This window comes from Zingiber officinale, chromosome 9A (genome assembly GCF_018446385.1).
Source record: "Zingiber officinale cultivar Zhangliang chromosome 9A, Zo_v1.1, whole genome shotgun sequence".
NCBI classification, from domain to species: Eukaryota; Viridiplantae; Streptophyta; class Magnoliopsida; order Zingiberales; family Zingiberaceae; genus Zingiber; species Zingiber officinale.
The window spans coordinates 38708992-38781080 of NC_056002.1; the positions used below are offsets into that span (position 1 = coordinate 38708992).

Consider the following 72089-nt stretch of genomic DNA (forward strand, 5'->3'; position numbering starts at 1 on the left):
TCAATACTAGAATTTGAATATAAATGATATAAAATTTATATCTTATCAAAAATCAATATAACAAAATTTTAATAAATATTTGATAGATAAAGAAGTTTTTTAAAAATAAAATTAATGAAATTTTATATGAGTTCGACAATGTCTCAAAAAATATTAAATAATTAATTTTATCAATTAAAAAAAATTATTATCAGAATTTGAATATAAAATTTTAATTAATAATTTTATATCTAAGACCTAAAAAAATAAATTTTATATAAAATTATACTTTTAAATTAATATTTTATTAAAAAAATAAATCTATCATTATCAGCCGTCAATCCCACGTCCAAATGACAAAAATGTGGAATTTGTTTTAAAAAAAAAATTATTAAAGACGTACATTGAAAACTTGAGATGCCCTCGGAGAAGAAGTTAAAAATAAAATAAAATGACTGAATCACAGATGAAATGGTAAAATATCTATATCATACAGAAATGTATCGAGTTATATTAAAAATCTAATATATTAAAAATTTTAATATAATATTATACCATATTAAATAATTTAAATAATTTGATATTCGATATATCGTATCAATATTAGAATTTTAATATAAACGGTATAAAATTTATATCTTATCGAAAATCAATATAACAAAATTTTAATAAATATTTTATAGATAAAGAAGTTTTTGAAAAATAAAATTAATGAAATTTTATATGCGTTTGACAATGTCTCAAAAAATATTAAATAATTAATTTTATCAATTAAAAAAAATTATTATCAGAATTTGAATATAAAATTTTAATTAATAATTTTATATCTGAAGACCTAAAAAAATAAATTTTATATAAAATTATACTTTTAAATTAATATTTTATTAAAAAAATAAATCTATCATTATCCGCCGTCAGTCCCACATCCAAATGATAAAAGATTAGGAATTTGTTTTAAAAAAAAAAAAATATTAAAGACCTACCATTGAAAACTTGAGATGCCCGGAGAAGAAGTTAAAAATAAAATAACTGAATCAAATGGTAAACGTGGGAAAATATTACATTTTTTAATATATCTCAAGTATATCATACAAAAATGTATCGAGTTATATTAAAAATCTAATATATTAAAAATTTTAATATAATATTATACCATATTTAAATAATTTAATAATTTGATATTCGGTATATCGTATCAATACTAGAATTTGAATATAAACGGTATAAAATTTATATCTTATCAAAAATCAATATAACAAAATTTTAATAAATATTTGATTTAACTATTTTATTATTTTAGTTGTCTCTCAAAAGTTCTGTTTTTTTACTATCAATAGACAAGATTAACAATAAAAGAAAGTTAAAATGGAAAAAAAAATCTTAAATAAAAGAAAAGAAAAAAAAATCACTAGAAAAAAAAGAGAAACATAAAAAACTAAAAGAGAAAATATACTATACGACTCCACACGAGTTAATGATATAATATCCCCACTGGGTCAATCGTGAAATACCATTGCATAGGCCACTGATATATTATTTTATAATAAATAAAAAATAAAAAAATATTGAAAAACTTACCATATGAAATCTTTTCCTCAATTATTAAATTCATTTCTAAAATAAAGGACGCATATTATCACACAAAATGTATGACTAGACCTGAAAAAATTCTTATAATATATTTAAAAGTGAAGGAAAAAAATATTAAAATTTTTGATATATAGGATATTGAAATATATTAATTTATTTTTAAAATTTAATATATTAAAAATTTTAGTAAGTTATTAATATATAATTTAATAGTTTAATATTCAATATATTATATCAATATCAAAATTTAAATGTAATCGATATAGAATTTACACCATATCAAAACTTGATTTACCGAATTTTTGATACATAAAATTTCAATTGATATTTGATTTATCTATTTTATCATTTTCGGTTGTCTCACATAAGTCCTTTGTTTTTTTTACTACAAATATACAAGATTATCAACTTGATTTAACATTAACATGAGGTGTTTTTTAACTTCGAGGTGAAAAAAAATTATAAATTCTTAAAAGAATAAAAAGCATCACTAAGAAAACACAAAAGTGAAAAAAAAAAATTAAACTTCAATATATCAGTGACATAATATGAGAGCTCTGGACCGTACTTTACAATTGAATAAATCACTATACTGATTGATTAATTTATATGTATCATATCTGTTAAATAAATATGATCCATTTAAATTATATAATATGACACTAAATATCTATTATTTTATAATAAATAAATAATCAAAAAAGGAAAAATAAATATTGAAAAACTTACCATATGAAAATGTTTACTTAATTCTTAAATCCATCTTCTCAAATAAAGGAGGCATAAGAGAAACACTCAAGTAGTTCTAGAACTCAAGTAGTTCTAGTACCATCCTAAATCAAGCCTGTATGACTAGATTCGACAAAGGTCTTGCAACAAATTTAAAAGAGAAATTAATAGGCATGCGTTGGTCTCAAGAGTAACAAAATGTGAAAATGTAGAAAAATTGTCAGACAAATTGAAAAACGAGCCAACAAAAAAAAACACAAAAAGTTCCTGAACCTTCTGATGAAATGACACTAACGTTGAAAAAACTATTAAAAATTTCTGTATATCGAATATCTCGTAATAAAATATATTAAATTATATAAAAATCTGATATTTCGATGGATATGGATATGTAATTTAATAGTTGGATATTCAATATATCATACCGATCGATACTGATATTTGAATACAAATAATATGAAATTAAAAAAAATAAGTATACCAATTAAGCTCCTGAAGGTTTACATTAGCAGCAAGGAAATAATTTTCTAGTTTATATCTAAAATTTGGAAATGATGATTCTCATCCTATGAGAAAGAGTGCATATCAGGAACCCTTCACAGATATGAAAGGTTATCCTTGACACATATGAAAGGTTATCATCTGATCAAACTATAATTATGTGATATATTCTTTTGAACCCTTGGAACAAGTAATCAGGTTAAGCCTATTGGAGAAAAGAGAAGTAGAGAGAACCAAAACTTATTTTATTAGACTGACTATAACAAGACAGAGACAAATATTATGATGTATGACCAAGAGGACTCAATCTTTCGGTAGGCATAATTTTGGATTTGGAATTTGCAATCAGGCTTTGTTAATGTTCACTCATGTAGAATTAAAAAATTTACATTTATTATGAAAAATCTATAACCGTCAAGTTTCAGACCCAAAATCAAGCGTTTATGCACTTTTTGAGGATTCAAACTTCTTTTTTATTATTTTTAGTAATTTTTATTTTATGTTAATTAAGGTATTTTTGTATATATGGTATTTATGCGTTATGAGTTGTATATGTAAGTATCATGTTTTGATAATTTTCTTCTGTTATGAGTTTTTTGTTTTTTGTATAAAATTTTTTTCCTCGCTTTACAAGATAAAAATCGAGATATGTATATTAAGAATTCTTTTCGTGTATATAAACACCTATTTAGATGTTTGAGAAATTATCCTTTATTATTAACAAAGTTTTTCTTTGTTTTTTTTTGCAAACGATGGACGGAGTTTATGGTACCAAGAAAGGGGTGGCTTGCCCACTTTTGACAGCTTGACTTGATCTAAAATTATAATCGAAGTAGGAAGATGAATCTAAAGGAGATTATAATTAATTTTGATTGGATTTTAATCACGATCTAATATACAAATTATGAAAGGAACTAGAGATATGAACCAGAAAATATGACCTCTTTTCGTGAGGCGTGGGTTGAAAAACAGAAAGGACTTTAGACGGGAAAAAATCCCTAGAAAAGGAAAAATTGGGAGAAGAATAAAAAAGAAATAGCAATGAAAAAAAAAACTATTGGCGGCAATGATAATGCATCACTACTATTAGTCATGCGAGTAAAAGTTCATAAAAACTCTTGCAAGGAGCTAGTCCAAGCAAGGGCTTAAGCTTAAGAAAATGTAACCGTGTCCATTTTTAAATGAAGATTCTTCAACACTTCAAATATCATCGAGCTTTTGTCAATCATTCCAAATTTAGCAACTACATAGAGGATCCCATTATGTTTTTAACAATGTTTTTAACAATGGTGTAACGATAAAGATATCTAAGTTGTCATTAGGTATGTTAACTAGGTTTATCACTATTATATTTTTAATGGCACAATCTATGCCACTTGTTAGGTTCGACCATAAATCTTTGATGAAGTTGAGTACCACATCTGAATTAGACACCTTAGCCTTTACGATTTTATTATAAGGAAAAAATGATAAACTCAATTAGTCTCATTGACTAATCTTGGATGACCAATCCAGCTCTACGAAATTTTTTCACTGGTCATCAGAATAAATCGGAAAGTGAGCGTGACGGGGAGCCTAGAAGCGTAGTATCCATTGATTACACATCCCATTTGAAGAAAACATTTCTACAAATATGTTATAGCTGGGAATCGAAACATGAATATCTGAATGATAATCTAGATATTCTATCATAATACTATAGCCCTAAGACCTCTACAACTTTGTCATACGATATAATATGAGAAAGTAATTTAGATATCAGTCAGGATACTCTTGAACAGCTCAGGGAAAAGAGTGAAATTATCCATTTCAACGACACTTGTCAGAAGAAGGTTATAGGTATAACAGGGGCGTAGCTATATAAGGTTCAGGAGGTGCGGTCGCACCCCTTGGAATTCAAGGAAAACATTAATACGGTGGGGAAAAAATAACAAAAAAAAATGTATAATCATAAATTTTAAAACTTTCTCGTCTTTTTAGCAAAAAATTCCAATTAACACCCTTTCAACCTAACTCATTTCCCTCTTTTTCCAAGTCAATTTTTTTCTTTATCCGTTTTTCTTCTTCTTTCTCTAATCCCGAACTTTTATTTTCCTCTCTAATTTTACCCACAAAATCTTTTGCGACATGTCGCTACCGTAATAGCCCAAGTCACTATCGTCGGACACCGATTGCTACCATTGTCTCTGTCATTTGTTGTATGGTCATTGTCTTCATTTGGCTAACGTCGTCGTTTCGCCAATGCTCCATAAAAAATCACCTTTTAATTAAGGTGAAATTTACTTAATTGATTTCTTTCGCTTAGCCGACACCGTTGTTTGCTGCCAGCATCACCGTCATCGTTCATCGACTCCGTCGCTTTGCCCCTCCTGAGTGAAAATCCTAGCTACGCCACTAGGTATTCAGACCCAGCTTGATGTCTCCATTATGCAGATGTCTTAATAGATGAGCAGCAGTTGGAAGATGGTGGCGTGATCTACTGAAATTCTCGATATACTCTATGTAAATAAATTTTCTTCACTGAAATTATCTCATCCTTCTTCCTCTTCAGAAAGGACTCTATCATGATAGAATGTGCTCAAGTCCTTAATTATATTATAGGAAAACATTTATACCAATGAGTCGAGCCGAGCCTAATTTTGTGATGTTTAAACTTATTTGATAAAATAATTGAGCCAAGTTAAGTTGAATCTAAAAATAATCTAAAATAAATTAAGCTGTTGAAATGATTATTCAAACTTGAATGCTTGACTTGGTTTCTTTTTAATGAGCTTGAGTTTGACTTAAACTTAATTCGTTTAGATTCTATCGAGTTCTTAATTCAAGTTTGTGTGAACTTTTACATTCTAAATTTATTTGATTGGTTATTGAACTCAATAATTCAAACTTGTTTGCTCATTTTGAAAGTTTCTTTAATTATTTAGCATATTAATAAGAGTTTTATTGATAAATATGAACATTAATAAATTAAACACGTATATAAATATGAACATTCATAAACATTGTTCACAAATATTATTCATGAACATTAATAAATTAAACACGTATATATTCAAGCATATTCATTTAATTTAATAGTGTTGGGATTTAATCAAAGTCTCATATTGGAAAGATTTTAAAAAAAAATCATGGGTTTAAAAGGATATATGATATCTCCATTGACATGAGGTCTTTTGAGTAGAACCTAAGAGCAAAGCCATGAGGGCAGACCCGACCCCGGGCCGGGTCTGGCCTGGACCCGACCCAGGCCCGTAATCGGGTCAACAGGTCAGTTGCTCATTGACCCAATTCATCGGGTCGAACCGGAACCAGCCCTACAAGTTGTCGAGCCGGTTCTGGTTCCTTTGGTGAAAACCCGGTGGACCGTCGGTTAATCGCCGGTTCAACCAATTTTTTTTTTATGATTTGAACCGTCGGTTCCTAGCCGTTGGGGAGGGTGGGGAGGGGGGGGGGGATTTGGGTATTTTTCTCAACGATTAGGATCATTTGATCATTTTTTTATCAATGACTATGATTTAGCATCCGTTACTATCCAAACTCTATAAATAGAGAGCTCATTTCATCATTTTCATATACATCTTCTCTACTCTTAATCTCAATTTCGTATTCTCTATACGCTTTCGTTTCCAAGTTTCAATTACAATGGAAGAAGGCCGTGGAGGTGCATCATCTCGAGCTCCGAAGGAAAAGGAAATAATAAATTTGCGGGAGGATGACCCCAACATTTAATCCATTGATGATGAGATCAAGTACATTCCAAATCCGACACCCGAAACACATGAAAGTACCGATGCAATTACCTTTAGGGTGCGTTTGGTTCAAGTCATCATGTATAACCTTGGTTGTGTGATTACCAGGTAATCACATAACCAAGGTTATAGAGAATAAAACATAACCAAATGTTGTTTGGTTCAACTTAGGTAATGCAACAAAAACTTGTTTGTTTGAAGGTTTTAATGAATACCCTAGTTTAATATTTTACCGTATTACCCTCAGTTACAAAACCAACTATACATAATATTATTATTATTATTATTTATTATTATTATTATTATTACTTATTTATTTTTAATGTTTTTTTACTTTTCTTTTTCCTCTATATTTTTTTACGTTTTTTATGTGTTTTTTTTATTTTTTAATGTTTTTATATTTTTATATTATTTATATTTATATTTTTTTATTTTTTTACATTTTTTAACTTTTAATTTTTATTTATTTATTTATTTTATTTTTATTTTTATTTTTATTTTTATAATTTTTTTAAATTTTTTAAAATTTTTAAAAATTTTTAATTTTTTATAAATTTTTTAAACATTTTTAAAATTTTATTTTTTTTAAATTTTTTATTTTTTTATTTTTTAAAATTATTTATTTTAAAAAAATTAAAATTTTAAATTTTTTAAAACATTTTTTTATTTTTTTTACATTTTTTAATATTTTTTTACATTTTTTTTTCTTTTTTTCATGTTTTTTCTTATTGAAGGATATTTTTGGTAAAAAAAAATCGTTAACCCCGGAATCAACAAAAACCTTAGTTTTCTGAGGTTTTCCGATTCCGGGCTGCATGACCCTTTTGCTGACATGTCGGGCATGGAACATTACTTGGAAATCATCGAATACCTAAACCAAACAAGGTTTTTGTTAATAACCTTGGATGGATAATCAAGGTTATCAAGAATAACCCCGAACCAAACACACCCTTAAGGTTCAGGAACTTCCTCCTCTAAAGTCTTCTATTTTTACTAAACATTTTGAGAATGTCACTCTTCCGTCGGGAGAAATGCGTGCAACATGTAAGCATTGCAATGCTTCCTACAAATTTCAAGTCGGCGGCGGCTATGGGTCGTTGAAACAACATGTAGAAATGAAACACTTGACAGAATATGGACTTCACCGTTCTCAAACACAATTATCAAGATTTTCTTCAACTAACGGTAGTACTGATTTCGATTTATTTTTATATTCGGATAATAAATTAAGAAAATCATTAGCTAAATTTGTTTCCGCAAAACATCTTTCTTTTAGTTTTGGATCTAAATGCACATTTGAAAATTTTTGTATAAAATCTCTTAATCCATATGTTAAACGTGTTCCTAGGACTACACTTACTTGTACAATTAAAAAATTAGTAAAACAAGGAAAAAAGAATTTAATTGATGAATTTAGTAAATTAGATAATAAAATTTCTTTATGTTCCGATATTTGGAGTGATCATTGGCAAACACATTCGTATATGAGTGTGACTTGCCATTGGATCGATAACTCTTGGAACCTACAAAAAAGATTATTAGTTTATAGAGTTTTTGATAAATCAAATAATGCTCATAACATCGCACAATTATTATTTTTTACTTTTAGAAGAATATGACTTAACTCATACAATATTTTTAATATCATTATAGAATGCTAGTTCCAATACTTGTTTGTCAACCTATTATTGGCGGTTTATTTTTTCATATTCATTGTGTATGTCAGTTTTAAATTTATGTGTTCAAGATAGATTAATAATTTTAGAAAGTTATATTAAACCAATTAGAATTGTAAATTCTTATTTATGGTCTCATCCATCTATAATGAAAAAATAGGGTAGGTTTTGTAAAACTAATGGAATGAGACCTAAAAATTTTCCACGTGGTGTACTAACACATTGGAATTTAACATACCAATTATTACAAGATTAATTTCAATATAAAGAATTATTATGTTATTTTTTGCACAAAATACTAATACTAATATATGTTGGATCGAAAGCGCTAGAGGAGGGGGGGGGGTGAATAGCGCTTGTGGCTTTCACTCGTTTCGGATTCGTAAAACTCGAGAAATGACGCAGCGGAAATAAAATAATCACACAGAAAGACACAATGAGTTACTTGGTTTGGAGCCTGTGGCGACTCCTACTCCAAGGCCCGCGATCGTTGATCACTTTCGGTGGGCAACAACTATAATATCGTAAATTAGTACAACTTTGAAGTACACTATTAAAACTGGAATACAAATTATACCGACTAAGAAAATCACTATCTTGAAGCTTCGAGTCGTCGGGGTCTTGCCGTGGCTCAGCCAGATCGTCTTGTTAGCAGCACACAGGAGAAGGAGCTCTAGAGAATTGATTGTTGAAGTGCTGCCTCGACAACCCCTTTTATATACTGCTGAGGGCGCCTCCAAGCATGTACGAGGTGCCTCTAGGCTGCCCGAGTCGCACGTGTGGATCAGCACAGAACTGGTCGCACTTATCTGCTTTAAGGCGCCTCCAAGCCTCTTCAAGGCGCCTTCAAGCCTTGGTCCAAGGCGCCTCCAGCACTGCTTCGCAGCCAGCTCCCGCTTTGCACCTGAGGCGCCTCCAAGCTCTATGGAGGTGCCTCGGACACTGTTCATCGGAGGCTTAAGGTTGGTTTTTTGTTCCTGCAAGATGCGTTAGTCCCAAAACAACAGCATACCATGCAAGACAATGTTAGCACACATAAAATATAGTAGAAACAGTAATTGACAGTCTCCGAACTGTCCGGGTCTGACTTCAGATTTCCGACCGGAAACCCTAGGTCGACCCGACGCTTACTGTTCCTTCTGCGGGGAACGCGTCCTCACTTACTCCACTCAGGAGAGTTACCTGATGTCAGTCCGGTTCTCCAGACCGACTGGACTTTCTGTCTAGGGTTACCACCCCCTAGGACCTAGGGTTACCACCCCCTAAGGTTTTTCTCCACCTAGGGTTACCACCCCCTAGGACCTAAGGTTACCCCCCTTAGGATTTTCACCACATAGGGTTACCACCCCTTATGGTTTTCAACCACCTATGGTTACCACCTCCTAGGACCTACGGTTACCACCCCTTAGGGTTTTTCACCTGTCTAACCGCAGTTAGGACTTTCCTGCAATCTCATTTAAGCACATTAGATAACAAGGAACCTTAACTTTGAATCCCTTTGTCATTATCAAAACTTAGGTTCGATCGTCGGATGCTTCTCTCACTAACAATCTCCCTCTTTTTGATTATGACAACAAAGATTCAAAGTTAAGTAAAACAAGATGCACAATATCAAGATAAGCAACCTATAACCAATGCACGCATGATTTAAGCTAAAAACATCGTGTATAAGACCCCCCCCCCCCTTAATGAGAGTTCTGTTTTTCTTATCAGTTAATTCAAATTAGTATACTTAATTTGAATTTGTCCTACACTTAATTTGAATTTGTCCTACTCTCTCCCTTTGCCATATATCAAAAAAACTTTTGTAGAAAGAAGGGGACAAGTTGAAAGGTCTAAGTTCTTAAAACCAATAAATTATGTTTTCAACCAAGCAATATTTCTAGTAGGTTTTACTTTAAAATTACCTTAGTTTTGAAGAACTTAGCCAAAATATGGGCAAAGGTAGGTTAAATTTTAAAACGATTTTCAAAAGGAAAGTTTCGAAAATAGTAGGCTAAGTTTGCAAAAGAGAAATTTTTGAAAGGCTTTGTTGAAGAAATATTTCGTTAAAATTTTTTAAAGCCTTTAAAACCATTAATTTTGAATAGCCTTTATTAATTAGTTTAAAAGCTCTTTAAAAAATTGGGTTAATTGGAGACCTTAATTTTTGAAATACAGTTCAAAGAGTGTTTTGATATGATTTAGTTATTTTTGATCAAGCTAATAGAAGTCAGAAAAGAAAATTTTTAAGAGGTTTGAAAATCCTTAAAGGCAAGGGAGGAGCAGTAAGGTTAAAACCCTAATGTCCAAGCATGAGTTTGAAAATTAATCAATTACCTTTAGCAGGGTATCAGAGCCTTAAAGTGCAAGCTGAGTTAATTTGAAATTTTAATATCCTTAACCAACTGTCTAATCTTTAGCTACTAGCTGAATACCTAGAGAGCACCAGTTTTCACTTGGTTAGTCAAGTTAAGTTAGAAATCCAGTTAGATTTGACTAGGGCTGGATCATTTAACTTGATTAATATAGAGTTAGTTTTTAACGCCCAGACTCACTATAATGCACAGATATAAGCATTCTGGAGTTCAGGCTGTACCCTATGCATCTCACGCCGTTCTAAGTTTCTTTCAAACACAAACAAGTTTTGCCTAGTGTGTTTGTGAGATGTTCTGGCTAAAGCTAGGGGAGCATGATATCTAAGGGGAAGATTCTAGGCTAAGTCCAAATTTTGAAGGACTAATAAGATTGGGATTTTGAAAACATTATTTTTCCTAGAATTTTAAAAGATAATTTTAAGATTAGGCAATTTTTGAAAAAAAATTTTAAAGTTAGATGTAGGAAAGTTGTTTGAAAATCAATATCTAGTCTACCACACATATCAAGCAAAATAGAAGACCATAAATGACTGGTATACAGAAATAAGCAGAGTAACTGACTTCTTCTAAGCATAAGTACAACTAGACGAGGAAATAAAAGTGTCTGTGTCCAACATCCAAGATACAATGCATGATATGAGAGCGTCAAAGAGTAGGGTCATCAGTTGGAGGGTCGTAAGCTGGAGGTGGCGCAAGGGGCTGCTCGGGTGCAGGCTATCCCTGGCGACGTATCTCACTCCGGAGAGAAGCGAATCCGGTAGCTATCTCGGATCGTAGGGATCAGAGGAAGCGATGGCTATCTAGAACAGCCTATCGCGTCTAAATAGACTGAACCTCGAGACGAGCGAGTCTGTCCTCGACGGAAAGTGGTGCCGAAGTCAAAGGTCCGGCTGAAGTGGAAGGTCCGGCGGAGGTGGAAGGTAATGGATCTCCGAAAAACTCCTCGGCTAAGAAGTTGGGCCACTCTTCTCCCTCGCCCGGGACAATGTCGGGCGGTGCATCCTCGGCCTCTGGATCAATCGGAGTAGCGGCTGGCTGTGGTCGGCCCTTTCAGGCTAGAATCCCCTCAGCGGTGACCTCTATACTGGCTAACCGAAGACTACGCTGCCCTAACTCGTCGTAAGATGTAAGCGGGATAAGTGTCCCTATGACTGTGTCTATCCTAAAGGTCGAACAGATCTGCGTCAAGATATGACAGTAGGGCATGTGGACTACTCCAGATGTGACTATACTAGATGCATGTATAATGTTCTGGAACATATGTAGTGCAATATCTATATCTAAACGCTGACTCAAGGCGTACAGAAAGAATGAGTGAGAGGATCGCATCTTCGGGACGTCCTGAGATGTGATCGGCAAAATGCATGCTGTCAGGACTCTGTATATAACGTAGTCCTGAACCCTAAGAATAGTGGACCTGAACTCAGTCAGGCCGAATGGTCTCTCCTCCTCGAAAAAATACATATAGATGGTGTCTAATGTGATATGCGAATAGGGATCACCAAATGGTAGATCTCTACTCGGGTAGCATAGGAATGCACATGTAGACTCCCTAAGCTCTAAACTAGTGCGAATCAGGGAGGGAGTAAACTGGAAGTCTGTTCCACCAACTCTGGTGGAATACGTACTATTATAAACCTTCTCGAGGTTGTGATAGAACTGTGCACACAAATCCTGGTTTACTGTATTGTTGCAGTAAACTAGTTTCCCTAACTGATAGTGTTCTATCATCTGGATTGCGGGGTGACAGAACTGGCAAAAATGACCTACCTACGTACCTAGGTTTAATAGATTCAAATATAAATCTAGCAAAGTCTACCCTATGCCGCTCTGAGGGGAATCTAGGATCTGTAGATGGGGTCCTAGCCGGTGTAGGATCAGCATGTCGGCGTTTTCTGATTTATGCAACATATAACTAGAAAAAATGCAGAACAATAACATATAAGGACAATAGGATGGTTTAAGGTGTACCTAGGAGGCATTGGAGGATGATTGAAGGAGTTTGGACAAGTTGAAGGCACTTTAGAGGGGAGAAATCGCCGGATTTGGAGAGAAAATCGCATGGAAAAACTTGAGTCGTGAACGAACAGAAAGTGTTCTATTCGTTTATGAAATTAGGGATTTAAGGCGCCTTAGACGATGCTTAAGGTGCCTTAAGTAGACTGTTGGAGGCGCCTCGGAGATCATCCGAGGCGCCTTTAGTTGAGGCGGCGAGAGATTTCCCGCCGTGATTGAGGGTGCCTCCCTCGTGTGGGAGGCGCCTCCGACTCGCGCCTATGTGTCTAACAGATATTTTTTAATTAAATTTTAAAAAATATTAAGTTAATTTAATTTTGAAAAAGATATTAAGTTAATTAAATTTTAAAAAAATATTAAGTTAATTAAATTTGAGAAATATTTAAGGTAATTGAATTTGAAGAATATTTAAGTTAATTGATTAAAGTTAATTGAATTTTGAAAAATGTTTACGTTAATTGAATTTGAAAAATATTTAAGTTAATTAAATTTGAAAAATATTTAAGTTTAATTGAATTTGAAAAATATTTAAGTTAATTAATTAAAGTTAATTGAATTTTAAAAAATATTTACGTTAATTGAATTTGAAAATATTTAAATTAATTAAATTTGAAAAATATTTAAGTTAATTGAATTTTAAAAATATTGAAGTTAATTGATTTTTTAAAAAATATTAAAGTTAATTGAATTTGAAAAATATTTAAGTTAAATTAAATTTGAAAAATATTGAAGTTAATTGATTTTGAAAAATATTTAAGTTAATTGAATTTTAAAAATATTGAAGTTAATTGATTTTTGAAAAATATTAAAGTTAATTGAATTTGAAAAATATTGAATTTAATTTGAATTTGAAAAATATTGAAGTTAATTGATTTTTGAAAAATATTAAAGTTAATTGAATTTGAAAAATATTTAAGTTAATTAAATTTGAAGAATATTGAAGTTAATTTTATTTAAATTTTAACATGATTTTTAAATAATTTTTAGAGTGATTTAAATAATTTTTCAAATAACGTGATTAATTTTAATCCTTAGTTATCTCACCCGATTTAGATTTTTCAATCAAGTGATCCTATAATTTTGTGAGATGAATTAGTTTTATTATAGGGTTTGGTTTAACTTTGTATTAGATTCAGGTTTAGCTTTGGGCTCAACAAATGGACATTCTTTGGATAAACTTCTGGGCTTTGGTGAGTCACTTGGACATCATTAAAGTAACCATGCCTTCGAGATTTTCCAAATAGTCCTATCCACTGAACTTAGTACAAAACCTTGGTCTAACTAGTTAGGATCCATAAAGGGTAGTTTCGGTCAATTTTACTTAGCCAAATGCACCAGGTCGAAGCCATATCTTCCTAGACATGCATAGACTAAGCTTCCCTAATGTACTATCATCCAATACTTCACCAGTACTGTGGGTCAAGTTAAACTTAGCTCTTTTTATTCTAGCCCTAATTACCCTACCGGGTAGGTCGCGTTCGGTTACCCTGTCGGGTAGATTTCTTTTGGAGGTGCCAGCTATTTTGGAGCCTCTCTTTATTTTCCATTATAACTTTTATTTAACTTACAGTTTGAATTATATTCCCCTTTATTTATTAGGATGGTTTTTATTTATTTATTATTTATTTATTTGTTAAGATTATTTTTATTTATTTATTAATTAAAATAATTTTTCTTTTTGCTCCCATGGATCATAGCCTCGATAAGATTTTTCAAGGTAATGTACTTGATCCTTGGGGACCCAATATTTACCAAGTCCAACTTGATTGACCAAGTTGGACTTGGGTACCCATGCTTGGACTAGTTTACTATTTGGTCTATTGACTAAGGATAGATAGAATCTATATTTCTTTTTGGATTTAAATCCTAATCCAGTTCTATTGTAAACGCCTCTTTGAGTCCTAAGAATTAGGTCAAGGTTCTTGGACCCCAAAGAAAACCGTTCTAGGGTCTTCTCTAAATCCTTGACCTGAGTTTTCAGACTAGAATTTTCTTCCTCAAGCTTTTGGACTTGAGTTGAATTTCCAGTCTGAACTGGGTCAGGCAAGGTTATGGGGTTAGTCGCTTCTTTAAGGGAAGTTACTTCCTTTAGAAGTGACTTGATTCGAACTTTGGACTTAGCTACTTTATGCATTAAATAATTGATTAAACTGTATAAACAACATTTACTTACAGAGGGGTTTGGCCCATCGGAAACGGATGCGGATCCATGGCTTCTCTCAAACTCGGCTTCCGATTCGTCCTTACTTTTGGTGTAGTCCCGGGCTGTCAATGCGAAGAGGCTTGCCTGCTCGACTTCTTCGTCGTCGGATTCCTCAGAAGAAGATTCGTCCCAAGTGGCCTTCAGAGCCTTCTTCCTTCTTGGTTTCTTTGGATCCTTTTGGTTCGGGCAGTTCGCCTTGATGTGCCCCTTCTGATTGCACCCGTAGCAAGTCACCTCGAATTTGACCTTTAAGCTTGATTGAGCTTCTTTGGTCTGGATAACCCTTTTGACATCCTTTTTGTTGAAGTCCTTCTTTTTGTAGAGTTTTTTCATCAGGTTGACGAATTCGCTTGTGAGCCCGTCGTCGTCTTCCGAATCTTGTTCCTCTTCTGATTCTTGTTCGGTTCTATGTTTTGATTTTGACTCGCGTGTTCTTCCTGTACCTGTAATCAAAGCCAACTCTTTCTCGGCCGGACGTGAGTTAGTCTGTTCATAAAGCTCAAACTCAGAAAACAACTCATTTAATTTAATAATAGAGAGATCCTTAGAAACCTTGTAGGCATCTACCATGGATGCCCACAAGGTGTTCCTCGGAAAGCCGTTTAAGGAGTACCTTATGATGTCCCGGTTATCTACCTTTTGTCCGATCGCATGGAGTCCATTTAGTAGTTTTTGAATTCGGGCGTGGAGTTGGCTAGCCGTCTCACCTTCCTGCATTTTAAAGTTATACAATTTATTAAATAACAAATCTCGCTTACTTACTTTGGTATCGGAGGTCCCTTCGTGAAGCTCGATCAGCTTCTTCCATAGCTCCTTGGCGCTCGAGAATGGACCGACGTGGTTTAGCTCCTCCTTTGTTAGTCTGCACTGGAGGGTACAAGTTGCTCTGGTATTTGCCTCCACCTTCTTGATTAATGCTGGTTCCCAGTCCTCGCAGGGTGTAGGTTTACCGTCTTTATCAGTTGGTACTTCTAATCCAATCTTGACGATCATCCACGTCTCGAACTGGATTTTCAGGAAGTTCTCCATTCTGCCCTTCCAGTAACCGAAGTCTTCTCCGGTGTTATAACCCTCTTCTTGGGCGATTGATGCCTTGCACGACAAAAACAATAAAATCTATTCCAAGACTTGGTCTTGGATTAGTAGTGCGGGAATAAAAAAAAAAATAAACTCGAATGGTGTTGCACCAGCTTCGAGCAAAACCAATTCAAGCGAGAAATAGATCGAAATATAGTAATTATACTAATTTCGGTCGACTCCGAAAAACTAAAAATACCATGAAAAAATTGCTTAATTGGTGGTTGCACCAAATAGAAGCGACCTCGTTCTGATACCAATTGTTGGATCGAAAGCGCTAGAGGGGGGAGGGGGGGGTGAATAGCGCTCGTGGCTTTCACTCGTTTCGGATTCGTAAAACTCGAGTAATGATGCAGCGGAAATAAAATAATCACACAGAGAGACACAATGAGTTACTTGGTTCGGAGTCTGTGGCGACTCCTACTCCAAGGCCCGCGATCGTTGATCGCTTTCTGTGGGCAACAACTATAATATCGTAAATGAGAGTACAACTTTTAAGTACAATATTAAAACTGGAATATAGATTATACTGACGAAGAAAATCACTATCTTGAAGCTTCGAGTCGTCGGGGTCTTGTCGTGGCTCAACCGGATCGTCTTATTAGCAGCACACAGGAGAAGGATCTCTAGAGAATTGATTGTTGAAGTGCTGCCTCGACAACCCATTTTATATACTGCTGAGGGCGCCTCCAAACATGTCCGAGGCGCCTCCAGGCTGCCCGAGTCACACGCGTGGATCAACACAGAACTGGTCACACTTATCTGGTCGCACTTATCTGCTTTAAGGCGCCTCCAAGCCTCTTCAAGGCGCCTTCAAGCCTTGGTCCAAGGCGCCTCCAAGACTGCTTCACAGCCAGCTCCCGCTTTGCACCCGAGGCACCTCCAAGCTCCATGGAGGCGCCTCAGACACTGTTCATCCGAGGCTTAAGGTTGGTTTTTTGTCCTTGCAAGATGCGTCAGTCCCAAAACAACAGCATACCTTGCAAGACAATGTTAGCACACATAAAATATAGTAGAAACAGTAATTGACAGTCTCCGGACTGTCCGGGTCTGACTTCAGATTTCCGACCGGAAACCCTAGGTCGACTCGACGCCTACTGTTCCCTCTGCGGGAAACGCGTCCTCACCTACTCTACTCAAGAGAGTTACCTGATGCCAGTCCGGTCCTCCAGACCGACTGGACTTTCTGCCTAGGGTTATCACCCCCTAGGACCTAGGGTTACCGCCCCCTAGGGTTTTTCTCCACCTAGGGTTACCACCCCCTAGGACCTAATGTTACCCCCCCTTAGGATTTTCACCACCTAGGGTTACCACCCCCTAGGACCTAAGGTTACCGCCCCTTAGGGTTTTCTACCACCTAGGGTTACGACCCCCTAGGACCTAGGGTTACCACCCCCTAGGGTTTTTCACCTGCCTAACAGCAGTTAGGACTTTCCTGCAATCTCATTTAAGCACATTAGATAACAAGGAACCTTAACTTTGAATCCCTTTACCATTATCAAAACTTAGATTCGATCGTCGGATGCTTCTCGCACCAACAATATATATTTATTTTCACAACAATAGAATATTTGTAATAGTATTTGTGAAATTTTAAAAGTATTTAATGATGCAATCGAACAACTTTCCGATATTTATTATCCCACTGCTCAATTAGTTTTAGAAAATTTTTCTAATACAGTATTAGTTTTAAATGAATATATTAATAATGAATCTTTATCTCCTTGTATCTTAATTATGAAAACTAAATATGAAAATTATTTTTATTTTATTCCTGAAATTTATTTAATTGCATTTGCTTTAGATCCTAAATTTAAATGAGAAGTTTTACAAGAAATGTTAACTTTATATTATGACATTTTAATTCCAATTAAAGATGATTCTTCTTCTTCTTCTTCTTCTTCTTCTTCTTCTTATCTAGTTAATATTATATATAATGTTAGAATTTATCTATATGATATTTATAATCAATATTATGTAAAATATGGAACACAAATTAATATTTCTGAAATACAACAAACTATTAGTAGTAATTTAAAATTTACAAAAGCACAACTTTTATTAAAAGAACGAACAAAACATCCACGAGGATCCTCAATTTCCACACAGGAACTTGAAAATTATTTTACGACTTCTTTTGATTTTAATGAAGCAGATAGCGAAAATTTCGATATCTTAAAGTGGTGGTCACAGAAGACTCAAAGCTTTCCCATCTTCTTCGTGATCACCAAAGAAATTTTAGCTTGTTCAGTGTCAACTGTTGCTGTGGAGAAAACGTTTAGTGTCAGCAGTAACATATTAGATAAACAACGATCAACTTTGTCTCCCGACTCATTGGAAGCCTAAGCATTACTGGACAATTGGACTAGAACGGAGAAAAGAATCCAAGGAATGCAACTTTCAGATGACGAAATTAAAGATTTTGATATTGAAGGAATAAATATGACAGGAATGAGAAATGGAAGTGAGTGACAATGTAAAGGATAAAAATGTAAAGAACTACGTGGGCTTTGATTCCCCTATACTCTAAGGGATACATAGGCAACTTAAATAAGTGCAAGCCCTTTTTCTACAATAAATTTTTAATTTTAATTTTTAATTTTTAATTTTTTAACATAATAATCTTGAACCGTGGTGAACCGTGAACCGTAATCATCTTGGGTGGTTAAGGTTAAGGGTCGACCTACCTAGAACCGTCAAACCGGCGGTTTCGAACCGTTGAACCATCGGTTTCGAACCGTTGAACCATCGGTTTCAAACCGTGGTTAGGTCTACAAGAGGGCCTAGGCCTAAAGTGGACAATATCATGTCATTGTGAAGATATATAAATATCTTTCAACAATAACAAATGATATCAAAGTCATGATCCAGACAAGATGTCATATGGGGTGGCCTTGAATGAAGTTGAGGGTAGACCTGAACTAGGTCAGGGTGTCCGAATGCTCGTTGGGAGGCCCGAACTAGGTCAGGGTGACCGGACGCGGATGCTCGCAGGGAGGCCTCGGAGCAAGTCAGGGTGACCGAATGCTCGTGGGGAGACAAGGAGCAGGTCAAAAGTGACAGGACGCGGATACTTGCAAGGAGACCCAGAACAAGTAAAGGTGATCGGATACTGGCAGAAAGGCCCCGGAGCAGATCAGGGTGACCAGATATTCGTGGGGAGGCTCGGAGTAGGTCAGGGTGATCGGATGTTCGCGGGGAGACTCAGATCAGGTCAAGAGTGATCGGACGCAGATGCCTACGGGGAGACCCGGAACATGTCAGAGTGACCGGATGCTCATGAGAAGGTCCGAAGCAGGTCAAGAGTGACCGGATACTTACAAGGAGGTCCGGACCATGAGAATAATTGTGCTTCTTCGTTTGAGAAGAAGATTGTTGAGATTCAATCAAAGTCTCATATTGGAAAGATTTAGAAAAAATAATGAGTTTAAAAGGATGTATGATATCTTTATTGATATGAGACATTTTGAATAGAGCCCAAGAATAAAGTCATGAAGGTCTATACTCAAAATAGATAAATATTATCTAATGAAGATATATAGATATCCTTTTATATAATAATATATTGTTGAAACTTATTCATTTAATTAATTTTCATATATTAAATGAATATAAATACGCTTTCATCAGGATAAATATCAAACCATATTGTCCCGAGATCTTCCTCTGATGTTTTATTTACGGTGAGATGTTGATTGAAGAAGAAAAGAGATATAGGATAGGGGGAAAATTACAAGGGAAAATGAAACGCTTAGAAAAGAGGGAAAAAGGTAAGGGGAAAAAAAACCAGTACACTACAGTGAATTTGCAACGGCTACAACGGCTAGAGGTCGCAGCCTCAAGCAAAGTCACCCGCAAGCGAGGCAGCTTGTAGGCACCATGATTGACCTCCTGGCCGCAAGCTGCCTCGCTCACGTCCATGAATGAACTCGCTCATGAAACCTAGTGGCGGTGAATTCACTGGACAAAAGGCGATAACGTTCGCCCCCAGCGTACCCGTGGACCTTGCCCAAGGCGATCACGAGGGAAGTTAATCACGGTAGCCGAAGGGGTTAAGGGCGCAGTGGACTGAGGGACACGGGGATAAGAGATTTACGCCCTTGCTACCGCCACGATTCGAACCCACGTTCTCATTGGACAAACTTCTACACCCCAACCACTTCGGATAACCCCGTGGAACTAGTGGCGGTAACTTCACGTCTACGTGGTTGCTTGAGGGCGCTGTGATCGACTTCACGGCCGCAAGCAACCTCACTCACAACCATGAGAAACCTCACAGAGGTTACTAGTGACCTCAAATCGCTCTAAGAGATTCAAACTAGCAAGGCAACAGATAGACAAGGAAAGGAAAATTTATTCCACTTAATTTTCAATCCGTCTATTATTTTATAATGAATATTTTACAATAGAAAGATAGATAATAAAAGGCTAAGCCTATTGTCAGTTGGTTCAGGAATAAAAAAGAAGCAATAATTTGTTCACAGGCAGCGACATCGACATTTTTTTTTACCTTAAGTGGCGACAAGACAACACAACACCAAAGGATGATAAAATAGAGGCTCAAGTCGAGCATAACTCTTTCTAATGGAGATAATGACAAAATACAATTAAACTACCAGTAACGATAACTCAAGTGCATAAAAACCCAAAATCAAGGGCTTACGTCGAAGGAAAATAATGCATCACATGGTCAACAACCCATAATACCCTCTCTGCAGAGATGTAAGGCATTTTAAGCGCGTTAAAATTATTTTTAAAAGTAGCTAAGCATCAAAGCATTTTAAATATGCTCTATTTTATATAGCTTTGCAAACTTAATATACTTACCATTTGTAATAATAAGTAAAAACACTGGTCACATAAAACAGACAAATCAAACTGGTTTAATGTTTCACGTCAAAGCTGCCAATAAAATGATAATGAAGGAAGCAAGTTTACAAGAGTCGATACAGGGAAAAAACCAGAACCCAAACAGTTCAATTAATGGATTGGAACATACCAAAACACACCAGTCTGTTTGCAACATAACGATTACTATCGAACCTAATACGCCTTCGAAGGTACACGCCACGTTGCTGGATAGGAAAGCTGGGAGTCGAGATCAATGCATGATGCATCATTGTAGTGAATGCAACAGAACCTACCAAATGTTCCAAGTACAATAACACAAATTTAAAAGGTACTGCTGACAGAAAGGAAACCTAAACTTATATCGTAGGAAGGAAAAGAAGTAAAACTTACTCATCAAATCCAGTATTAAGCTTGTCGCTCCCTGGACAGGGACCTACCGGAAGGATGGTATCCATAATCATCTCCTACTGCCTCACCCTCCTCACGTTGATCTGCATCTGCATACCCATATTGATTTTGATAATAATCAGGCTGACGCTGATCGTAAGACCCATGTTCATAATAATCCATTTCATGTCGCTTTGACCTCTCAATGTGTTCCACAGGCTTAACTGGTGGAGGATGATCATACTGTTTCTGACCCTGGGACTCATCATACTGATTGTAGTCGCGTTCATGCTCCGGATTTCGTAGTCCATCATACCATTCTTGCCCATTTCCATGCTCAATATTTCTGTCTCTTGCGCCAGACCTCTCCCTGCCATGCTTTGACTCATTACCATATTCAGAATCCTTGTCATGAAAATAACCGCGTTCTCTTTCATAACCGGCTTGATCATAGTCCCTTTCTCGCTCCCGGTCTCTATCACGTGGACGATCACGTTCGCGCTCACGGTCATAATCACGACCACGGTCCCTTTCCCTCTCTTTGCCACGAGCTCGATCACGGTCTCGACCACGATCTCTCTCCCTCTCTCTCTCTTTATCCTTTTCCTTGTCTCTCTCTCTTTCTCTGTTTCTATCTCGATCCTTTTGATGGTGGTGCCTGTCCTCTCTCGGCTCCCGGGTCCTTTCATGGGAACGTTCATGAGGTCTGTCATCTCTCTCACGATCCCGCCCCCGATCTCGAGATTTCTCCCTGCCAAGGTTAGTTAAAATACTGATGATGTTCTACAAAATTAATTCACTTAAAATTCCACCAACTTTTCTGGAAAATGAAAAGGTTGTCATACTGATCCAGATAACGATCATACCTTGCCCTTGGCTCCTCTGATCTAGAATGATCTGAAGTAAGTTGTTGCTGCTCCCTGGTTGAAGTGTAAATCCATTTATAGGGAGGAGACTGATTATTAATAATGCAAGATAACATATTCGACATGAAGTAAAGTGTATCAAGTTGTCATCGAACTATGGAGATACAAGAAAGACTGGAAAAAACACAAAGTGATAGGCTTTTCAATGGAACTTTAGTAAATTATATCCAATGCACAAGAAACAGAACTGGTAAAGTATCTCCAGTGCATGAGCTACCGAACAGCCTTTAAGAAATTCATAGTTGCAAGACTCAAACATCACCAATTGTAGGTTCCAAAGCAAGTAAAAGAAAACCAGCATGTATCCATTGTTACTGACTTTCTGACCATATTGCACAAAAAAAATATATGATTAAAACTCAACCTTGATCATTAAACTTTGCTAGTCCCACCTGTTAGAGAGATCCAAGTAAAATTATGTGGTTAAAGAAAATCCAAAAGAAACAACCACAACTTTCCCTTAAAAAAGAGCTTCACGATGTGGGATAGAGTTTCAAAGGCTCAAGAAGATGAGCTCCGAAACATTCCACAACAGCCGTAATACTCAAGCAATTCTAGCAGAGTATGTATAATATATGCTTGCTAATTGTTCTTTGCAAAGACAATAATCAATAAAAATTAACCAGCATATTTTCCAATTAAGGGGATCTGTATTTATTGAGAAAATCTATGAATGTACAAAAATAAGAAATTACATCATTACCTGCCGGAATGCTTCTGGGCCAATTCTTCACCTCCAGTCCTGGTTGTACCAAGTCCACCACCCAATCTTCGAGGCCTCCAATTTGGCACAGTTCTTCCACGCTCAACATCAACAAGAACTCGTCTATTATCGAGTTTCCTTCCATCAGCTTGCTTGTATGCGGCTGAATGATGCACAAACAATGTCACAAACATCATAAGTTGCAAATCTGACTTTCAAATGGACAGTATTTATTTCAGTACATACATTTCATGTCACGTGTATGCACATATTCAATGAACGCGTATCCTCTTGGTTTATTTGTTTCCTTATCTGTAACCAAACGTACCTGACAAAGCAACATTATCATAAAGCAAAATATCCTCAAGTGGCACAGAAATATCTGACTATTTTTGCATATTCTCAATGGCACGACAAATAGGCACCTATGCCCTCAATAGCCGTGCTCACCTTAACAGGTGTACAGGTTCACCATGCCAGATTGAGTTGACAGAGCAGAAAACCAACGTATGTTCCAGAAGAATTAAATACTTTTTCACCCCCTTACCAGGGTATATTAAGAATAACAATAAAATTGGAAATGTCCAAGTAGGGTACGCCAGAAACCTTCTGAAACCAAAAACCCTCTGAAGGATGAAAACATTTTCCAATTATCCATTTAAATTTGTTGAGAATGCATTCTTCATTAGAATCACCACCAATGCTCAGTTGTATTGCATTAAAAATCCAAGGGAAAATTAGAAAAGTTTTAATCCCTTCACGAGGTACCTTGATTTATTACCTGATTACCTTTGTCGACCCAAGGATAAGGCAGAATGACTGTAGTGAGTAGCAACTATATTGAGTTATTGACCAAAAAGGAAATTTAAGAGTGCCCATTGTAAACATTCTGAGTTGAAGAATCTGAATCTTTCTCACCGCAAGTATTTATTCCTTTGAAACCAACCAAATGCACCACAAACCTATACGCAACTAAAGAAATACCTGTGCTACTCACAAAGTCTTCACAAAGCAAGATCTTCTGGCTTCTCTAAAAGGCAGTAATCAAAAACCCAATATATCAAAGAACTCATTGCACCACCTATGGCTAGTATACCTGTCATAGCCCCTATACTTGGCTGTGCACAAAGCTTCTAACTTTGTCTCATTATTAAGAGATTTTTCAACTGGCAATAAAGTTTGGAGCAAGAGCAGAGTGGCATGAATATATCGTAGAAAATAACTTAAATATAGTACCTGATGTCCCAGCAAAGTTAATGTGAAAGAATGTTTCATGGCCACCTTTTTGTAGCTAGGACAGTAGAGGAGTCTCAAAACACCCAATATATATAATATCCATGACATCCAACCACCCAACTTACCCAAGCTTCACCAAAGTAATAAAGAAAAAATTCCCCAGTCACAACCCCTCCCTTTGTTTGGATGCAAAGCAAAAAAAATGGAAATTGTTTTGTTGATGTCTTTTTGTTCACAAAAGAAAAACATAAAATCTGGTCAGGCTGCACGAAGCAAAATAGTTGCATGACCAACCTACAGATAATACACACTGTGACAAAAATATGTTTCCAAAAAATCCTTGGCACCTATCCTAATATAACGAAAAACCAACCATGAGTTCCAAAAGTATATGTTTCTCTTGGTTACCTAGGACCAATGAAAATTCGGATAAACATGCAGTAGATTGATATTTGTATGATGATTTACAAAAACAGCTGGGCTAGAACATACTTTTAGTGCCTGATTTGAAATAAATTCTTACCCATGTTAAGAGCAATAGCACAAGCTCCTCACAATAGAAGTCATGCATACTTACCCTCTTAATTGGTCCATAAGTTTCAAACTCCCTCTTGATCCGGTGTTCAGTTGTTTCATAGTTCTGCACAAGAATATTGGGCATTGTCAGGTGAATAAATATCTCTTAAAAAAACAAACCCCAAAATGCAGGAATCATACAAGCCTGGCAACAAAAAGTGTCTTGTATGGATCACCGGTAGCATTTGGATCTTTAGATGGATCATCTGTAAGAAAATATTAATGATTTTCAGCACAATTAATGCTCGATGAGATCAAGCCAGAGTTTTTCAGCACATTCTTATAGATCCAAATCAATTACATTTTTCCAAGCTTTCAGCAACCTGTCTTGCACCCTCTTCAAGGCGTACTTGTCGAATTCTAGCTCTTCTTTGGACCTAAAACCAAATAAATAGAATGCAGAATGATATACATAAGAAACACTAGGTGACAGAAAATACAATGTATGTTTGATGAATATGAAAGTGGGTGAAATCCATAAAATGGTTAACAAAAAGGACCAACATTTAAAGATCATGGCAACCTAACAATAGTGGGTATTAAAAGACCATGACAATATGTGCTGGTACACAGTGTGTAGACTAAATGATTTCATGGCATCCTACTAGAACAGAAAACAAACAAGCAAATTCAGACTACATACAATTCAGCTTAAGCGACACAATGTAGCATATGTGTATGTATAGAGAACAAGATTTAGTATATTATTCCATGTAGAGTATCAATCTCTATTGAGAGAGTACATTTACTTTAGAAACCGTACCATGCTAACACTCAACAAACATTGAAGCATGCCAACATGAATGTGAATGAATTTTATTCTTTTCAGCTCTCTCCAGTTTGCTTCTTTACTTCCAAACTAGATTATAGCAGCTAGACAATCAATTTTATCAAAATCTCAGAGAAATATTTTATAATTAATACTATTTCATATTAAGTTATAATTGATAAATATATTAAGATTAATCTCATTAATTAATATGAATTTATAACTAATAGCATTAATATAGGTATATATAAATATGATGTTCGAAATAATTAATATCAATATAAAGCATTATAATTACACTAATATCAATTAACTAAAATTAGATGTTAGCTAAATTTAATATTAAAGTTAATTATTGACAAAAATTAATTAATAATTTATATATCAATATTAATCTGTTTAATAAATATAAAATTATTAAGCTATAAGCTTTATTATAAATTATGTTAACAATTAATGAAAATTTATTAACAAATTACAAACTATTAACAATTTATAAGTTATATGCTATTAACTAACATTACATGTTTAACTTATTCTAAACTGGTTTTTAAAAAACTTTTAAAAAATATTATTAACTGTTAACAATTTATCCTTACATTATAGTTATTCACTTATAATAAATTGACAAGTTATAGAAAAACACTAACTTAATATTTTAAGGGCTGCTTAACTACTCAACCTCGACACTGGACCCCCACCCCATAATATTTCAGGGGTCTGCTTAACTGCTCAACCTCGACACCCCACCCCCACCCCACCACCACCCCTGTGATCTTGAGATATCCACATAGGTCCTCTTGAGACAGTCTAGTGACTAGCACATAAAATGCTGCCAAATTGAGGTCTGGAGTTCAAATCTCAGCATAGTTGAGAAAAATGTCTCCCTTATGCGTCGGTCACTATTCCAAGGGCTAGTAGCCACCCGTGATTTATCTTCTCCGAGTTAGCCTACGGACAGATTGGCAGGGCGCTGGGGGCGAGCACGCCTTTTGCCAACTTGAGATATCCACACAAACCAACTCTCCTAGAAGAAGGGTGACGGGGAAGAATTGCATCCCAACCTCTCCACTCTTCATCCAAACCTCACTAATATCATGTATGGGTCTCTCTCTCTCTCTTTATCTCAGTTGGTATCAAATGACACGGGTCCATCCTGACTCGTATCACCATGTTTAAGGCAGCACTGTTATTGCTCACAGTGCGGGCACTAAGTTGACCAATGGAACAAGAAGTTTTGTCTGTGCCAATTGAAACAGCATGTTATTTTAATCAACAGCAAAGACACAGTCAAAAAAAATCCCAATGGATTGGTAATTTAAATCAGTTTTCAAGAGAACAATCAATACAAGTAAAGATGATTTCCATCTACAGTTGATCGTGAAGAAAAATGGAAAGAGATGCAAGTTTCTTAACACTTGCCAATAAGCATAACAACCTATTGAAAAAACTTCAAAACTGATATAGAGATTTATTTATCTTATTTAAGAATCTTAATATAACAGAAGAACATCTATCATAATCACAATCCAATTCCTCATTATCACACTTGTTACTCTTATAATCTGAATTAGATTATACCTCATGAATTTCTATTAATACAAAGGTATAAGTGACTTTGGAATTCTTCCTCAATTAACTTTCCATAAGCTGTAAAGGTTACATTATGATGCAGAAACTCAACCCAACCAAGCAGTTAGACCAGGAAAACCATCAGCTAGACCGCTAGGAGCAGCCATTTGTTCAAGTTATTAAATTGTTTCTATCTAAAACAGATAATGGCCTGATTAGCCTTCAAAACTGGCCAATCTGACCACATGTGAATTAGTTTGTATAGTTAAAATTTTGATATGCAGATTTATTTATTTTAATTCTCTAATTTTTGGTTTTGTTATGATATTTGTATTGCACAGGATCCTAAGATACTACATAGTCAAGAATTAATTTTTCCCAAAATTGTGAAACTACTATAGAAATTAACAAAATACATATCTAACCCGAGTTTCACCCTCAACTATTGGCGGAGCATATTCAGGATCAGTTGGTTCAGCAAAATGGCTAACAAATTGTGCCATCCCTTCAGAAAAAAACAGAAGATTAATTTCAGTGAATTCTATTGGTCAAAACCATACAAAAAATAAACCAAAACTAATAAAAATACAATACCAGTGTAGGGAGGGCATTTCCTTTTCTCTGGAGGAGGTTTATACTCCAACGGCAGACGTGGCTCAAAAAGCTTCAATAGATTAGCAGTAAGGCCAGTTGGATGGCTTTGCCCAATCTGTATAGAGGAAAAGGTATAAAAACAAGCCTATTAAACCTTAAAAAAACAACATATTCTACAGAAACAAGTAAACCAGATTAAATGAGATAAACAATAAGTGTTTATCAGGAAGAAAAACAAGAGCAACCATCGTGTATGAATGTAAACACCAGAACCAAATTGACTTTTTCTATGATTGAATCTAAACCAACTAGCAAACCATACAGCAGATCCACCCTCGAAAAATCATGCATAATAAAAGAGATCTACAGCTAGTGCCGGAATCGAAGAAGGATAAAACTAAACCCTAAAAGGATCGTGGGCGATCAACCTAAAACGACCAAATCGAAAACAGTGCAGGATCGATCAAAGCAAGAAAACGGAAAGAAGGTACTCGGGAATTACAAGCTTCAACTGGAGGACGTTGGCTCGATTCTGGGCTTTGGTGCGGGCCTGGGGGTTGTTGCGATTCAGGGGGTCGTTGAAGTCTCCCATCCTCCTCGAGTCCGGAAGCCAACACGCCAAGAAGAGGAATCGATCGCTTTACCTCAAAGACGGAGAAGACAAGATCGAGCGTCTCCCCTCGCCTCGCGGCGGTCCTTCGTTCTCCTTTCGGCGTGCGAGGGTCGGAATGAAGAATAAATATTAAATAGTAGGGGTTGTGTTGCGATCCGAGATGGCTTTTTTTTCAAATAAATCCAAATGTTTTTACCGTTTACAGATCGATTCCTAAATTTTAAACATATTTCAGCAATATCTTTTTCTCTCTTTTTTTTTTCTCAAATTTGGAACAACTTTTTGTTAAATATTTGTCAAATTTTTAATATGGTTTATTTTAAGGCAATATTGTTTAGTTATCAATTCAATTAATGAAATTTAAAGTAAATTTTGACTTATAACCCAACTAAATTTAAGCTCATTTGTATTGAACGGTGGTCCACCATCGATCCCAAATTAGGTAGTCACTTAACTAATTTAGTTCATCTCTTCCTTTCTCCTCCCCCTTCTCTCCTTTTCTCTTCATTTTTCTTCCTTTATTAAATCTTTATAGCGTTCTAGAGATATATAGAAGAGGTGGTGCTTGTCGCACCATCTCTTCCATGTCCCTTTCTCCTTAATTAGTTTAACAAGAAATTTAACTATATACGATTGTACCATTTTAGGGTAAGTTACTTTCGTTTTCTTCTTTCTTTCTTGTTTTTCTTTTTCTTAATTCTTTCTTGTTAGAACTTGATTTCTTACATTTTGATAAGAAGTAATTATAATAGAGTTTTGGATCATTGCATGGAGGTTTTTGCAGGGGATAATGCTTCACGTACGTATACACAACATTATGGAAAGGAGAAGTTGTGTAGAAGGGTGGGTTGTTGAAAATTTTTAGATTTTGAATTTCACCTCTAGGAAAAATGTCTTCAGTTCCGTCGCCGGAGAACAATTCGACTTCCTCATCAACGAGTTCAAAGTCCTCGCCTATGGTGGCCGCTCCAAATGATACTCATTCCTCTGCGTCCTCCTCATTAGAACAAGATGTCGATCCTTCTAATTCAATTTCCGCTGGACATGTTCTATCTAAAGCGACAGCCCCATTGAAGCCGCTAACCAACTCCACTCAACATGCTCAATCTAATGCGAATTTGCCAACGATCATAGGAGTTGTGGCGGGAGTTGGACTAGTTTTCATGTTCTTGGTCTTGGTGTGCATTTGTTGCGTCAAGAAGAACAACAACAAGAAGAAGAAGAGGCTCCACGACTCTATGAAATACTACGCGGATGGTTCATTCAAAGGTGATGTTATCGAATCCTTATCTAAACAAACCCAATTAAGCATTAAAACTTACCCCCTTAGAATTAATTATTCAAAGTGTTGTAAGCTTTAGACTTCGTTCTATAAGATGCATGCTTGATTGTAGATAGTGGCTTTTATGCTTCATCACTTCCCAAGTGGCACACCGGAGACCATGCCGGCGCAATGCATGGAGGAGGGTGGCATCCTCAATTGCCTCCGACTAATGATGACGATGTGAGTGTGGTCTTTTCGGGACCTCATGGTCCTCCGCCATTGCCACCTCCTTCTCCGGTCGTCGCCCTTGCTTTAAATGACAGCACCTTCACATATGAAGAGCTTGTAGCCGCCACAAGCGGCTTCTCCCCTTCCAATCTCTTAGGACAAGGAGGGTTTGGGTACGTCCACAAAGGGGTGCTACCCAACGGGAAGGAGATCGCCGTGAAGCAACTCAAGTCAGGGAGTGGACAAGGGGAGAGGGAGTTCCACGCCGAAGTCGACATCATTAGTCGGGTTCACCATCGCCACCTCGTGTCTCTCGTCGGCTATTGCATTTCCGGAGCACAAAGAATGTTGGTCTATGAATTCGTTCCTAACAAAACTCTCGAATACCACCTTCATGGTAAACACCAAGACTCCAAAAGAAAGCTAAGTAACTCTTTTTGTTTTTTGATGCTAAGCCTTATATATAAATTCATTGATGTAGGGAAGGGACTTCCGGTGATGGATTGGTCAAGAAGGCTCAAAATTGCATTAGGATCAGCTAAAGGCCTTGCCTACTTGCATGAGGACTGTGAGTATGAAAAATATACACGAAATCATCGTCATATCTAACTCGTCGTCTAAGTCAATGATCGTCATGAAATGAAGGCCATCCTCGGATCATTCATCGGGATATCAAGTCGGCAAACATTCTTATCGACCTCAAATTTGAAGCAATGGTATGGAAGCTCAATGAATGCCATCTTTAATTTCAATTCTCTCGACTTGATTGAATATGTTGAGCAAATCATGATTAGTAATGTAATGTATATTTAGGTGGCCGATTTTGGATTGGCTAAGCTCTCGTTGGATAATCACACTCATGTTTCGACAAGAGTGATGGGAACCTTTGGGTAAGCAAGATGGCACACTACATGTTTAGCTTGAAATGTGTTTCGATACGCGTAATCTTCTTCTTTTCTTTCCTCAATGAGTAGGTATTTGGCACCCGAATATGCATCGAGCGGGAAGTTAACCGTGAAATCTGATGTGTTCTCATATGGGGTGATGCTACTTGAGATCATAACGGGAAGAAGACCCGTCGACACTCATTCATTCATGGACGATAGCCTAGTAGATTGGGTAAGTTTGTCGCAACTTAAATCTCCGTTTCATTAACTGTGCATAAGTCAAGATCAATTGTCTTACTATTTTCGTGCCATGTGTATCGAAATATAACATCAGGCAAGGCCAATTTTGTCACGGGCATTGGCCGATGGAGACTACGATGAATTAGCCGATCCGCGCTTGAATGGCAACTACGATCCTGTGGAAATGGCACGCATGGTGGCGTGTGCCGCCGCTAGCATTCGCCATTCAGCCAAGAAGCGTCCCAAAATGAGTCAGGTGCGATTTCACATTTTGCTCCTGAATTTCGATGTATTGGTCTCGTGCATTGTAGTGCAAGCTCGCTCGGAGTCTAACTCTTGTATCGTAAATGATTATAGATCGTGAGCGCACTGGAAGGTGCTGTATCACTTGAAGACTTGAATGAGGGGGTGAGGCCAGGCCAAAGCATGATGTTCAGCTCGGGCTCAGACTATGAGACTAGCTCATACAACTCGAGCATGAACCGCATTCGGAAAGTCGTGTTGATTCCTGAGTACACCGATGAATACAGTGGACCAATTTCGGAGTACGAACCCACCCTTCCTTCTCCATCGAACAATGATGTCTACTCCGATGATGATGGTGATGATGATGATTTGGATCGCATTGGAAACCAAAGGCACGGACCTCATTCAACGCTATGAAGGGGCACTTCGAAGTGAGTTCGGGTTCTATTTTGAGGAGAATGCTTCCTTGTGTTCGTCTTTGAGCTAGGCAAGCATATCATCAAGCTTTAGGTCCATCAGTCGTCTGCTTATTGATCAACATCTATATTATTTACTTGCAAAAAGCAGGAAGAAAGGGATTGGAGATTGACGGCTTTTTTTTTCTTCATTTTTTTTCCCCTCCGGATTGAGAATTGAGTATATAATATGCTATGATTTCATTTATTGATAAGATTTTGATGAATCATAATTTTTACATAAATAAATCAGAGTCATAATTTTTTTCTTTTTCACATTAGTGTCGTATCTTTCTTATCCACAAAAGGATAGAACCGTTAAGAAAGAACACATCATAAGTATGCCTTACTAGTTTTGCTTTCTTCTACTTCCATTCGGTGAGAATCTTATCCAACTAACCTCTTTTACTTCACCCTTTTTTTTTTTTTTTTTTTTTTTTTCTTTCTTTCTTTCTTTCTTTCTTTACCGATATGACAAAAGGATCCCCACAAGGTATATCTAAACTAGCTCAATTCGCACGTCGCAACATAGCACTTGCTCATTTTCGACTTTGCAACCTCTTGCTCTCATTATCAAATTGTGTTCAACTAAATTAAAACTAAACTGTCTCCTACTTGCATCATTCTTCATTTAACTTTGAAAAATCTAACAAAAACATTATGACAAACAAATAAAGTTGATAGAAAAAACAAAGAGACGAAAATAATTCGAAATTTGATATGATATAAGTTACACATCACAAGTTAGGCAACACGATAATTACAAAAGAGTTTACCTTTGAGTTTGATTCATTCATCATTATCTCTGAAAGGAGGCATGGAGAAGATAAAACCATAAGCTATGTTGTAGGAATTGTTGAGACCTTTTTCTAAAAGCATGAAAGGGACTTAAACTAAAGGTTGTTTAATTAACAAGGTAACCACGCAAGCATTGAATTTCATATTGAACAAGTCGTCCTTACTTATCCGAAGTTCCTATCGATGAAATATATGTATAATTATTGATAAGAAACAAGAAGTAGAGTCACAAGTAACTTTGTATACCAAGATAAGACATTTACTTTGGAAAGGGAAAAAAACTAAGATTTTGCGTGTTGTTAACGAGAAATAAAATGGAACGAAAGCTTAACGAAGTATGTTTTGCAATGCTTGATGTGTATACGATAAAATAGTCCATAATTTGTGGCATGTGATATGGAGCCCTAAAGTAGATGAGCTTTGAACCTAATTTCTTGAAAATGCTTTTAAAGGGATCTTAAGTGCCTTTAGAGGGGTCGTAAATTATATATATATAAACATCCAAGGACTAGTGTCCAGGGCTGAAACTGTTTTACAATCCCAAGTGGAATTAAAAATATTTAAATATTTTGAAAATCATACCACAATAATAATCAAATCTTATCTTACTGAGCATGTTGACTATATAAATCATTTCAAGTTATTGAACTTTATTCCCTATTATATCATTATATATACTTAAATAAATTTTATCTTATTTTATTATTACTAAGTTTTTTTTATCTTTCTATTCCTCGTTTGATGTGCATATTTGTTATAGTTTCGCATTGTCTAATTAGAACATTTATTAGTCGTTTAAGTTCATGTCCATATCAACTTAAATGCGTCTTTCAGAGTTTTTCCTCAATAGATGCAACTCTGACTTTCTCCATAATGCTTTCATTTCTTATTCTGTCCATTTTCGTATATCCAGACATGAACCCAAATTAATTGTTTGAGAAGATGTATAACTTTTATTGTTGACTTTCCAGATATGAATCCAAATTAACTTTTGGCAACTATACGTGATCTCCCTCCTTAATCTTTTTTTCTATTACTCTTTCTTAAAGTTTCATGGTATGACTCATTAGTTTAATATCCCTATAATTTATACAATTTTGTATGTCTCTCTTATTTTTATATAAGGGAACTAGATACTTACCTGCCTTTGATCAGACATTTTTTTAGTTTTTAATATCATATTAAATAGCTTTATAAGTCATTTAATACCTTATTTCTCTAAGCACTTTTATACCTCTATCAAAATATCATTTGGTCCAATAGTTTTTTCATTGTACATCTCATTTAAAGTTTGTTACGTTCTACTTCTAAAGTTTGAATTCTATAATAAAAAAATTAAATTTTTATACTTATTTGACTTACTTAAATTATCTAAGTTAAGTTGGTTACCCAACTCTTCATTAAAAAGTTGCTGAAAATATCTTTTTCACTACTCTTTTATTTTTCCATCGTTTACTAGAACCCTATTGCATTAATCTTTAATATATTTTATTTGAATAAAATCTCTTATATTCAATTCTCTCACTTTAGTTATTTTATAAATGTCTCTTTCCCCTTCTTTTGTATTTAATTTATGATATAATCGCTTAAAAATTTCATTCTTTACTTCAATCACTACTTTCTTGACCTTTTTCTTGGCTATTATATATTTTTTAAGTTTTCCTTATTCTTATGAATAATTAATTCCTTATAAGCTGTTCATTTTCGTTCACTTTATCTTGTACTTTCTCATTCCACCATCAAGATTTCTTACTTAGTGGTATTGCTCCTTTGATTAACCGAGTACGCTCTTAGCTACTATTTTTAACTTTGATATCATCTTATCTCATGTCATATTATAGTCATTGTATATTTCACCTAACGCTTGTACTTTTACCTTCTCTTTAATTATAATTTATTTTCCATCCTTTAACTTTCACCACTTAATTCTAGGAGTTATATATATTTTTCTTCTTTTGATACTATACTTGAAGTGTATATACAACACTATTAACTTATGTTGGATAGTTAATGTTGGAGCAATTCTAATGATCTGTGCAATCATGTATTTTGATATTTGGGCAAAGGGTTTAAGTTAGATTTACCCTTGTACTTGATATGTGTATGTGCAGGTTTGCAGGATACACATATGACTCAGCTTGATGGCTTCGGGTCCGATGAAGGATAGAACATTCGAGGGATCGTGGACAAGGCATCAAGGACAAGGGCCGAGGGAAGTGACTTCGACGTATACGCGAAGGATGACATTGGGACAAGCCGCGGGCTTGGATGCATCCGAGGGACGAGAGCCAAAGGAAGTAAGCTTGAAGACAAGAGGCCAAGGCTGCAAAGAAGAGTCAAGTGAGTCGTGAGGATCCAAGTGCTGAGAGAAATGTACTCGGGAAGAGGAACCATAGGTTTAGGGTTGTATCAGTCGATTAGCAATCGAGCTGGAGAGAATAGAATGTTTTTGTTCTCTCAACTAAAGTGAAGCAGTCGACTGTTCTTAGCACCAGTCGGCTGATATCGAGTCGTTGGAGCTATAACGGTCAAATTCCACAAAGGATCAGTCGACTGGTAACGGTAGTTTCAGCTTGACTGTTTTCCCGAGCTTTATATAATGGAGCTTATGGTGACTGGCTTTGGTTGACGAAATTGGACTTGGTTAAAGTCTAATTAGAGGCTCCAAGCCTACGTTGCAATCTGTGTGTTCTTGGTTGAGTTGTGGTAAGGTTTCTCCACCAACAAGGAGGATTGTGCTAGCCGAAGTTTTCGGGGACTAATTCACCGATGGATAGGGATCGCCCACCTTACGAACAGCTGTGGAGTAAGAGTCCTAATCTCCGAACCACGTAAATCAACGTGTTGTGGTTTGCATTTCCCTTTTTTAGTTTAAGTTTCTACTTGCTTTGTTTGTATTTTCGCTTGCGCACAAACATTGTAGAAAGAAGCGATTAATTGGAGGCAACGTCTATTCAACCCCCCTTCTAGCGGGTCATACGATCCTTAACAGTTAAGTTTCTCTAGGAATGACTTTGTGATTTTTACAAATCTTTCTATCCCTTTTCTTAACCATAAGAAAGTGAATTTATAATTTATTATTCCTATTTTTGACCGTGATCAATATTCTACTCTTTTTAAAAAAGAAATATATTAGCTAATATAATATCATATGCTATCACAAATTCCAACATAGTTTTTCCTTTTTTATTTCTTATTCCAAACTCAAAATCTCATGTATTCTCTCATATTCCTTATTTTTCACTTCGACATGCGCATTTAGATCACCTCATATTAAAATTATTTTATTTAATGAAATATTTTATAATACTTTATCTAGATCATCCAAAATCTTGATTTGGTAGTTTCATCTAATCATACTTGAGATACATATATACTAATTATGATCATAGTTTCTTTCATCACTATTATTTTAAGAACTATAATTCTATCTCATTTTCTAACTACTCCTATAATTCATCTTATAATGAACTATCGACAACAATACTTATTTCATTTCTTATTTTATTCTTTTATGTGTATCATAACTTAAAACCCGAATTCTCTATTATCTTTGTCTTCTCACTTACCCTTTTAACTTTTGTATATACAAAATAATTATTCTCCTAATCATTGCATCTACTACCTCTATTGATTTAACAGTGAGAGTTCTTTAGACTATTAATTTTTTTATAATATTTATTCTTATCTAACCTATGATGTGAGATCTCTTCCTATTAAATACGACATCCAAGTTCTAATGAAGATGTAGTGATCTTATCGATATGTTATAATCGGACCCTACAATGTAAACTTTTATTTATTTAGCACTACACCCAATTTTAAAAATGTAGTGATCCTTACCAAGACATTACAGTCAGACTATACAATACATTCCTTTCGAAAAAATAATATAACATTAACATAATAATTTAATAAATTTATTTATTTATTTATTGAGCATTTACTTAAATTTTAATATTGATTGACAATCCTAATACAACCATCTACTTTTATCCGAAGACAAGTGATTGAAAGAAATTTATTTTGAAAATCATACTGATCCTGTCCGGAAACTGAGTTAGATGGACCGCCGAGTGAGGTGGATGAAATGTTGACCGAATTGCGATGTCCCGAAGGAGGGGTATGCTGAGATGGTTTCTATGTTGACTAAGTCTTCAAAAGTCCTCTGGTCAACGCTACTTATAGCCAGCGACCAGGTTACCCCGGTCCCTGGTACCCCGATGCTCGAGATAGATCCAATGAATGTATAAGTAACAGACTAATACTAGAATAATCAAATGCATGGGGAGTGAGTACGGAAACATATCCTGGCCCAGGGGCGCCCTTGGATGGGGCGTTGCTCGAGTTGTCGTGACCCGGAAGAGTAGATGACTCTGAGCCAGATGAAGAGCTGGATCCGATGAAGCGGAGTCGGACGCGTCATGGAGCCGGAAGTGGCGGTACGAAACTAGATGCGACCTCGGCAAGTAGGCCGGGATAAGACATCGGCACGCAGACCAGGATACGTAGGCCGAAATAATATCTCGGCACAGAGACCGGGAAATAACAACAACAAGAAGGCTAGATACAAAGCACATAGCCCGAAATACAATCGCGGCTCGAAGGCCGGAATACAACAATGGCTCGATGGACGAAACACAACGACGGTCCGATCGGAGCACAATGGTAGCGAGGGCTCGGGGGCCCGATGGCGTATACAATATGGATGACCAGAGGTGGCCTACGATGAGGAGGCAAGAGAGGTGGTGGGTCGTCGCCGTTGAGGCTATGCAAGGGCGGAAAAGGCAGTGCTTGGATGCTGACGACCCTGAAAGTGGCGACCATGTGAAGCGGCTGTGGACGCCGACGCACCAATGGAGAGGGAGACCTCGCGTATGGCAACGGCTCGACCCGTAGTGAGGCTGAGAGGCCTGCTAGCGTCGGTAGCCAGAGCAATGTGAGGAGGAAGAAAAGGGGGTGGCACTGCTTGGCGAGGGTGGCAGCGAGCGTGCCAAGGGAAGGCTGTGCTCTTGACGCTGGAGAGGGCCGGTGGCGATCGCGGGAAGCTGTGGCACGTGGAAGCTTCCGGCGAAAGAGAGATGCAGCGCATGGAGGTTGTCGGCGAAGGGGAGATGCGACGCGTGGAGGCTGTCGGCGAAGGGCGCTGTAGCGCGTGGGCGTCAGCATGATAAAGGGGAGACGACAGTGCGTGTTTGCCAGTGGAGGCGTGAATCCGATATCATTGTCGCAAGGAAGGAGGGAGGCAACTCGGAGGTGGTCGTCACTGGCGGTCGTCGTTCGAGGATGGCTGTGAGAGAGGGAGACGAAGCATCTTTCCTGGTTTGTGGTGGCGGCTAGAGTTCTTGCAGGCGAGAGGGGAGGGAGAGAGTAAAGGTAGAGGGCGGTGGCTCGCTGGCGATGATAGTGGCGGTGTCCTCCCCTCTTCGCGCGACGACGGCGTGAGAAAAGTAGAGCAGAGACTTAGGGAGAGAGACAGAGGAGAGGAAAGAGGACAGGCGGTGGTCGGTGTCTTCATGAAGGTGGTGGTGAGAGAGAGGGAGAAGAACCCTTCTTCTCTGTTGGTGGCAACGAGAACCCCACGAAGAAGCCAGAAAACTCCCCCCTTCTTCCCTCCTAAAAAGCCCTAATAGTATAATGACCTCCTTGCCCCTCCCTTTCTCCCCAATTCCTCCTATGCCCCCATGGGCTATATCCATATCACAAACCTCCCCTTCAAGTCTAGTCGAAGAAGGCAAAAGTCCGACTGACTAGACTGAACCCAACGTAAAGCAAGATTACTTCTGAATACAAAGTCAGATCGTTGGGCATGTCTCATAACGTCAAACGACGAACAGCGAGAGCCGAGAGATCGAGCGATATCGAGTGGGTGATCAAATGAATGCTGATTCAAGCGACTGAACAAAAAGACCATGCACCAGTGATGCCGAGTGCATGAGCGAGAAAATATTGACCGATAAATTGGGAGAACGTCGATCGAGTAGCCATAGGGATGTCAAGCGATACAAATTAGTGATCGAGCGAACAACTAGGCGAGCGGCTGATGCAGAGCGATTGATCAGGATAATGTCGCGTGGGCGAATGCCGAACGATCGAATGTCAAACGGGCGAATGCCGAATGGGAGAATATCGAACTGACGAACGTCGAGCGACAAATATTGAACCGATGCCAAGCAGGCGATCGAGCGAATGTCGATCGGGCGATAAAGCGAATGTTGAGCGAGCGACCTAAAAAATGTTAAGTGGTACAAAGCAAATGACCAAGCAGTGCCGAGAACACAATCGAGAAAATATTGATCGGAAAATCGGGCGAATGCTGAGCGAAGAATACCGAGTGGTGAATGTCGATCGGTCGCTCGAAGTAATCTCGATCAGGAGAATGTCGAATGAAGAATGCCGAGCGTCCAATGTTGAGCGATTAATGTCGATCGATCGCTCGGGGTAAGCTCGGGCGGGTGAATGTTGAGAAAAAAATACCAAAGTGACGAATATGTATCGATCGCTCGAAGTAATCTCGATCGAGACAATGCCGAGCGAAGAATGCCAAAGTGACGAATGTGTATCGGTCACTCGAAGTAATCTCGATCGGGAGAATGTTGAGCGAAGAATGCCGAACATCAAATGCCGAGCGGCTAATGCTGATCGGTCGCTCCGGGTAAGCTCGAGCGGCCGAATGTCGAGCGAAAAATGGCAAGCGGCGGATGTCTATCGGTCACTTGAAGTAATCTAGATTGGGATAATGCCGAGCGAAGAATATCGAGCGTCGAATGTCGATCGGCTAATGTCGACCGATCGTTCGGGGTAATCTTGGGCGGGCGAATGCCGAGCGGCAAATGCCAAGTGGCGGATGTCTATCAGTTACTCGAAGTAATCTCGATCGGGATAATGCCGAGCGTCGAATGTCGATCGGCTATTGCCGACCGATCGCTCGGGATAAGCTTGGGCGGGTGAATGTCGAGCGACAAATGCCAAGCGACGGATGTCTATTGGTCACTCGAAGTAATCTCGATCGGGAGAATGCCGAGCGAAGAAAGCCGAGCGTCGAATGCCGAGCGGCTAATGCCGATCGATCGCTCGGGGTAAGTTCGGGCGGACGATAAGCAAAAAATGACTTCCCGAACTGGATAGTATACCAAACGGCTTATGCCGAGCGAAATAATCAGGCTGAGTGATATAACTTGTGATTTTCATAATAACTTCATGGACTGAATGACATACCGGACGGCTTACACCGAGCGGAATAATCGAGCCAGGGGTAATATAAGTGTTTTGATGATAATCTTCTGATATTTAATTGAAAGTTTAAAGTCTTCAGTCGCCCCTTAAGATTGCTGATCGACTAATGCTGAGTGGAGGAAGCATGCTCGAAAGTTTATAGTCGCTGCTCGACTGTTAGAAGTTTAAAGTCTCCGATTCCCCTTAAGGAAGCCAGGTCGGTCACTTCTTAAGGTCGCCGATCGATTAGTGTTGAGCGGAGGAAGTACGCTCGAAAGTTTATAGTCGCTGCTCGACTATTAGGTGTTTAAAGTCTCCGGTTCCCTCTAAGGAAGCTAGGCCGGTCACTCCTTAAGGTCCCTGATCGACTAGTGTTGAGCGGAGGAAGCACACTCGAAAGTTTATAGTTGCTGCTCGACTGTTAAAGGTTTAAAGTCTCCGGTTCCCCCTAAGGATGCCAGGCCAGTCACTCCTTAAGGTCCACGATCGACTAGTGCTGAGCGGAGGAAGCACGCTCGAAAGTTTATAGTCGTTGCTCGACTGTTAGGGGTTTAAAGTCTTTGGTTCCCCTTAAGGAAGTCAGGCCGGTCACTTCTTAAGGTCCCCAATCGACTAGTGCTGAGCGGAGGAAGTACGCTCGAAAGTTTATAGTCGCTGCTCGACTGTTAGGGGTTTAAAGTCTCCGGTTCCCCCAAAGGAAGCCAGACCGATCACTCCTTAAGGTCCTAGATCGACTAGTGCTGAGCGGAGGAAGCACACTCAAAAGTTTATAGTCACTGCATCACTATTAGGAGTTTAAAGTCTCCGGTTCTCCTTAAGGAAGTCAGGCTGATCACTTCTTAAGGTTCCCGATCGACTAGTGTTGAGCGAATGAAGCATGCTCGAAAGTTTATAGTCGCTGCTCGACTGTTAGGGGTTTAAAGTCTCCGGTTCCCTCTAAGGAAGTTAGGCCAATCACTCTTTAAGGTCCCCGATCGACTAGTGCTGAGAGGAGGAAGCATGCTCGAATGTTTATAGTCGCTGCTCGACTATTAGGGGTTTAAAGTCTCCGGTTCCCCCTAAGGAAGCCAGGCCGGTCACTCCTTAACGTCCTCGATCGACTAGTGCTGAGCGGAGGAAGCACACTTGAAAGTTTATAGTCGTTGCTCAATTGTTAGGGGTTTAAAGTCTCCGGTTCCCCCTAAGGAAGTCAGGGCGATCACTCCTTAAAGTCCCCGATCGACTAGTGTTGAGCAGAGGAAGCACACTCGAAAGTTTATAGTTGTTGCTCGACTGTTAGGGGTTTAAAGTCTCCGGTTCTCCTAGAGGAAGCCAGGTCCGTCACTCCTTAAGGTCCTCGATCGACCAGTGCTGAGCGGAGGAAGCATGCTCGAAATTTTATAGTCGCTGCTCGACTGTTAGGGGTTTAAAGTCTCCGGTTCCCCTAAGGAAGTCAGACCGGTCACTTCTTAAGGTCCCCGATCGACTAGTGCTGAGCGGAGGAAGCACGCTCGAACGTTTATAGTTGCTGCTCGACTGTTAGGGGTTTAAAGTTTTCGGTTCCTCCTAAGGAAGCCAGGCTGATCACTCCTTAAGGTCCCCGATCGACTAATGCTGAGCGGAGGAAACACGCTTGAAAGTTTATAGTCACTGCTCGACTGTTAGGGGTTTAAAGTCTTCGGTTCCCCTTAAGGAAGCTAGGCCGGTCTCTCCTTAAGGTTCCCGATCGAGTAGTGCTGAGCGGAGGAAGCACACTCTAAAGTTTATAGTCGCTGCTCGACTGTTTATGCTGAAGTTTAAAGCCGTTACTTGGCTATTTTAAGTTTAAAGTTGACGTTCGACTATTTTAAATTTAAAGTCGACGTTCGACTGCTAGCCTATGATCAGAGAGCTAAGTCCCAGGACCCTGATCAGGGAGATGTACTGCTAGTCTCTACTCGGGGAGTTGTACCCTTAGTGCCTGATTGGGGGGTTGTACTAAATCTTATGACTAAAAGAGAACATATAATGGAAAATTGACCTGTTGACTAACCGCGGATTTGACTCAGTGCTTCTACTCCCGAATCCCCGTGGAGTGAGGGGAATCGAAATCCACCGGGGTCATGATGATGATATAGTTTTCCGGCGTCGTCCATCTTCACGTTCCAGATCAGGCGAGAGTTCCCATAGAGGGCGCCAAATTTGATCATGTTCGAAAACTGAGTCAAATGGACCACCGAGTAAGGTGGATGAAATGTTGATCGAATTGCGATGTCCCGAAGGGGGGTATGCTGAGATGACTTCTATGTTGACCAAGTCTTCAAAAGTCCTCTGGTTAACGCTACCTGTAATCAGCGACCAGGATACCCGAGTCCCTGGTACCCCAATGTTCGAGGCAGATCCAACGAATATATAAGTAACAGACTAATACTAGAATAATCAAATGAATGGGGAGTGAGTATGGAAACGTACCCTGGCCCAGGAGGCGTTCTCGGATGGGACAATGCTCGAGTTGTCTTGACCCGGAAGAGTAGATGACTCTGAGCTGGATGAAGAGTTGGATCCGATGAAGTGGAGCCGGACGCGTCATGGAGCCGGAAGTGGCGGCACGAAACTAGATGCGACCTCGGCATGTAGGCCGGGATTGTTGGTGCAATATCCCTCAGGTCAAGGTTGACCTGGGTGACCAAGCTGAGTCTTGGTTTGAGTTTAGATGTTTGACAATAAGAGATTGATTGAAGAAGAGTCAAGTAGGTCAAGGTTGACCGGATACTTGACATGGAAGTCCTGGTGAGTGAAGCCAGGCAGAAGGAAAACCCTAGTGAGTGAAGTTAGGTGTGAAAGTCCTGGTGAGTGAAGCCAGGTGAAAACCCTAGTGAGTGAAGCTAGGTGAAAGTCCTGGTGAGTGAAGCCAGGTGAAAGCCCTAGTGAGTGAAGCTAGGCAGATGGGAAGCCCTAGTGAGTGAAGCTAGGCAGAAGGAAAACCCTAGTGAGTGAAGCTAGGTGAAAGTCCTGGTGAGTGAAGCCAGGTGAAAGCCCTAGTGAGTGAAGCTAGGCAGATGGAAAACCCTAGTGAGTGAAGCTAGGTGAAAGTCCTGGTGAGTGAAGCCAGGCAAGGGAAAATCCAGATGGATCAAGGATGATCGGACATCTGGTGTTGGGAAGTCCAAGTAGGTCAAAGGATTGACTGGATACTTGGCATGAATAGAAAAGTCTAAGTGGGTCAAAGGGATTGACCAGACACTTGGTGGGAAGTCCTAGCAGGTCAAAGGAGTGACCAGATGCTAGGCATGATGTACCAACATGTCAAGGTTGACCGGATGTTGGTTTGAGAGGCTTGGAACTTGGTTTTGGGCAAAAACCAAGTGTTGGATCGATCAGTGGATCGATCCAGGCTTCTCCTAAGCGAACAGAGAGCCTCTGGATCGATCCGTGGATCGATCCAGATGTTCCAATCGATCAGTGGATCGATTGGGACGCGGCTGCTTCGCGCAATAAGCGCTGGATCGATCCGTGGATCGATCCAGGCGCTTTTCCAGAGCACAGAGGCGCTCTGGATCGATCCGTGGATCGATCCAAAGCCTCCCCGATCGATTGGGAACATTCGAATCGATCGGGATCCGACCGTTGGCGTCGATAAAGGCCGCAGGCGTTCATTTCCTTCGGCATCTCTTCACTGTTTCATCTCAGATCTTCGCCAGCTCCTCCACAGCACTCTCAAAGCTCGTGATCGCCAGTTCTTGAAGGTTCTTGGAAGCTCTCCGAGTCAAGAGGCGGATCAAAGGCAAGAAGAGAAGCTAGGGTTAGGGTTTTCTGCATTCATTGTAAGCTTTGTGCTTGTATTTTGTTTCCCTTTCCTTCTTCTTGTACCGAGAGTCTTGTAGGGCTTCTCCGCCCTCGGTAGTTACCGAAAAGGAGTGTTTCATAGTGGAGGGTGCGTGCGTGGTGTGGATCCTTGGATTAGTCACCTCCTTTGGAGGTGGATACCAAGTAAAATCCTAGTGTTAGCGTGGGCGTATTTGTTTCTGTATTTTCCGCTGCATATTCTTGAAGAAACAATCAACGCCAAGCAACGCCGAGCAACGAGCACGCGAAGAGATATTCACCCCCCCTTCTAGCTACTTTTGGTCCTAACAAGTGGTATCAGAGCAAGGCCGCTCTTCACCGGAATCATCGCCGGAAGGGTCAAGCATAACAAGAAAAGCTAGAGGGGTGAAGAAGTTGGAGCAAATTCTTCAAGTTCAAGATTTTATCAAGCTCAACTTCAAGATGCAATTCCAAGATGGATTTGGATTTGACACAAGGGTGGCTCCACCATATTCATCTACAAGCTTCGATTCTTGGAAATCAAGAATCGAAAATTTTCTTATGACGGAAATAGAGCAATGGTTTGCTCTTATGGAAGGCTTCAAGACTCCAACAAACTCAAAGGGCAAAGTTCTCAAGAGGAGCAAGTGGAGTCAAGAGCAAGTCCAAAGGTGCGAGGCCAATGACAAAGTGACCAAGCTTTTGGTCAATTTATTGCCAAGCACCATCCTTTGCAAAATTGGAGAATTTGAAGATGTAAAGGAACTATGGAGCAAATTGGCCAAGCTTCATGAAGAGATCCCCTCCACTGTACAAGATCATGAAGAATCCGGAGAGGGTGACTCTTTGGAGCAAGATCAAGAGGAGGACTCCAAGGTTGAGAGATGCTCAACCTCCGAAGAAGAGGAAATCCAAGAAGCTTCATCCTCAAGGGAATGCACCGAAGGGAACAAGGAGGGAGCATACTCCTTGTTTCATGTTCAAGATGATGAAGCCTCCACCTCTAGGATTGAGGGGGAGCAATCCTTGGTGACACCGGATCAAGAAGAAGGAGAAGCTTCTACATCCGGGTTAAGAGATGAAGAGATTGAAGAAGCTTCTACCTCCACGAGTCAAGAAAAATCAAATGGAGGAGAATCAAGATCGGATCAAGAGGAAGCTTCTACCTCTGGATCCAAAGAGAAAGATGTCACCCCTACGAGCAAAGGTATAAATATTTCAATTAAAAATAAAAATCATATTATATGCTTTGAGTGTAGGGAACATGGGCACTACAAGAGCAAGTGCCCTATATTGGCCAAGAAGAAGGGCCAAGTGGCATAAAAGGGCAAGGCGAAGCCCAAGGAGATCATCCCCAACACAAAGAAGAGCAAGGAGCATATTATATGCTTCTCTTGCAATCAAAAGGGGCATTACCGAAGTCAATGCCCCAAAGGGAAGAAGATGGTCAAGGCTCAAGGAGGCATTCGTCAAGGGGGAGCCTCCAAGGTAAAGAAGAAGGTAACATTTATTGAGCCTACCCCTTTACATTATGGTGAAAAGCATGATAGTTCTAACTTTTATCATTTTAATGCAATTTACCATAAGAATAGAAAGCATGAGGGCTTTAAGGAAAAATATGTGGCTCTACATGCCAAAACTACCCAACCTAAGGTTAGGAAGGTAGATAGACACTTGAGCAATAACTCTAAAGATAATAGACACATGCCCAAGATCAAAAATGCTCATGGACCAAAACCTAAGGATTTAATGATAGAAAATCAAGTCTTGAGGTCAAGACTTGACAAACTAGAAAAGACCCTAAAAAGGATGGAGAATATCCTTAAAGGGCAAAATGAGCAATACCTAGGGCTAGGAGCACAAAGGTCATTCAATGGCTATAGAGGTTTAGGATACAAACCCAAAGCTAAAAAGGATGTGTCTAGTTATCATCGGGTTCCATATAGCTATGGAACAAACCCTAAGTCTAGAGGTCAAGTCAAAGATACAAGGGAAGATATCCCTAGAAGTATCTTTGCAACCAAAGTGACTAAGACTTCTAAGAAGTCTAAGAAAGTCACTAACAAGGTCACAAGGGAGGCTATCCCTAGAGTTGACCTAGAAAGTGTGACCAAGGCTTCTAAGAAGCCCAACAAGGTCAGTAGGAAGGTATCTAGGGAAGTTATCCCTAGTAAGTACCTAGAGCATCCAAGGAGCACCAATAGGTGTTGGGTTCCTAGGAGCATCTTCTCTACCCCATAGATGGGTTAGAGAGTGTCAACTCCGATTAGAAGGGTAGTTAACCTAACTTTGAGGAAATTGACACTCAAGGAGCATTTTCAAGGTTTTTGTTAACTTTTGAAAATGAAGTGGATCTTTGTTTACTCCTTGAAAGAGTAAAATGTGTCTAATGGTGAAAAATTGATTTTATCTTAAAATGGCACAAATTGGGAAAACCTTGAGAAATACCAAGTTGGGATTTTGGTATTCTCTTGGAAATTTAAGGCAATACGGGCCTTAATTTAAAAGTGCTACTCTTGAGGAAAAATGGAATATGCCAACATTTGAGGACATGTTTATTTTCAATTTGCATACATTAAATCAAGGAAATTAGAAATGCCAATTTAGGCTTTGGCATTCTCTTGTAGCACTTTAGGGCAATCTAGGTTTAAGGTGTAAGTTTAGCTAAGACTTTAATGATACTTAGATAGTTAATTTAGGTATATTTTATTTATGCTAAATCTTGCCATGATTGTTTGCCCATCATATGCCATGACATCATGTCTAGTTTTACATTCATGTTTTATTATGAAAAATCCAAAAATACCATGTCATGACATTCATACATCATGTAGTAATAGGATATTTTCTTTTGAAAATTATTTTCTTTTGATATATGCCATAACATAATCATGCATTAAGTTTAATTCCTTATAATTAAGGACAAATGACATTTAACGACACTTATTGACAAGTGACATCCTAGGTGGATGTCTAATATTTCTAAAATGCCTAGATAAAATGCCTAGATAGATATGCATGATCCCTAGATTAGGGCAAAAACCAAAATCTACATCTCACAAAGACTATAAGGTGACTTGTATGTGTTTTGTCCACAATAGATACAAGTGAGATGTTAGGATGATGAACAAAACTCAACATGTTGATTTAGTGCATTCTTTTGAGTTTTTAGGTTCATCAAAACACATAGTTATGTGTTTTCCCATCATTGGGAAAGCTAATGTACAAGTCATGTGCATTATGCCCAAGGAACATGATGGGATATTGGTTTTGAAAATGTTTTTAAAATGTTTTTGGAAAACTTTGGTGAAGGCTATCTTTTGATAGTAATCACCATTGAATAGTTAGACACAAACCTGAAGAAAAACACTAAAGTTTTTGCAAGTTTTCAAGTTTGTGTCAATCTTTGAAAATATGATGTATTTTCATAGAAAGCTATTTTTCCATGATTAAGTATGCCCTAAATAATGTCTACACGAAATTTCATGATTTTTGGATTTTTGTAGAATTTTCTAGGGGTTTCTGAAGTTGACTGAAATGGAATTTCAGCAACTATCAGAGCTCCGATCGATCCATGGATCGATTGGAGTGCCCGAATCGATCCGTGGATCGATTCAGAAGGCAAGTCTCCCGCGAGCAGAAGCTCGCTGGATCGATCAGCCGATCGATCCAGGTAGTCTGAATCGATCAGTGGATCGATTCAGAAAGGTTCAATCGATTGGAACCCAACTCCAATCGATCCAAGTTGCTGATTTTGGCTGTGAAGGCTTGATTTCAGCATCTTTGAACCTCTTTAAGTCTAGGTAACCATTCCCAAACCCTAAAATACATTTGTATACATACAAAGGGTGTTTTCATGTGAAAACAAGGATGGATTGGTTAAGGAAGGCTTCATAGAAGTTTAGGTTGAGGTTGTTTCAAATTTTGAATATTTGAACCTCAAAACTTCTAAATTTAGGTTTCCTAAAGGTTTAGGAATTCCAAGTCATTGTTGGTGCAATGACAGAAGTTACCACCATGTCTTTATGGGGAGGGACTCTTTAAAGACATGAAAAATTACTTTTCATGAACCTTGGAAGGTGGTTAACCTTCTTTAAAGAAAATGCTCATGTATGAGCTTTTGAACTTAAAATGGGGAGTGGATATCCTCATTATTTCAAGTGGGAACTCAAGTGATTAGATAATGCTCAAGGTTGGGTATTTGTCTACATTGAGGGAGAAGTTAAGGATAAATGAAGGGTATGGGACCTTCATTATCGTGTTGATCACAACGAGTGATGTTGTGAACAACGATGAGCAACTCTTCAGGGGGAGAGTTTCAACAAATGGATTTGTTGATGTGTACCCAAAATTGGGGCATGGGTTGATGTGTGCCCAAAGATGGGTTGATGTGTGCCAATAGGGGGAGAATGAAAGGACCTATGAATGGGTGTAAGTTAGGCTTTCATTACCTAGAGGGAGTGTGCCCTCGTAGGGGGAGAATGAAGAGCTTAATTTATATGTTCATTACCTAGTGGCATGAAGATTGAGGCTATAGGATTAGCCTAACTTACATGTGGTATTGTAAGTGTTATTGTGGTATTGTCAAACATCAAAAAGGGGGAGATTGTTGGTGCAATATCCCTCAGGTCAAGGTTGACCTGGGTGACCAAGCTGAGTCTTGGTTTGAGTTTAGATGTTTGACAATAAGAGATTGATTGAAGAAGAGTCAAGTAGGTCAAGGTTGACCGGATACTTGACAGGGAAGTCCTGGTGAGTGAAGCCAGGCAGAAGGAAAACCCTAGTGAGTGAAGCTAGGTGTGAAAGTCCTGGTGAGTGAAGCCAGGTGAAAACCCTAGTGAGTGAAGCTAGGTGAAAGTCTTGGTGAGTGAAGCCAGGTGAAAGCCCTAGTGAGTGAAGCTAGGCAGATGGAAAGCCCTAGTGAGTGAAGCTAGGCAGAAGGAAAACCCTAGTGAGTGAAGCTAGGTGAAAGTCCTGGTGAGTGAAGCCAGGTGAAAGCCCTAGTGAGTGAAGCTAGGCAGATGGAAAATCCTAGTGAGTGAAGCTAGGTGAAAGTCCTGGTGAGTGAAGCCAGGCAAGGGAAAATCCAGATGGATCAAGGATGATCGGACATCTGGTGTTGGGAAGTCCAAGTAGGTCAAAGGATTGACTGGATACTTGGCATGAATAGAAAAGTCTAAGTGGGTCAAAGGGATTGACCAGACACTTGGTGAGAAGTCCTAGCAGGTCAAAGGAGTGACCAGATGCTAGGCATGATGTACCAACAGGTCAAGGTTGACCGGATGTTGGTTTGAGAGGCTTGGAACTTGGTTTTGGGCAAAAACCAAGTGTTGGATCGATCCAGGCTTCTCCTAAGCGAACAGAGAGCCTCTGGATCGATCCGTGGATCGATCCAGATGTTCCAATTGATCAGTGGATCGATTGGGACGCGGCTGCTTCGCGCGATAAGCGCGGGATCGATCCGTGGATCGATCCAGGCGCTTTTCCAGAGCACAGAGGCGCTCTGGATCGATCCGTGGATCGATCCAAAGCCTCCCCGATCGATTGGGAACATTCGAATCGATCGGGATCCGACCGTTGGCGTCGATAAAGGCCGCAGGCGTTCATTTCCTTCGGCATCTCTTCACTGTTTCATCTCAGATCTTCGCCAGCTCCTCCACAACACTCTCAAAGCTCGTGATCGCCAGTTCTTGAAGGTTCTTGGAAGCTCTCCGAGTCAAGAGGCGGATCAAAGGCAAGAAGAGAAGCTAGGGTTAGGGTTTTCTGTATTCATTGTAAGCTTTGTGCTTGTATTTTGTTTCCCTTTCCTTCTTCTTGTACCGAGAGTCTTGTAGGGCTTCTCCGCCCTCGGTAGTTACCGAAAAGGAGTGTTTCATAGTGGATGGTGCGTGCGTGGTGTGGATCCTTGGATTAGTCACCTCCTTTGGAGGTGGATACCAAGCAAAATCCTAGTGTTAGCGTGAGTGTATTTGTTTCTGTATTTTCCGCTGCATATTCTTGAAGAAACAATCAACGCCAAGCAACGCCGAGCAACGAGCACGCGAAGAGCTATTCACCCCCCTCTAGCTACTTTTGGTCCTAACAGGGATAAGACATCGACACGCAGACCGGGATAAGACATCGACATGTAAGCCGAAATAAGATCTCGACACGTAGACCGAGAAATAACAACAAGAACAAGACTAGATACAAAACACAAGTCCGAAATACAATCACGGCTCAAGGTCGGAATACAACAATGGTTCGATAGACGAAACACAGCGGCGGTCTGATCGGAACACAATGACAGGAAGGGCTCGAGGGCCCGATAGCGTATACAATGTGGATGACCAGAGGTGGCCTACGATGAGGTGGCAAGAGAAGTAGTGGGTCGTCGTCGTTGAGGCTATGCGAGGGAGGAGAAGGTAGTGCTTGGATGCTGACGACCCTGAAAGTGGCGACCACGTGAAGCGACTGTGGACGTTGGCGCGCCAATGAAGAGGGAGACCTCGCGTATGACAGCAGCTCGACCCATAGTGAGGCTGAGAGGCCTGCTAGCGTCGGTAGCAAGAGCAACGTGAGGAGGAAGAAAAGAGAGCGACGTTGCTTGGCGAGGGTGGCAGCGAGCGGGCCAAGGGAAGGCTGAGCTCTTGACGTTGGAGAGGGCCGGTGGCGATCGCGGGAAGCTGTGGCACGTGGAAGCTGTCGGCGAAAGAGAGATGCAACGCATGGAGGCTGTCGGTGAAGGGGAGATGTGACGCGTGGAGGCTGCCGACGAAGGCCGCTGTAGCGCGTGGGCGTTTACGTGAAAAAGGAGAGACGACCGTGCATGTTTGCCAGTGGAGGCGTGAATCTGACGTCGTTGTCACGAGGAAAGAGGGAGACGACTCGGAAGTGGTTGTCGTCGACGGTCATCGTTCGAGGATGGTTGCGAGAGAGGGAGATGAAGCATCTTTTTTGGTTTGTGGTGGCGGCCGGAGTTCTTACAGTCGAGAGGGGAGGGAGAGAGTGAAGGCAAAGCGTGGTGGCTCGCCGGCGACGACAATGACGGTGTCCTCTCCTCTTCACGTGTCGACGGCATGAGAAAAGTAGAAAGACTTAGGGAGAGAGATAGAGGAGAGGTGATGTTCGACGTCTTCGCGAAGATGGCGACTGGAGAGAAGGAGAAAAACCTTTCTTCTCTGTTGGCAACGGCGAGAAACCCACGAAGAAGCTAGAAAACTCCCTTTCTTCCCAATTCCTCCTATGCCCCCATGCTCTATATCCATATCACATACAATTTTAAAAATCATTAAAATTCATAGGAACTATCATTTTAAAAGCGAAGCCCCAAATTCATTCTCAAATATTTTTTTATATTATAAAAATCACAAAAATCATGAAATTGTTTAAAATCCTAAAGAACGAAAAAAAAATCATTAAAATTTTTTTTAAAAAAAAAGCAAAAAAATCCAAACTTAAACTTCCTAAAAAAAACTATACATGATTCTCCAAAACCGTTTAAAAAAATATTATCTGGATGTGGCACCAGGACACATCTGTGTCAGCTCATTTAAAAGAGCCTCTTTTCTCAGAAGGAAGTCTGCTGCCGATTTTAATGCCCATAAAGCATGAAAAAAGAGCTGCCAGCCAACAAGACCAAATCCAATCAATGAAGGCAATCTAAAACAAGAAAACGAGAAAAAAAACACTAGACAATTAATGCGATTTGACCACAAACAGACACTTGATTAGCTGATGCTTCCTGTCCACCAGAATCAATGTACCAGTCCACATGCTCCGTGCGTTTAATTGATTTTAAGTTGTGATGTTTTGATTAAGACAGCTCAATCCTCCAGAGACCTGGACGCCTGGGCTAGAGGAACAATGTAATGGACCTTGTTTATTTACCTTCATGATGGGAATCGCATGACCTGTAGATTCTTCAAGTATCAGTCAAAGAATGATGCATAAAAAAATGAAGAATGTTTTAATGAAGAACAGTTTTTATTTTTTTTAAGAAGAAGTTTGACAAGCTTTAATCAGATGAAATCGTTGGAACAGCAAAGATAGGAAGTGAGTTAAAAAGGTTGCTCTGCTTGTTTTTTTTTTTGTTCTTACGGAACGGATCGAGGAAATTAGAGTCAGGCATGTAATAAGTGAAAGCTAGAGGGTGGTAAGCGACGAATTGAGGTCGATACGTGGTTTCTTCTGGAGCGGCGCCGGCGGCGGGGCCACCGTCAGCGGCGGAGTGACGCGCGCGTCGCATCGGGGGCACCGCGGGTTCCCCTTTGGGATCAGCACGTAGGAGAGGCATCCGGAGCACCCGGCCACCACGAGGCTCCCGCCTCTGTCTGCGGCGGCAGCCGCGGAGTCTCCGCGGTCCGGCGGCGACCCCTCGTCGCCCCGGTCAGGGAACCGCTTGGCCGAGACCGTGGTGACCGACGAGGAGGAGGAGGAGGAGGGAGAAGCAGAAGTCGAAAGAGATCCCTCTCCGCCGTCCGACGCCGCTCCCTTCCGCCGCTCCGTCTCCCGCTCCAGCGCCTGCTTCACCTTCTCGATGGTGCACACGCTCTGCCCCCCCTGGAGCGCCTCCTCCCCCTCCCCCGCCTCCACCTCCCGCCGCGGACCCACGTCGTCGGGGACCTGGTTGAGGTCCTGCGATACGATCGACGCCACCGATCAATCCACTACCCAAAACGAGAAAATAAAAACAACAACAAGAAGAACAGATCGACTGCGCAGAACGCACCAGGGGAGGCAGATAGTCGCCGTCGGAAGAGATCCGGAGCCGTGGATCGAGGCCTCCGGATGAGAGATCGGGGCCGAGGAGATCGAGCGTGACTAGATGCCTCTTCGTGGCAATGGAACTGACCACAATCTCCATCTCATTCAAATTTTGATTCGATCTGAAATTTCTCGAAGGAAGAAGAAGATGTATGAGAGAGAAGCAAAGGTACAGATGTGGGTTTTAATGGCGTCTCGCGGTCACAACTTTATTCAGTTTTTTTTTTTAAATAATAATAATAATTTTCAATTTGCCCCTAGTTTTCAATGTACCTGTTTAAAAACAACCTGTACATTTCAAACTTACATTTTTACCCTTTTTCAATTATCAAAACAGGAGCACCTAATTTCTTAAATTGACCAAGTGTATCGTATTTTGATCATTACGAAATGATGTACTAATATATCTAATATTTTCATTTTATCCCTCCATTATATTTGCATGCAATCTCACTCTCTCCACTTTTACAAATCTCTTTCTTCTTTTCTTCCATTAAATTTTATTCAATTAATTAATTTTTTTAAAACATCTGGACGACTGTTCATTAGGGAAGTCAAAAAAAAATAATAGAGAACATATTTACGCCCTTTATGATTTTATAAATTCATAAAATCTAAAATAATTGTAATCTAAAGCGACCTCATATTATAATTATTTTAGGTCCTATAAATATTTAAATTTATAAGGAGTCCAAATATACTATCTATTATTATTTTTAACTTTATTTTAACTTTCTTAGGGTAGTCCAGAGGTTTTGAAAAAAAATAAAAAAAAATTCTTCTTTGTTTCTTTTTGTTGGGTCTGATATCTCTCCATATTAAGCCTAAAAAAAATTTTAAAAAAAATTTCAAAACCTTTGAACCATTACTAAGAATGCTAAATATAGTAATGAAGAGCATATTTAGATTCCTTACAATTTTAGAAATTCACAAGACTTGGAATGTTGTAATCTGAAGTCTCTAGAACGATTAGTAGGTTTCGGTCAAAACACACTGATCGAGCTAGAGATATCAGATTACAATCATTTCAGGTCCTATGAATTTCTAAAATTATAAGGAGTTCAAATATACTTTTATTATTATTTTTGATTTTCCTAGTGGACTAGAAGTTTTGGAAAAACTAAATCTCTGCTTTTTTTTTTTCCTTTTTTCATTTTGTGGCTAGCCTTGATATGAGGAGATATTAGACCCAATGTGAGTACTATAAGAGGCATGAGAAAAAAGATTTTTTTTTCCAAAACCTCTAAACCACCCCTAGTAAAGCCTAAAATAACAATGGAAAACATAAATAGACTTCTTGCAATTTTAAAAATCGACAAGACTTGAAATTATTGTAATTTAAGGTCTCTAGGTTGATTAGTAGACTGATTGACCTACAGACTTAAATTGCAAGCATTTCAGGTTCTATGAATTTTAAAATTGTAAGGAATCCAAATATACTATTTATTGTTATTTTCGGCTTTCCTAAGGGTGGTCCGGAGGTTTGAAAAAAATAATTTTTTTTTCTTTCTGTTGGGCTTGATATGGGAGATTTTAGGCCCAACATGGGTCTGATCTCCAATAACAAGGCTGAAAAAAATAAAAAAAAAAAGAAGATGAAAAATGAGAATTTATTTTTTTCAAAACCTTTGAACCATCACTAGGAATGTCGAAAATAGTAATGTAGAGCATATTTAGACTCTTTACAGTTTTAGAAATTTACAGGATTTGAAATGGTTGCAATTTGAGGTCTCTAGGTCGATCAAGAGGTTTCAACCAAAATCCACTGCTCGACTTAGATATCTCATATTACAACTATTTCAGATCTTGTGGATTTCTAAAATTATAAGAAGTTCAAATATGGACTCCATTATTATTTTCGACTTTTCTAGTGATGACTTTTGAAAAAACTAAATATCTTTTTTTTTGTTGGACCCAATATGAGGAGATATCAGATCCAATATAAATCTAATCTCCCATAAGAGGCGTGAGAAAAAAATAAAAAGGAAAAAAAAAAGAATTTTTTTGTTCAAAACCACTAGATCACCATTAAGAAATTGAAAAAAGAGCATATTTGAATTTCTTACCATTTTAGAAATTCATAGGACCTTTAGGAAAGTCAAAAATTAAAAAAAAAAAAAGGAAAAAAAGAGAATTTATTTATTTATAAATCTTTAGACCATCACTAGGAAGGTCAAAAATAATAATGGAGAATATATTTGGACTCCTTACAATTTTAGAAATCTACAGAACCTGAAATGGTTACAATATGATATTTCTAAGTCATTCAGTGATTTCGATCGAAATGTATTGATCGACCTAAAAATTTCAGATTGTAACTATTTCAGGTCATGTAGATTTCTAAAATTTTAAGGAGTCTAAATATACTTTCCATTAGATATATTAATGCATTGTTTGGTAATTATCAAAATGTGATATATTTTTTTTGATCAATTTAGAAAGTTAGGAGCTTCTTTTAGTAAATTGCCGAAATATAAAGGAGTAAGAAAAATATTGACAATTAAAAATTTAATAAAAGTCATAACATTTTTCTTTAATAATTAAAAGAAGATTTTTTTATTATCATTTTTATTAAAAGGCGCTCTTTAAAAAAAATTAAAATAATATTTTAATTTTTTTATTTTAAAAATACTCTTATTTAAAAAAAATTAAATTTATTTCAACTTAATTAAAATTTTTATATATAAAATTTTCTTATATTAAAATATTTGTTTATCATTTTAGTTAAAATTATTTCAACATAATAATTATGTTGTTGAAGTTATGCTATAGGCCTATAGTAGACTAGTAGTTATTAATAATAGTCGTTATAATTATTTTAAAATATTTTTATTAAATTTAAATAATTTTGATTAAATAAATTAAAAAAATTATTTAATATAATAATATTTTATATAAAAAAAATACTTTGTGAGAAAAAGATGATAAGGGGCGAAGTTGAGAAACGTAATTAAGAAAAATGAATGGAGTTGGGAGAAGGAGAAAAACAAGAGGACAATAAAAATAGCCAAATTGATTTTCACTACAGAATTATAGAATTGATAAGAATCGATTTCTCATAAAATCGACGAAAATACTTTTATTTTAGTTTCTTAATTTATTCCTTTTTTAAGGTGTGGATGACAGATTTCACTTTTGCCCAATTAATACTCACACAGTTTTTAAAATTTTTTTTTACAAATGATACATATATTTTTATCAAATAATAATTTATATTTTTTAATATATATTTGTTTAAAAGCAAAAATACTCTTGTTTTATTAGAATCGATGAAGGTTTTTTAAAAATTTATTATAAAAAAGACGTTACATGTCAATATATTTTTATTTTTAAAACTATTTTTATAGCAATTATAAATTTATAACTATTACAACGACATTTCAATTCTGATTATAGTAGTTATGAATCAATTATAATTCATAACAATATGTACATTTCATTTTTAATCAATATTGATCATATTATATTATAACAATACTTCATCTCATCAATAATACTACAATAGTTACCGATCATAAATATTACAATATAAATAATTTATTTATGATAAATATTAATTAATATTATATTATAACAACTATGAGATTATAACTACTATAATATAATTAGCTAGCAACTATAAAATCATACTTATTAGGAACATAATCAATGGGACACGCAACTAAATGATGCTGAGCTCTTGTGCTGCCTGTTGCGAGCGCTTCCTGATTTACCTTGGTAGTCGGTGGGAAACTTCCATGGGGCCAGACCGATCACCCCAGGCTCGACGTTACCCAACCTGATTAATTATTATTTTTTATTATGAACATAACCAAGTCGATTCCGAGACCATGGGGCATCTCATAATTTTTTTGAGAGCATAAATAATGGGTTGTTGATTTTCTAACTGCATGAATTAAAATAAATTAAAACATGAATTAAAATGAATTAAAAACTTACAGCGATCTCCTGTAGATCTGTAATCGGCGATAGCTGAATGTAATTTTAGAACTTGCTGAACTTGTTGTCAGAAGAGCGATCATAAAGTCGAAAAGCTCTCCACAATTCCACGAACCAAATCCTACCGTCTCGGATGTTTTCCTTCCTCTCTCTTTCTCTACAACCTTTGTTGTCGCTCTCGTTGAATGATCCTTGGATGCACCCTTTATAAAGGGAAATAACCCCAAGGGCATAATGGACATTTTCTATTAAGAGTAGTGGGCAACGTGGTCATGTTCCCATGCTCTCATTTCCTACATCTCCTACTCATCCAAGGTAAGTCACTAAGACTAGTTCATTCAGGTTAGTCACTAAGACCAGTTAGTCACAAAAACTAAATAAGTCACATAGACTATTTGAAAGTTTAGTCACATAGACCATATTAGAATATCCAATCCATACTTAGAGAAAATGGTTTATGCGACAGCAAACACACTGAGTGATAGTTGCTAAGAAAATTGTTACGCCTTACATAGTCGCTCTCTCAGCGATCAATGCTAACAAAGTTGTTACACTTTATTTAGCCGCTCAAATAAATTAGAGACACTCTACATGACACACAGCCTTTTTCCTGGTGGCACATAGCTTTTATCTAGGATCCATCCAATCTCCAGTGGCACACAACCATTATCTTGGAGATATCCATGTCTTACTATTTACCCAGATTAAATAATTTTCATTTATATCAATATGAACATCTCTAATCCATTATAATGATCATTATGTCAAGAGCATGTTCCATATCCAATATTCACATTCATTTCTATACATAACAAAAATGGGTCGACCAGTGAATAACATCTAATGATGTAAATATATTTAATCTTCATTTTTAGCTAGAATCTATTCATACTAATCAGTCACTTTCCTAGTTATGTCACATAGACTGAATCATACATATCCATAGGATACATGCTAAAGTAGCAGACACTAATTAAACAGCTAAATAGTCACTAAGGTAAAAAACTGAGATTAACTTATAATCTCAAAGTTCTCACATAGTAGAGAAACAAGGATCCATTCTCCTACTACCTTTATTGTCGCAATAACACATATGGTATGAATCACATGTTACGATGTTTCTACTAAAAAGAGCGTATGTTTTTCTCAAATTTAACATCGTACAGATTTTGATCTAAACATACCTAATGTCTAATCCTGAATTCAACATATGAATTCTAATCTGGCCTTCAACAGGTTCAATAAATGGTGAGTTCATTTACTTTGATCATTATTAACACATAAATGATCTCATCTTGACACAATTATCAAGGCGACCTCAACTTATGAATCTATTTCTAATTTCAGCTACACAAGCTATTCCATAAGTAATGGTCTTACCTCTATTTGTACTTAACAAACAGAGATGATTATCCATGTGAGTGAACCAATCTCAACTTGCCAACATGCTCATCGAGATCTTATATGAATGTAACAAATACAACATATATACTGAATAAATTATGGCAAATGACATAATCAAATCATAAAGTCTGATTGTTATTTCAATATTGTTACATTCTACGAAATCCCAAAGACTTTAATATTCTTTAAATGACTCTTTAGTCATTAGTTTAGTAAAAAGATCTGTAAGCATAGCACATGTAGGGGCATACTTAGAATTACTTTTCTTTTAGCCATAATATCCCTCACAAAATTATATTTAATTTATATATGCTTGCCTTTGCTGTGATATTTGGGATTCTTGAAAAAAGCTATTGTTGTTTGACTGTCACAGTAGACAGGTACTAGACTCCCACTATCCTCAGTAATTTTCAGATGCTTCAGGAACCTTCTCAACCAGACTGCTTTTTGCACAACCGCTAAGCATGCCACATATTCAGCTTCTATAGTCGATAAAGCTACACAAGCTTGTTTCTTGCTGTCCCAAGAGATGGCGCCACTATTCAGCAAGAATGCATAGCCTGATGTGAATTTTATACTATCCAGATCCCCATCCCAATCTTCATCTGAATAACCTTTTAAACTCATATATGATCCTTGAAAACAGTGTCTGTTATCACCTTCAGATATATAAATATCTGTTATCGCCTTCAGATATCTAAATATTCTTTTCACCTTCTTCTAGTGTCTCGGTCCTAGGTTTGACTGGAAGCGACTGACCAAGCCCACAACATAGCTGATATCAGGACGTGTACACAATATAGTGTACATCAAACTACCAATAACACTGACATATGATTTTTTATTCATCTCGGTTATTTCCTCTAGAGTTTTAGGATACATACTCTTACTCAAAATAGTACCTTTCATAATAGGTGTATGTTTTACGTTGTAATTTGACATGCTGAAATGATGTAATATCTTATTTATATAAGACTCTTATGACATACCCAAAAGTCTTTTAGGACGATCTCTTATGATCTTCACTCCTAAGATATATTCAGCTTCTCCGATATCCATTATATCAAATTGTGATGACAACCACTTCTTGACTTCATTCACATATCCTATGTCATTTCTAGTTATCAACATATCATCAACATATAATGATAAAATGACATACTTTCCTTTTTCCCTTTTCAGGAAAACACAATGATCCTCATTGATCATCTCGAAACCATAAGATAAAACGACTTCGTTAAATCTTATGTTCCATTGTCTTGACGTTTGCTTTAGCCCATATATAGACTTTCTAAGTCTACATACTTTCTGCTCTTAGCCTTCAGTAATGAAACATTCTGGCTGAACCATATAGATTTCTTCATCAAGATCACCGTTAAGGAAAACGATTTTTACATACATTTGATGTAATTCCAAGTCATAATGTGCCACAAAGGCCAAAATAACTCATATTGATATAAATTTTACTACAAGAGAAAATGTCTCTTCAAAGTCAATACCCTCCATTTGGGCATATCCTTTTGCAACTAAACGAGCTTTGTATCTATTAATCGATCCATAAGTTTTCCTCTTTATTTTGAGAATCCACTTATTCCCAATAGCCCTTCGACCCAGAGGAAGATCGACTAAGTCCCAACATGATTCAGAATCATGAACTCCATCTCTTCAACCATTGCAATTTTTTATTTTTCTCTAACTCTACATCCCAATGCTTCCTCATGGATTGAGGTTCGTCGTCGTCAATTGAAAGTGTAATCAATGCCTCATTCTCAATATCAAACCTCTTCTTAGGTTAGATCTTACGAACACTTCTTTGTAAGTTGGGATGTTAAGAAGTCAACTCATGACTCGGCATATCACTCCCAGTCGCTTGACTAGAATCAGGTATCCCTTTTGACACCTCTCTTGTTGATATCTCATCCTCCTCAAATAGAGGAATATTTTTATCAACATCACCTCTGATTGGGAACTCTGTTTCAAGAAAAGTCGCATCTCTCGAGTCTATTTCGGAGATGGTTCCATCTAATTACTCACTTATGAAAACATAACCTTTAGAGGTCTTATGATATCTTATAAACATACATTTTTTACCCTTAGGTCCCAATTTTCCATACTTCTACCTGTCCAACATTCATATGGGGTAGATGGAACTGACTTTGAAAGTACTTTGTTAAGTATATAGGCTACAGTTAATAATGCATCTCCCCAATAGGAGATTGGCAAATTAGTCCACGCCATCATAGACCTAACCATTTCAAGAAGAGTCCTATTTCTTCTTTCAACTATCCTATTTTGCTGTGGAGTTCCAGGGATTGTCAGTTGTCTTATAATCTCTCTATCATTACATATTGTCTTGAACATATCAGACAAATATTCCCTTCCATGGTCAGTGCATAAAGTCTTAACTTTACATTCCGTTTGATTCTCAACTTCATTCATATAACAAATGAAGCAATCCAATGCTTCATATTTGTGAGAAATCAAATACACATGATCGAACCGAGAGAAATTATCAATAAATGTAATGAAATGAGAAGCTCCATGTCTAGCCTTCACATTCATTGTGTTAGGATCCTTCGTACTCGGCTAGAGAGGGGGGGTGTGAATAGCCGCCCCAAATCGATCGCGTTTCTTCCTACAATTCGTTAGCGCAGCGGAAAAACAAACAAGGAAACGAAAACAAGAAGATCAAACCTCAACGCGTCGATGTAACGAGGTTCGGAGATGATACTCCTACTCCTCGGCGTGTCCGTAAGGTGGACGAAGCCTCTCAATCCGTCGGTGGATGAGTCCCCGGAGAACCGGCTAATAATATACTCCTTGTGGGTGGAGAAACCTCACCACAATCTTTTGCAACAGCAAACAAAGGAGTACAACAATAGAGACAACAAACAAGAACAATAGAAATTGTAAAACACTTGCTTGCCTCTTGTTGTCGACTGGAACCTTGATGAAGCAGCAGCTTCTCAGATCCAGCAGCTAGAACACCAGCAGGAAACTCACGCAGAGCTTCAGCAGCGATGAGAGCTCAGCAAAGCTCAAGAGCACACCAGCAGCTCAGTAGTCGAAGAGCAGAAGCTCAAGTACAAAGGAAGTCAACCCCCTGTAGAAGCCCTCAGCCCCTTTATACCTGCGAAGGAGAAACAGCGAAGAAACTAGCCGTTGCGTTAGAACTCGATCGGGGACCGATCAGATCGGCCGATCGGTCCCCGCATCGATCGCTGCACGTAGCTCACGATCGATCGTGGACCGATCAGATACCGATCGGTGCACACCGATCCTAACTCCTTGCTTGCTCAGCGACATCGTCTCTGATCGGTCCCCAGACCGATACTGATCGATCCGTGGACCGATCACCGCCTTCTTTCGCCTCTGTTGCTGGCGATCGGTCACCGATCGATCAACAGAGCTTGACCGATATCGATCGGTCATCGGACCGATCGAGAAAACAGGTATCCGGATCGGTGCGGTGACCGATCCGAGCTTGGTTTTTGCCCAAACCAAGTCCCAAGACTTCCAAACCAATATCCGGTCAACCTTGACCTATTGGTACTTCATCCCTAGCATCTGGTCACTCCTTGACTTCTCCTCCTGCCAAGTATCCGGTCAATCCCTTTGACCTACTTGGACTTTCCAACACCAAGTCCGATCATCCCCGATCCATCTGGATTTTCCTTGCTCGGCTTCACTCACCAGGACTTTCACCGCTTCACTCACCAGGATTTCCACACCGCCTAACATCCCGGTTAGGACTTTCTGGATTTTCCCTTCCCCGGCTTCACTCACCAGACTTTCCACACCGCCTAACATCCCAGTTAGGACTTTCCCATTCACCTAGCTTCACTCACTAGGATTTTCACCGCTTCATTCACCGTGATTTTCAATGCCCGGCTTCACTCACCGTGACTTTCACCTGGCTTCACTCACCAGGACTTTCCGTGCCAGTCTCCATACTTGGACTTTTCACGTGCCAAGCTCCCTGCTTTTTCCGTCCCAAGTCTCCATACTTGGACTTTTCCCAACTCTGGACTTTACTTGTGCCAAGCTCCCTGCTTGGACTTTTCCGTGCCAAGTCTTCATACTTGGACTTTTCCCGAATTAGGTCAACCAGGTCAACCTTGACCTACGGTTGCACCAATAATCTCCCAAACATCTATTCTTGTCCCACATCAAGAATAGAACTCTCTCACAAGTGTCAAACATCAACATGCAACACAACTAGGTCAACCTTGACCTAAGGTTGCACCGACAATCTTCCCAAGTCAAACATCAAAATACAACTCGAGTCACGTCAACTCGAGTCGGGTCAACCATGACCTAAGGTTGCACCAACAATCTCCCCCTTTTTGATGTTTGACAAAACCATAATCAAGTTAGGTTAACCCGATAACCTAACTTAGGTTTTCAATCATCTTTCAATGTCCAATGTTCTTTCCTTGAACATTCTCTGGACATTCTCCCCTTAGGTTAACCCGATAACCTAACTTGGGTTCTCCAATAATTCTCCCCCTTTTTGACATACATCAAAAAGAATTCCAATGTTCTTCCTTGAACATTCCTTGACATTCTTTCCCTAGCTTAGGTTAACCCGATAACCTAACTTGGGTTCTCCAATAATTCTCCAATGAACACTCTCCCCTTTTTGACACACATCAAAAAGAAAAAGGAGAGTATCAAGGTCAAGAATTTCTTCCTAATGAAAGTCCCATACCTTTCATTGAAACTCTTAATTTCCCCCTTGATACTAAACTCAACAATCAATTTAGTGATAATCTCATATCACTAATCCTCAAAAGTCTTAAGGAGTACAAACTCCCCCTAAAAGTCAACTCCTCTTGACAATTAGGTAAAACTCCCCTAAAGGTCAACTCCCCCTTGACCATTAGGTAAAACTCCCCCTAAAGGTCAACTCCCCCTTGACCATTGCACCAACAATGTCTTTGTGAGTTCCAAACCTTTAGAAATTCATAAAACCCAACTTCTAGCTGAACTTTCAGACAACAGACTGAAATCAGGCAAGTTGGCACGCCCTGATCGGTCACCGGACCGATCAGGACTCCTCTGGATCGGTCCAGTGACCGATCCACAACTGCTTGGACCGATCAGACTCCCTTCTGATCGGTCCACAACCTCTGATTTCTGTTTCTGAATTTCCTTCCGAAATTCAGAAACCTCTAGAAAATCACAGAAAATTCGAAAAATTGTGAAATTTTGAGGATACATTCCTCATAACATATACTATCATGGAAAAATAGTTTTAGATGAAAATAGTTTCCATTTTCAAATCTTGATACAAAATTCGAAAACTTTGAAATAGTTCAAAGTTAACTCAACTTTGTATCACAATGTTCAATGATGAATGCTATCACTAGAAAAGCTTCATCAAGGTTTTTCAAATCAATTTTAAAACGCTTTTAAAACCATTTGAATTTAGGACCATAATCTTAGGGCTAGATGTACATGACTTGTACACAAGCTTTCCCTATGATCCTTAATTTCTTGAATTAGGGTCATCTAGGTACAAGAACTATGCACCTTGATCCTAACTCATGATCCTAATATCTCACACACATTTAAAATGTATCAACACACATCCAAGTCAATTTTGATGTGAGATATGGGTTTAGGTATCTTAGACTAAGGTCTCATGCATTTTCTAAATACAAATTTGATCTCAATATCAAAGTGTGTTTTTCATCCTTAAATCAATTCAATTGATTACTAATGCAAGAGATGATGACATGGCATAAAATGGTATCATCAATGAAAACATGTGCCAATGTCATGATGTCATGGCATAAAGTTTGAAACGAAACTAACACATGACATATAGATAACCTAAGCATTATCATGACATTTCAAATGATAATAAAATAAATATGATGTCATGGCATGGCATATGGCAACCAATCATGGCAAGTTAGCACAAATAAAATACCTAAATCCCTATCTAAGTATCCTTAGCCTTAGCTAACTTAAAATCTAACCCTAGATTGCCCATATATCCCTAAGAGAAACCAAAATCCCAATTATGGTATTTCTAGGTTTTCCTCAAATTGTGCCACTTAAGATTAAAAATGATATTTCCACCATTAGGCACATTTAGCTCTTCAAAGGAGTAAATGATAATTCCATTTCATTTTCAAAAGTTCTCAAAACCTTGAAAATGCTCCTTGAGTGTCAATTTCCTCAAAGTTGGGTTAACTACCCTTCTAATTGGAGTTGACACTCTCTAACCCATTTATGGGGTAGAGAAGATGCTCCTAGGAACCCAATACCTATTTGAGCTCATTGGGTTCACTAAATATTCACTAGGGATAACTTCCCTAGCAACCCTCCTAATGACCCTCTTAGGCTTTAAAGCCTTGGTCATTTGGGTCTCATCAAGGTCAACTATAGGGGTGACTCCCCTTGTGACCTTGGTAATAGTCTTCCTAGCCCTAGGTTTTGTTCCATAATCAAATGGAACATTGTGGTAAGTGGGCTTCACCATTTGGGACTTAGGTTTGTGACCCAAACCTTTCTTGTCCTTGGACTTGGGTTTTTGACTCTTAAACCCTAGAGATGACTTCTCCATGTTTTTAAGAGCCTTTTCCAAAGTATCAAGTCTTGACCTCAAGACTTGATTCTCCTTCTCTAATACCTCAATTTTTGATTTGTCATTTTTCTTTGAGGCATTCCTAGGCATGTGTCTAGTTGATTTGGGATTCCTACCTAGGTTCTCCTTAACCTTAGATGAGGTAATTCTAGGGTTGGCTTTCCTAGTGTTATCCTTATCTAGGCTCACATGTTTGGCACCTAAGCATGTGTATCGATTTCTAATGTTATCATGCTTATCATTATTGACTAGTGCAATAAAATTTCTAGCATGCATCTTACTAGTATTGCACGAATGAGACTTAAATGATACCTTAGGGTTTGCCTTAGCTCCCCCTATAGAAGTGCTCGGTCTCTTGCCCTTGTGAGGTTGCCTCCCCCTCGGACAATGACTCCGATAATGTCCCCTTCGCTTGCATTGGAAGCACACGATGTGCTCCTTGCCCTTGCGTTTCGGGACTCCGGCTTCCTTGACCCTTGGCGCCGGTGGAGTCTTTCTTACCCTCATTGGACACTTACTCTTGTAATGTCCAAATTCCCTACACTCGAAGCACATTATGTGTAATTTGCTAGAAATTAAAATGCTTGAGTTACCTAGGGTTGAGGATGGATGAACGCTCTCATCTTCATCCCTTCCGGAGGTAGAAGCTTCTTCTTCTTGCTCCGATCTTGAAGAGGAACTCTCCTCCTCTTCTTCTTTAGATGTTGAGTGGCCCTCAACTTCTAAATCTTCTCCTCCATGATGTGAGCTACTTGGCTCACTTAGCTCCTCTTCATGGCTTGAATTTGAGCTTCCCTCATGGAACTTGGCCAAGTTATCCCATAATTCCTTGGCATTGTTGTAACCTATCTTACACAAGATGTTAGTAGGCAATGAAAATTCAATTATTCTCGTTACCTCTTCGTTGATTTCGGATTTGTGAATTTGTTCTCTTGTCCACTCCTTCTTCTCAAGTGGTTTTCCTTCCTTATCCACCGGAGGAGTAAAACCTTCTTGTACGCAAAACTAATTCATTATGTTAGTCATAAGAAAGTACTTCATCCTTACCTTCCAATACGCGAAGTCGCCGCATTCGTAGAAGGGTGGAATGGTGATGTCTTCTCCATAGAGATCCATCTCTAGCCCGTGCTCCCCCGGGTGTTGATCCGTCGAAGAGCGGCCTCGCTCTGATACCACTTGTTAGGATCCTTCGTACGGCTAGAGAGGGGGGGGTGTGAATAGCCGCCCCAAATCGATCGCGTTTCTTCCTACAATTCGTTAGCGCAGCGGAAAAACAAACAAGGAAACGAAAACAAGAAGATCAAACCTCAACGCGTCGATGTAACGAGGTTCGGAGATGATACTCCTACTCCTCGGCGTGTCCGTAAGGTGGACGAAGCCTCTCAATCCGTCGGTGGATGAGTCCCCGGAGAACCGGCTAATAATATACTCCTTGTGGGTGGAGAAACCTCACCACAATCTTTTGCAACAACAAACAAAGGAGTACAACAATAGAGACAACAAACAAGAACAATAGAAATTGTAAAACACTTGCTTGCCTCTTGTTGTCGATGGAACCTTGATGAAGCAGCAGCTTCTCGGATCCAGGCCGAGGGAAACTCACGCGAGCTTAGAGCGAAGAGCTCAAAGCTCAAGAGCACAGCAGTGAAGAAGTCGAAAGCGAGCTCAAGTACAAAGGAAGTCAACCCCAGAAGCCCTCGGCCTTTATACTGCGAAGGAGAAACGAAGAAACTAGCGTTGCGTCGCGGCTAGAACTCGATCGGTCTACGGACCGATCAGACTGTCGATCGGTCCCCGATCATCGACCTCGCGTACTCGATCGATGCGTGGACCGATCAGACACCGGATCGGTCCACGCCGATCCTAACTCTGGCGTGCTTCCGCGACATCGTCTCTGATCGGTCCCGGCCGATCGGGATCGATCGATCGTGGACCGATCACCGCCTTCTTTCTGTTGCTGGCGATCGGTCACGATCGGCAACGAGATCGATCGGTCATCGACCGATCGAGAAAATATATCACCGGATCGGTCCGGTGACCGATCCGAGCTTGGTTTTGCCCAAACCAAGTCCCAAGACTTCAAACCAATATCCGGTCAACCTTGACCTATTGGTACTTCATCCCTAGCATCTGGTCACTCCCTTGACCTGCTACTCCCTGCCAAGTATCCGGTCAATCCCTTTGACCTACTTGGACTTTCCAACACCAAGTCCGATCATCCCTGATCCATCTGGATTTTCCTTGCCCGGCTTCACTCACGGGACTTTCACCTGCCTGGCTCCACGCAGTTAGGACTTTCTCACTGCCTGGCTTCACTCACCAGGACTTTCCCACTGCCTGGCTTCACTCACCAGGACTTTCCACACTGCCTAACATCCCAGTTAGGACTTTCCCATTCACCTAGCTTCACTCACTAGGATTTTCACCTGGCTTCATTCACCAGGATTTTCCCGAATGCCTGGCTTCACTCACCAGGACTTTCCCACTGCCTGGCTTCACTCACCAGGACTTTCCTCGTGCCAAGTCTCCATACTTGGACTTTTCACGTGCCAAGCTCCCTGCTTGGACTTTTCCAGTGCCAAGTCTCCATACTTGGACTTTTCCAGTGCCAAGCTCTCTGCTTGGACTTTTCCAGTGCCAAGCTCCCTGCTTGGACTTTTCCGTGCCAAGTCTTCATACTTGGACTTTTCCCGAATCAGGTCAACCAGGTCAACCTTGACCTACGGTTGCACCAATAATCTCCCAAACATCTATTCTTGTCCCACATCAAGAATAGAACTCTCTCACGAGTGTCAAACATCAACATGCAACACAACTAGGTCAACCTTGACCTAAGGTTGCACCGACAATCTTCCCAAGTCAAACATCAAAATACAACTCGAGTCACGTCAACTCGAGTCGGGTCAACCAGGTCAACCTTGACCTAAGGTTGCACCAACACATTGGACTACAAATATCCGAATGAATTAACTGCAATGTTGATTCAGCAGATCTAATAGCCTTACCAAATGATTTCCTAGTTGCTTTTCCAGCAAGACAATGCTCATATATGAATAAGTGAATCTTAGCTCGAGTGCCCATTAGACCCCTTTTAGTCAACCGATTCATACGTTCTTGTCCTATGTGTCCTAATCTAGCATGCCAAATCTTATCAGTTATATCTGCTGTTGGAATGTATACTGAAAGCCTAAGCTTTGTAAACATTTATTATGAATAAAGAATCACATTTGGTCTAATTATCTACATTTGTTTGTAGTTGTTCATTTAATTTATATTGTAGATAACATAGTATGTGGTGTCACATACAGAAGATGATGTTATCAGTACCTTATAAATTATAAACAGTAGCTCACGACCAAAATGGAAAAGGAACAAATCATTAGAAGGTCGTAGTGTAATTAGATATTAGTTTATCTTGACTATATAATTACACTAGTACACTCAGAGTGTATTGAGTAGGACCATTTGAGGTCGTTTCTTTTATACTGACTTTATAAAGGAACAAAGACCTCAGTTATTATGGAAGTGTGTGCTCTTAATCCTAATATAATAACAAGCATATATATTTGATATTTATTTCTTTAATTTATCAATGGGTGAGATTTATTTCGTTGAATCAATAAACCCTATAAGTTGGGAAATGGTATCACTTATAGTGTGTGTTGTTGATTATAGAAGGAAACTGTGTCCTAGAGATACTAGGTTGATAATGTCCTCAAGAGGAGCTCATAAAGATTGTCATGTTAAACCGTGCAGGTGGACTTAGTCCGACATGATAATAAGGTTGAGTGGTACTACTCTTGGACTTAGATATTAATTAAATGAGTTGTCAGCAACTCACTTAATTAATGGACATTCGATATCTTAAACACAGGGAGACTAACACACTCATAATAAGAAGGAGCCCAAAAATGTAATTTGGGATTGGTGCGGTAGTTCAATGATAGTTCTCTAGTGGAATGAATTATCATTGATAAAATTAAGCTGTGTGTTCGGCAACACGAGATGCTTAATTTTATCGGAGACCAAAACCAATTCCTCCTCTCGGTCCCTATCGTAGCCTCTTATTTATAGAGTTCTATACCCACCTATACCCACCTTCTATACCCACCCAATAGGGGCCGGCCAAGCTAGCTTGGAAACCAAGCTAGGGCCGGCCTAGGTATAAAAGCTAGTAGGGCCGGCCAAATAAAATTAAAAGAAATTTAATTTTAATTTTTATTATTATGTGGAAGATATATTTTAAAGAGAATTATCTCTATTGTAAAAGATCTACAAAAGATTAAAGAAAGAGATTAGATCTCTTTCCTTAATTTTAGATTGGAGAGATGTTTTATTTTTTCTTTAAAATTATTCACATGTTGATAAAATTAAAATTATAGAAATTTCCTTTTATCAACCATGAAGAGATTTTAAAGAGAAATTTTATTTTTTAAAATTTCCGGAAACAAATTAGGAAGTTTTAATTGTTGATTAAAACTTGTCCTCTTTTGTTTCCAATGATGTGGCCGACCATCTCAAGTTAATTGGGAAATTTTGTTTTATTTTTCTCAATTAATTCATGTCAAGAAAAATTAAGGAAATTTTATTGTAATTAAATTTCCTAATTTGCCTAGGCCAAGGAATATAAAAGAAGGGGTAGGGGTGCCTTCATGAGATACAACCTCTATTATTTTCTCTCCCTCTTTTGTTCCTTGGTGTGGCCGGCCATCCTCTCCCTCTCTTCCTCTTGTGGTGGCCGAATCTCTCTCCCTTCCTTGGAGCTCTTGTGGTGGCCGGATACTACTTGGAGAAGAAGAAGAAGAAGGAGAGAAAGCTAGCATCTCTTGGAGCTTGGTTAGTATTTTGGTTTTCTTCTTTGGTGAAGTTCTTCCTTTGTGGCCGAACCTTGCTTGGAGGAGAAGAAGGTGGTTGGTGGTTTCTCATCTCGGTAGATTGTTGCCCACACAACGTCCGAGGTTAGAAGAGGAATACGGTAGAAGATCAAGAGGTTTTTCTACAAGGTATAACTAGTAATTTTTATTTCCGCATCATGCTAGTTATTTATGGAAATAATACCAAATACAAGAGGCTTACGTTCTAGTATTTTGAATATGTTTTTTCGAAGTTGTGTTCTTTTGTTTCTTTCTTTTCCTTGTGATTTGATTGTTCTCTTTGGTTAACCTAAAGTTATTTTAGGAAATTAAATATTAGCTTTCTATTAAAGGTTTTGTCTAGTCGGTGGTGGTTGTTCCCATATCCAAGAAGGCCATGTGCCTCGCCACGTCAGTACTGGGAACCTTTTATGGAAATTAATATTTAATGGAATTAATAACTTAAGGAGACTTGGGTCGAACGTGTTAAGTTCCGCAGGAGATCCAAGTCAAAACCTAAAAGAACAAATAGATTAAGTTTTGGATCAAACGTGTTAAGTTCCGCAGGCGATCCAAAATTTAATTTAAAAGAACACATGGTAGCTAGGAAAAGGTTCAGACCTTTGTACAAAATTTTTGTACAGTGGAACCTATAGGTTTTCCGAGTAGCAACCAACAATTGGTATCAGAGCTAGGGTTTTGCCTCTGTGTATTTGGTATTTAGTTTAATTATGCACATGTCATACATAATTTAGGCAGGATAATAGTAGGATGTGCTAACTTTGTGGATGCAGGATCCAACTATTATGGCTTTTAGTTAATTATGTGTGTGATTGGACCCTTGGACATGTCAAGGGCAATTTATATGTGTGTGCATGATTGTTTTAAAATACAGCAAGAGCTGTATTTAGTTTTATTAGGATTTTATTTTTGATCTAGATACATGTACATTCCTTTTATGGAATATAGGATCAAAATGTAAAATTCTATTTATGTCGCGGATCGAATCTTGCAAAGCGTGGAACCTTCTAAGGACCAGAGGCGCAGCTGAACAAGGAGCAAGATGGATGCGACAGCGATACCCGGTGGCGGTGGCCAATTGGCAGTAGCTTGGGATGACAACACACGGAGGACAATTAGAGATAAAAGCCATAATAGTTGAAAATTAAATTTTCTATTTATTGCTTTTATATTGTGCTGTGTGTGCATGTTAGTTTACAAGTTTAAGTAGGCTAGCATAGTTAAAATTTCTCATTTATAAATAACTAAGTGGGAGAGGGATTTTTAAATAAATCCCATGGTCTCCATTACTGGTTTGTAAGTGATGCAAACAAGCTTGCGCGTTGGCTCTGAGTGCCTTCCTCCATAACGGATGAGCTTGTTTGCGGATCACTAGAACAGACTTCCATTTTTAGATGACTATAAGAAGTTAATTAAGAGCGTGTGATCTTCCCCAACGGAAGGGGCATAATCTTATTAATGGACTTAGTGTCAAGTAATGGTATACACTTAGACACATCTAATAGTATCCTCCCTAACGGAGTCACTGCTATTATTTGTGTGACCAAATGATACCAACTATTAATTTTATTTGTCAAAAAGTTAGGTTGACAAGATAATAAAATTAATGGGTTAAAACCCTCCTTTTACAAATGTTGAATTTGTATACGTCCACACTAACGTGGCATACAAAATTCACGGTATTATGAGGTGTTGGTTAATTTAAAATAGTATTGTTTGAGGAATCAATATTATTCTAAATTTAGAGTTCTGACCAAAAGTTATTTGTGATTCTTAGGATGTCTTTCAACCCACTGTCCATCATACTTCAACAGAATAGACTTACTGGACCAAACTACATAGATTGGAAAAGAAACCTGGACATTGTTCTTACTGCTGAAAGCTATAAATTTGTACTGACTGAGCAATGCCCTGATGCACCTACTGGTGAATCTACCCAAGAGGAGATTGAATATCATAGGAAATGGGTAAAAGCATATGAGATGGCGCGGTGTTACATTTTGGCTTCAATGTCAAATGTATTGCAACATCAACATCAAGATTTACCAACAGCCTATGATATTATGAACAATCTCAAGGAACTCTTTGGTCATCAAGATAGGGCTTCTAGGCAAGAAGCCATGAGAAAAATAATGACACCACCATGCAAGAGGGTACTCTGTAAGGGATCATATCCTAAAGATGATGGCTTATCCGAACGAGATGATCCTTGGAGGAGAAATTGATGGGAAACCCGGATCGATATGATCCTCAACGCTACCTAGAAGTTTTGAGCGGCTTGAACTATAATATGAATAAGAGGGTTTATTCATTAGCGGAACTATTGATCAAGAAGCAGAAGGATTATTTCGTCACAATGCTCAAATTCACTATCAAAATGGTTCTACTTCTAAACCGAAAGGAAAGAAGAAGAAGAAACAAGTCGGGCAGGAAAGAAAGTGAATAAATCTCGAGTACGGATTTAAAGTGGAATGAAGAAGTCAAGGGCAAGTGCTTCATCAGAAGGGTGACATTGGAAGGCTGACCGTCCTCGTAGGAACCAAAACAAAGGTATATCTCATACTCTAGTTGTTGAAACATGTTTAGCGGTGTTATCTACCAAGACCGTGTGTAGATACGGAGCCATCGATCATGTCTGCAATTCCTGCAGGGGTTCCAGAAACCCGACGACTATCTGAAGGAGAAATTACCCTCTACATGGGCAATGCTACTAAGGTGGCATTTGTTGCAGGAGACGTCTACTTATCTTTTAGTAGAAATAGAATTTGGTTTTAAGAAATTGTCTTTATGTACCCGTTTAGAAAGAATTTAATTTCAGTTTCTAAACTGTTTATAGATGGATATTCAGTTTCGTGACGATGTAGTTATTAAAAGAAATAAAGTGATTATCTGCTCAGTGCATTAGTTGGCAATTTGTATATTTTAAATCAATTTCTTCCACAAAGCAAAACATGGAAATTTATAACTCATCTTCTAATTCTAATAAGAAAGAACCTTCATAAATGAACCAAGCATATCTTTGGCATCTAAGGCTTGGTCATATTAACTTAAGTAGGATTCGGAGGCTTATAGCCGATGGACTTTTGGGTTCATTAGAGTTGGAAAATTTTCCAACTTGTGAATCTTGCTTGGAAGGTAAAATGACCAAGAGGCCGTTCAAGGCCAAGGGGTATAGAGCCAAAGAAGTGTTAGAGTTGGTTCACTCTGATTTGTGTGGTCCTATGTCTGTCCAGGCAAGAGGAGGTTTTGAATATTTTGTCTCTTTCATAGATGATTATTCAAGATATGGATACATTTACCTAATGCGCCGCAAGTCCGAGTGCTTTG

General features: G+C 38.4%; 3 protein-coding genes across 3 annotated transcripts; 1 reads left to right on the top strand and 2 right to left on the bottom strand.

Moving 5' to 3' along the window:
- Positions 1–20756: 20756 nt before the first annotated feature.
- LOC122021921 (U1 small nuclear ribonucleoprotein 70 kDa-like) lies at positions 20757–28227 on the bottom strand. Its single transcript, XM_042580099.1, has 11 exons — positions 27994–28227; positions 27492–27606; positions 27323–27402; positions 24858–24933; positions 24698–24762; positions 24558–24620; positions 22991–23072; positions 22745–22907; positions 21982–22035; positions 21119–21866; positions 20757–21017 (listed from the first exon to the last, which is right to left on the bottom strand). Exons 1-10 carry the CDS (start codon positions 28081–28083, stop codon positions 21134–21136), a joined length of 1521 nt encoding a protein of 506 aa, XP_042436033.1. The 5' UTR covers positions 28084–28227; the 3' UTR covers positions 20757–21017; positions 21119–21133.
- A 767-nt stretch (positions 28228–28994) lies between these two features.
- On the top strand, positions 28995–31386 carry LOC122019155 (proline-rich receptor-like protein kinase PERK4). Its single transcript, XM_042576650.1, has 8 exons — positions 28995–29373; positions 29499–29993; positions 30078–30164; positions 30242–30312; positions 30410–30486; positions 30571–30715; positions 30818–30979; positions 31081–31386. The coding sequence occupies exons 1-8, from the start codon at positions 28995–28997 to the stop codon at positions 31384–31386; spliced, it is 1722 nt and encodes a 573-aa protein (XP_042432584.1).
- Positions 31387–50759: 19373 nt separating this feature from the next.
- Positions 50760–52095, bottom strand: LOC122020502. The gene is made up of 3 exons (XM_042578458.1): positions 51913–52095; positions 51362–51818; positions 50760–51094 (listed from the first exon to the last, which is right to left on the bottom strand). Exons 1-3 carry the CDS (start codon positions 52045–52047, stop codon positions 50979–50981), a joined length of 708 nt encoding a protein of 235 aa, XP_042434392.1. The 5' UTR covers positions 52048–52095; the 3' UTR covers positions 50760–50978.
- Positions 52096–72089: the final 19994 nt, after the last annotated feature.

What these genes read in the sequence shown, in the direction of transcription:
- LOC122021921 (XM_042580099.1), bottom strand. Translation starts at nt 28,083, where the DNA reads ATGGGAGACTTCAACGACCCCCTGAATCGCAACAACCCCCAGGCCCGC. An exon ending in ACGTCCTCCAGTTGAAGCTT is followed by an intron (nt 27,607 to 27,993) that starts GTAATTCCCGAG and finishes TCCTCTATACAG; the next exon opens with ATTGGGCAAAGCCATCCAAC. An exon ending in TCAGAGGAGCCAAGGGCAAG is followed by an intron (nt 21,867 to 21,981) that starts GTATGATCGTTA and finishes TAACCTTGGCAG; the next exon opens with GGAGAAATCTCGAGATCGGG.
- LOC122019155 (XM_042576650.1), top strand. Translation starts at nt 28,995, where the DNA reads ATGTCTTCAGTTCCGTCGCCGGAGAACAATTCGACTTCCTCATCAACG. An exon ending in CGCGGATGGTTCATTCAAAG is followed by an intron (nt 29,374 to 29,498) that starts GTGATGTTATCG and finishes GCTTGATTGTAG; the next exon opens with ATAGTGGCTTTTATGCTTCA. An exon ending in ACCTCAAATTTGAAGCAATG is followed by an intron (nt 30,313 to 30,409) that starts GTATGGAAGCTC and finishes ATGTATATTTAG; the next exon opens with GTGGCCGATTTTGGATTGGC.
- LOC122020502 (XM_042578458.1), bottom strand. Translation starts at nt 52,047, where the DNA reads ATGGAGATTGTGGTCAGTTCCATTGCCACGAAGAGGCATCTAGTCACG. An exon ending in GCGACTATCTGCCTCCCCTG is followed by an intron (nt 51,819 to 51,912) that starts GTGCGTTCTGCG and finishes ATCGTATCGCAG; the next exon opens with GACCTCAACCAGGTCCCCGA. An exon ending in GCCGCTCCAGAAGAAACCAC is followed by an intron (nt 51,095 to 51,361) that starts GTATCGACCTCA and finishes AAGAATCTACAG; the next exon opens with GTCATGCGATTCCCATCATG.